The sequence below is a fragment of the Vicia villosa genome, unplaced genomic scaffold (assembly GCF_029867415.1).
Source record: "Vicia villosa cultivar HV-30 ecotype Madison, WI unplaced genomic scaffold, Vvil1.0 ctg.002409F_1_1, whole genome shotgun sequence".
Lineage (NCBI taxonomy): Eukaryota > Viridiplantae > Streptophyta > Magnoliopsida > Fabales > Fabaceae > Vicia > Vicia villosa.
The window spans coordinates 264,699-336,787 of NW_026705921.1; the positions used below are offsets into that span (position 1 = coordinate 264,699).

The 72,089-nt window shown below is 33.7% G+C and overlaps 2 protein-coding genes and 1 long non-coding RNA gene across 5 annotated transcripts; 2 read left to right on the forward strand and 1 right to left on the reverse strand.

The window, feature by feature from the left end:
• Positions 1–24,977: 24,977 nt before the first annotated feature.
• Positions 24,978–26,912, forward strand: LOC131638773 (uncharacterized). 2 transcript variants are annotated; one of them, XR_009294769.1, is made up of 4 exons: positions 24,978–25,322; positions 25,827–25,889; positions 25,973–26,027; positions 26,555–26,912. It is a non-coding gene; the product is annotated as an uncharacterized LOC131638773 (long non-coding RNA). The 2 variants fall into 2 exon arrangements; XR_009294770.1 differs by lacking the exon at positions 25,827–25,889.
• Positions 26,913–32,271: 5,359 nt separating this feature from the next.
• LOC131638778 (pheophytinase, chloroplastic-like) lies at positions 32,272–35,730 on the reverse strand. 2 transcript variants are annotated; one of them, XM_058909323.1, is made up of 6 exons: positions 35,568–35,730; positions 34,571–35,282; positions 33,345–33,571; positions 32,999–33,190; positions 32,756–32,912; positions 32,272–32,682 (listed from the first exon to the last, which is right to left on the reverse strand). In XM_058909323.1, the coding sequence occupies exons 2-6, from the start codon at positions 35,270–35,272 to the stop codon at positions 32,434–32,436; spliced, it is 1,527 nt and encodes a 508-aa protein (XP_058765306.1). In that variant the 5' UTR covers positions 35,273–35,282; positions 35,568–35,730; the 3' UTR covers positions 32,272–32,433. The 2 variants fall into 2 exon arrangements, with proteins under 2 accessions (XP_058765306.1, XP_058765305.1); XM_058909322.1 differs by having other exon boundaries at positions 34,571–35,289.
• Positions 35,731–49,836: 14,106 nt separating this feature from the next.
• On the forward strand, positions 49,837–52,818 carry LOC131638770 (basic leucine zipper 24-like). Its single transcript, XM_058909315.1, has 4 exons — positions 49,837–50,043; positions 51,118–51,294; positions 51,384–52,006; positions 52,163–52,818. Exon 3 carries the CDS (start codon positions 51,429–51,431, stop codon positions 52,002–52,004), a length of 576 nt encoding a protein of 191 aa, XP_058765298.1. The 5' UTR covers positions 49,837–50,043; positions 51,118–51,294; positions 51,384–51,428; the 3' UTR covers positions 52,005–52,006; positions 52,163–52,818.
• The last annotated feature ends 19,271 nt before the right edge of the window (positions 52,819–72,089 follow it).

Here is a 72,089-nt window from a genome sequence, read left to right on the forward strand (position 1 = left end):
TACACGAGAGATTGATCGTTAAAGGTAATATGTCATTGGAGACATCATAATTACATGACAAATTCATGAAATTATAGAGTTCAATCACTACTTGAGATTTAACTCTTTTGGAACGTGACTATTTTGAATTTTCATTCAAATTAAGGGAGGATCTCAATGGATGGCGGAGTGGCGTAGCTCAACTGACAATTGCTAGTTAGGTTAAGGGAATTGTTGGTCCCGGATTCAAATCCTGACAGCAGCATTTATTTTTAAACAAGTTGTTGATACTTATAAATCAACAACTTTTATAAGTAAAAAAAGGCAGGATCTCAACAAAATTTGGAATTTAGAGACATGGAATGTTAATTCCTCTCTTTCTGTGTTTGTTTATGTAGACGCCAAATTTTAGACTTGAAACTTTGAAAAATATACATGTTTAAGTGTGGTTGAGGATGCATGGTTTGCCTTTAAAGTATTGAGAAAAAATAATTTATTTGCAATTGCTTCTAGTATTGGCATCCTTTATCAATTTACAAGCTTCGAAGAAAAAGAACTTGGGTGAATTTTGCACGTGTGCAAATAGACCTTAATGTGTCTGATACTCCCCATGATCGTATTTTGGTAGAACGAGAGCGTTATGTGTTCTTTGTTGAATTGGAATATGAGAGTTTACCTCTTTAGATTTAATAGTGAATGACATAATGTGCAAATGCATTATGTGTTCTTTGTTGAATTGAAATTCATGCGTTAATAGTGAATGACATAACGAATGATGACTCTGTAGATTTAATAAGGAAAATAATAATACTCTTGAGAATGCAATAGAGAAGGATGACTTTGTTGTGGTCATTTAGGCATAGACTGAAGTTAATGCTAATGAGGAACAATTATCATAAAAAACTCTTTGAATGAAGAATAAATAGTAGTATATACTACTGATGATTTGAATGAGAATTTGATGATTGAAAGCTAGCTAATTATATAAGGGAGAAACATGGTCTTGTGGTTATCGAAAATAGTGGCAAGAATTTGGTGTGAGATCCTTGTGATGGTTTGCATTTGGAGAAGAATAATAACTTATGAGGGGGAGGGAGATAATCCTCCTGAGTCACATTAGGAAGAATTTAACTTAGTTAAGAAAAGAGGTACGGGGGAGGCATAAACTTACTTAGGTTAGAATGGAAATCATTACCCGAGCCATGTCGAGTAAACACAACACCACTCATTGGAAGCCATTTATTGGAATTCTATAAGAGTAGGAAACTTTGATACTAGGCTAACTATTAAAAATCTTTGTGATTAACAAAATTCTTGCTTGCTTTTGATTGTTGAACCAATGATTTTTTATACACACTAGTACTTAGACCCGTGCGAGGCACAAGTTAAATATTTTCTAAGTAAAAAAAAAATTAATAACTCTTATAATTTAAAATTTTTCTTTAAATTAATATTATTATTGTATAGATAAAATGTCATTGTTATTAATAGTATACATAAAAAAATTAATTTAACTAATTTTTTTTTGCAAATTATAAAACAATTTCGAAATTTCTTCTAAAATTTATTACTTCTAACATTCAGCATATTTTCAAATATTTGGTTATAAAATCATTTATAGGAAAATGTGAATAAAAATTATTGTTTTTAATTTTGTGTTATAAAAAATGAAAACGCGTCATTTGGCCAAAATTTATTTTCTATAGTTGATCAACATTATTAAAAATATTAATAATAATAATAATACTAAAAATATTAAATTGAAAAATAAAAATAAATATTGAAATTAATAATGAAATATTTAAATATCCAAATATAATTTTACGATGTCAATTCATTATTTAATTTAGAGTTCATTGTAGAATATATATATATATATATATATATATATATATATATATATATATATATATATATATATATATATATATATATATATATATATATATAATTGTGATGCAATTAAGACTATTTAAATCTCATAATTTTATATAAATTATTTTGAATTGGGAGAAAAAAACATATCCTTATAATTACCATATTTAAAATTGCAAATATTTTAAAACCGTTACATTTATTATTGGTTTATTTTATTTTAGAGTGAAGACCCATTTTGGTCCCTCACAAATATTACACGAGTCAAATTAGTCCTTCACAATAAAATTGACCCAATTTAATCGCTTATAAAATTTAACCGGATCATATAAGTCCTTCTGTTAATATTTTTTCAAACCAGTTTTTTCCTAGTTTTAAACCGTGACTGGATTGCCACGTTGGATTTTATTTTATTTTCATTTTTAAAATTTTTATTTTTAATTTCATTTTTAAACAATAGTCACTTTGTTTTATTTTCTAGTTGTAAATGATAGTCACTTTATTAACGATAGAAATTGATTTGTCTAGTGGTAAAGTGAAAATTATTTAACTTGAAGGGACTTGGATTTGAGACCTCATAGATAAAAATTGTTAATATTTGTAGAAATCATAAAAATTACTTATTTAAAAATTACTTTATAAGAAATAATTTTGGCTTTTTTGATATTATTCATTGATAACTGTTTAAAAATGAAATTAAATATAAAAATTAATTTAGTATTTAAAAAATATAAAAAATCCAACATGTCAGTCCAGTCACGGTTTAAAAGTATGAAAAGAACCGGTTTAGAAGTAGGAAAAAACCGATTTGAGAAAAATATTAGCATAAGGACTAATATGATCCGGTTAAATTTTATAAGGGATTAAGTTGGGTCAATTTTTTTGTAAGGGACTAATTTGACTCGTGTAATATTTGTGAGGGACCAAAATGGGTCTTCACTCTTTATTTTATTTTGACGTGAAAAAGATATTTATGTTCTATGAAATCAAATTTCAAACTTATGAATAAAGAAAAATTAAAATCAATAAATAAGTTTAAGTAACGTGCATCTTAAAAAAAACAAATTTAACATACTATTCGGCTTTATTCACGTATACTGCTTTTTTTATGCTTTAAGTTAGAAAAGAAATTAATAAATTAATTATTCCAATAAATAAGTGTAACGTATTAAATTCTAAATAGAAACTTTCTTTTAAATGTGAAGATACCAAACATAAATGTTCATAATTCTACTTAAATAAAAAAATTAAACAAACACCGATTTTTTTTAAATTTGAAACATATATAAATAGTTTCTCATAATATTATAATTTTACCATAATTTCAAAATTTAATATTAGTATTAGTATGAATAGAAGTATAAATATTAAATTATAAATTTAAATTAAAAATAACTAATTAAGATAAAAAATATTAATTCAACTATTTGATTATAATTTCCAAGCACTATAGAAAAACACATAATCATAAGCTGGCTGCATAGCAAAACATGAGGCAAAATGGTACCATATTAGTGTTAAAGGGAATTAAGGCAAAATGACACCATTGCTGGATAAAATTGTCCTCTACTGTTAAATGCATGATATGGAATACCTAAAGTTGCAATCAAACTAACACCAGCTAATGTCTTCAGCCTCATCACGTTCCTTTACAACAAAAACACAACAATGATTATATTTAATCAACTTTTGAAAACACTATTAATCAAAAATTAAAAAAATGTAATCAATACGTTCTACACATATATTCTTGGTAATGATGCTCCAAATCAAGAGTTAATCCAACACCAGCAGCTCTCATACTTCACTTGTATTCATTTAGACACCAACTTGACTATAGTCAATAAATCTTGATATCAGAGACATGTTCTAAAACCACAATCAATATTTTTTATGTCTATCCAACAACGTAGTAGTAGTTAACAATACAAAGTAATAGTGTTAATCGAGAAGAAAATATCAATTTGATCAAGAAAGAAAGAAAATATCAGTTTCATATTTGATTATGTCCTCAGCCATGATATGTTGATTAAGAAAGAAACCTACATGATAGGGAGGAGAATAATCAAGTCAATATTCAAGACAGGCAAATAAGGCGAAGACGAGACTCCCCAATACTCCCTTTAAGAACAACCAATTCAAGTCAATATAAGACTAAGATTAAAGATATAACATATCAATAAGGCAAAAAAATTTCACCTTATGGGCCAAATACCCTGACGAAAACTCCTCTCAGGACCCCAAAATTCATCACCATACACGACTTTCAGGGGAGATTTTAGAGTAGTCTTTTTAAATTCTACAAATTTCCTCAATTTCCTGCAAATCATAGTAGGGTTTTATCCAGTGGTTAAAAATAAATATCACAATAGGTTTTATCCTCTTGATAGAAATCAAAGAGCAACAAATTGAAAAACCTTGAAAACTAAAAGTTTAGAAACACCTGCAAATAAAATGGAGAAGAAAGAATCAGAAACGCATTGTAGAGAGAAAAAATGGAGAAGATTGTCTGCGGATCTTTTCCTGCTCGAAACAAAACATTACGGAAATACGGTGGCGGAACAGCCTTGGGTTTCAGATGGTTTCCAATTTCACCCTGCATCACCAATCGTAGTCGAAGGTTGTTATTGGCAGCGGCGAGGGTAGAAACTTATCCGATGAGAGTGTTTGGCAGTGATAAGAGTGAGATGAAAATAGAAGCTTGAAGGAAGGTGAAGAGCCAACGGTTGAAGAGGAAAACAAATTGAAAAACCTTGAAAACTAAAAGTTTAGAAACACGTGCAAATAAAATGGAGAAGAAAGAATCAGAAACGCATTGTAGAGAGAAAAAATGGAGAAGATTGTCTGCGGATCTTTTCCTGCTCGAAACAAAACATTACGGAAATACGGTGGCGGAACAGCCTTGGGTTTCAGATGGTTTCCAATTTCACCCTGCATCACCAATCGTAGTCGAAGGTTGTTATTGGCAGCGGCGAGGGTAGAAACTTATCCGATGAGAGTGTTTGGCAGTGATAAGAGTGAGATGAAAATAGAAGCTTGAAGGAAGGTGAAGAGCCAACGGTTGAAGAGGAAAACAAATAGTGTGTTATAAAGTGAGACTAAGAGAGAAACATGGTGTGTTTAAAAAAGACAGAATTTTGGTGGCTGGAGTGCATTGTGTGTTGTGATAATTAAATGCAAAACTTTGTAAATAGAATTTGTCTCTTGGTTTCTTCACGTATTACATGGAGAGAAGAAGTGAAGCGTTTGATTCAAAGAATGGAGGAGAAGATAAAGCAAACAGATTTAAGGAATTTTGTTCATTGAACCTTTTGAGTAAAGAGGTGGTGGGTAATTAAGCCCTATTAATAATAATAATAATAATAATAATAATAATAATAATAATAATAATATAATAATAATAATAATAATAATAATAATAATAATAATAATAATAATAATGATATTGATTTGAAACTGAATTGATTGAGCTTTCCATTTATATAATTTACATGGTATAAAAATTTAATAATAATAATATATAGATGTCTCCACTAACATAACGTTTATAAATAAAATATTATTAGAAGTAAATTTATATTGAAGCTTTATTATATCGCAATGATTTTGTAAAAAATACAATGTTCAATCATATTATTAGATGTAAATTATTTAACTACTTAATTTTAAGATAAACTAAAAATAAAATAATTTTAAAATATATTGAGTATCAACTTAAAATTTTTTTTATTAAAAAAACTAATTAAAAATGTAATAAATATAATAAAATAACTAAATAATCGAGATAAAAAAGGAATATATAATGACTCTTTAAAAGAAAGAAATAATGTGGTTGAGATAAAATAGGAAATACATGGCAACTAATTCGATTGCTCTTTCCAACAATTTTTTTTAATTAGATTTATGCTCTTTCCAATAAATGTTTTGAATCAGCTAGATTATGAATAATAAATAATAAAAAATAGTGATTAGAAATTAGTGAAATAATTAATCAAATAAGAATATAATAATTAAATTTAATTATAGTAAGATTACTATTAATAGCAAGTTTTTAAATGGTAAGACTTTTAAGAAGATGACACTTGGCAAACTTGCCAAAGAACTCATCTTGCTTTTTTATATTGTATGATTTTCCTTCTAAGTGTCTTAAACAAAACAGACTTAAAAGATTTGCATTACATTTTAGACAAAATCATGATTCAAACCTATGGGATTTTTGTGCAATGGATACAAATCCCTCTATCTTGAGTTTTTTTAACATGTAAAATTTTCTATATAAATGGATCAAACTAAATTCTTCATTGTAGTTGTATATGCAACTAACTGTCATGTGATTCAAAGACAGTTATGGAATGAACTTGCCAATCTTCAACAGGCTAATCCTGACCCTTGGTGCATGATAGAAGATTTTAATATAGTTATAGATTCCCATAAAAAAAATTAATAGATGCCCTCCAAACAAAACTTTCATTGATGAGTTTCTTAGTTTGACCTATCAAAATAAACTTATGCATCTTGACACTAACGGTAGATATTATACTTGGACCAATAGGGGAAAAGTGGTGTTTACTCTTCTATTAGACTTCACATAGCCATATGTAATAATAATTGGCTAGATAATTGGAACACGATAAATTTCTCCACTTTGATCAAGAATCACTTATACCATTACCATATTCTTCTCCGATGTGACAAAGATGGGTTTGATTTTGCCAGGCCATTCAAACTTTTTGAAGGTTTGGACTCTAGATGATAGTTGCAGATAACTAATTAGTTATAATTGGAATAATGGAGTGGTAGGTTTCCATATGCTTGTTTTATACGCTAAGATGAGATCTCTTAAACTTATTCTTAATAAATAGCACAAGGAGATAATTAACAATATTCATATTAAAGTCACTCAAGTTATTGGTGAAGCTAACATGATACAAGGTTCAATTCATGATGTGGGTTACAATGATGATTTTTATTGGAGAAAAAAATGCTCAACTTCTATTAGATAAGGCATTGCATATGCATGACCATTTTTGGAGGAACAAGGTTAAGAATCCATTACACTATATATATATATATATATATATATATATATGTGTGTGTGTGTGTGTGTGTGTGTGTGTGTGTGTGTGTGTGTGTGTGTGTGTGTGTGTGTGTGTGTGTGTGTGTGTGTGTGTGTGTGCGCCTTGATGATTTTGGAGGATGTTTTTTCAAAACTTGTTGGGATATAATGGGGACACATGTGATCAATTCATCGAAACAATTCTTTGAACAAGGTTGGGCCCTTCCTAATCTCAATTCAATCAATGTGCCTTTGATACCTAAACAACATGGAACAGATTCTACTGAGCTATATAGACCTCTTGCACTTAAAATTTTTCAATTCAAAATCATCTCTAAGATCACTTCACATAAGTTGGTCTTCATAGCTTTTAAAATTGTTTCAAAACACCAAACAGGCTTCATTAAGGGTGGACATATTTACGAGTGCATTATGATTACTTCATAAGGCATTAATTTTTTGGACAAGAAATCCTTCGGAGATAATTTGGCTTTGAAGATACACATCAAAAAAGCCTTTGATATTTTAGGTCAGAATTATGTTTTTAAAGTTCTTATTCAATTTGGCTTTGATCAAAAGTTTTATGGTTGGATTCTTACTATTCTCTACTCATTCAAATAGTCAATCATGATAAATGAAAAAGATTCAAGATTTTTTCTTGCGAGTGAGGAAAGGAGATATATGTCTCCCTTGCTTTTATGAATTGTTGAAGAGGCACTTAGTAGGCATTGTTTTACGATGATAGATACAGGTAAGCTGACCTTCATATTAGTTTGTAAGACAATCATTGTTAGCCACACTTTCTTTTTTGCAAATTACCTTATGATGTTCTGCAAATCTATCTCGAAAAATTCTCAAGTCATTAATCATTCTTAGCCACACTTTCTTTTATGCAGGAAAGCTTGCTAGAACCAATAACAGGTAATCTCTTTCTCATCCAGGATATATGCAAAGGTCCACTAGAACTATAGTAAGTAAATCCTTCCTTTTATACAAACTGCGGAAACTTGCTAGCACTATAGCAAGTGGACCATCTTTCACACGAAAAACTGTGAATCCTCGCTATGTAAGTCTCAGGCTTTAGTAGGACGTTCCTTCTTTCACATTCAAGTATAAGGTAAATTTAGGGGTCTTCCATTATTTAATTACTCTTCGATCCGAAAAGCGTGAGACATGCGTATTCTCACGCCATTCAATCCAAGGTAATTAAATAGGGGCAACTGTCATACCCCAAAATTTTCCCATCATATTTTAAAATATTTTGGCTTAAGCACTAAGGAATAAGCCTGACTATCTCTCTCCTAAGCAACAAGTCCACAATTAAGGTTTTTCTTCCCTCAAGGTCAAATCAGGTTCTGGCACCTCAAGTGGACTTCATGGTCTTTCATATGCCTCAAAGAATACTCATGCCAACTTTCCAGTTCTAATTCACAAGATTGCTCAATCAACAGCTCAAAAAGTCAACAGTCGACTAGTTTGACATGAAAGTCAACTATAGTCAAATTACAGTCAAAACTCCTGTTTTTTGGTCAACATCAACATTTTTGAAGTTACATTCATAATTTGATCAATAATTGATCATGATTCATCAAGGAAAGCTTCAAAATCAACAAAACCCAAAGTTTCTAAATTAAGGTTTTTGACCTAAAAGTCAACTGAACTTTAACCAGCCATAACTTTCACATGGAACATCATAAATTCCCCAACCAAAGCTCATTCTCAAGGAAATCCAATTATCTACAACTTTGATGTTGGATCCAAGATCCATAAATGCTTCAGCATAAGAGATATGAGCCAAAACATTACAGGTCTTTTTATATGTCAACGAAAAGCTGTTTTTTATCAGGAAGCATATCATCAAGATAAAATCCTCAAATACTAAAAAGGTTCCAAAGTGACTTATAAAATACATCTTGGTCTTCCCAAAAAGTATTAGTACATCTCCATACCATAAAAAATGAGAGAGATATGCTTGGTACAAGTTGGTCGATTTTCAAGAAGAGGGCAAGGCCCTAATTGACAAAATTCCAACCTTTGAACTAATGGGCCTATATTTATTTAATTAAACTTGTTTCCAACATGCCCAAAAGTCTCTAAAGCCCAATCTCAGGCCCTTGTTTTGTTTATTTTATTTATTTTGATTTTTAATTCATTTAAAATTCTATTTAAACTAAATAAATAATGGAAATAGTCAAAGATTTGATTGGGTTTATATTTCGAGCAAATTTTGCATGATATGCTCAGATCAAATCAAGTGGAATTCGTTGAAATTGGATTAGGAAAGATTGGTACAAGATTTATGCAAAAAATATAAAATTAGAAGGATATTCAATCAAGATTCAATCAATCTCCAATATCATGATTCAAAGAGATTTTATGCAAATTGGTTAACCTAATTCGTTCTACTATATATGCACAAGGATAACAATTGCACAAGGACAAAAAAAAGTTGGCAAGAGAACCCTATTCGACTTCAAAAAAAGCATGGTTCAAAGAGAGGTAGCATAAGGATTTGGAGAACAATTCAGGCCGTTCTAGAGACTCAAACAGCGTCCCAGGCCCTCTATGAAGCGAACCATATCATCACCATTGATCAACATGTTCAGAACCTCGGTTATAATAGTCACGGTTTGTTGAATTTTTTTGTGCATCGATTTCAATGATTCTTGCATAGTTAGTATAATTTGATTGCATATATGTGTTCATGATGGTGTTTCGAAGCTTTCTGCATAGTTTGATTGAAGTTTAAGTACAGGTACGAGATTCCACCATTGTTAGGGTTTCGAGTTTCAATTTGGGGATTCATAATTCCAGGAGAAATTGGATGATGTTGTTAGGTTCATCGTGGTCGGAGGAAGATTTGCAAATGAACCATGGCTTTATTGGAGATTTATCATGCGTATTTCATGGGTTTGAATCATTGCAGGTCTATTGCTACAAAACCAAATCGCTGCCATAACTCTGTATTCGCGAGGAAGAAGAAGAATCCTGGGCGCGAAGGGATTTTTACGTTTGAATTTCATTGATTCGTTTTCTCTTATAATGTATTGGTGGAATACCAATAATAAGTGACTAACGCAGTACGAATGGTCATAGGCGCATGCGGCCAAACAAAATGGGTTCGAACCCCTGGTTCCACATATCATTTTTATTACTCGTTTGTTTTCAGATCCAACGCAAGAGTCTATCACGCATGACCACGCTGCATCATCGTTCTCAGCCACACAATCTCTTCCTTTCCAGATCCAACACACCAGGAGTGAGGGAACATCACATGGACTATTAGCCTTGACACACTCAATCAAAACCCTAGTTTCTTCTACTTCTTTTATTTTTTTTTATTTAAATTGTTTCTTTTTTATATCCTTTTTTATTAAAACCCTAAAAACTTTTTTATAACATTTTTTATTTTAGATTAATAATATAATTTATTTTTAATTTAAGTTTTTTAGATTAATAATATAATTTAATTTAGCTAATTTAGGTTAAGGTTCAATTTATTAATTGTTTTGATCGAATTAATCGATTGCGATGATTAGTAACAAAATTAATATTTTTCATTATTAGGATAATTCAAGCACATATTTGTTAATTATGATGATCAAATCGATTGATCAACGCAATTGACAAAATTAAGGTGTTCAAATTCAATTTACAATTACCCTTAAACAATTCAAATAATCTAATCCAAAAAACAAATTAATTTGCTAACGGTTGTAATCGAATCAATTGATTATGATAATTAGTAATAAAATTGATACCTGTTATTTTGTTAATTATGTTGATTAAAGCTACTGATCAACGCGATTGACAATACTAAGGTTTAAAATAATAAACAGGGTTGTGTGCCACGTAATAATTCATTAACATTTCACAAACTACGAACTACGAAACTGCGATAATTGCATAACTGCGAACTGCAATTTAAAACACATTTCAACATACAAATTACAAAGGCGTACAACCTCTAAAAAACACAAACATAACCCGAACTACGTAGACTCTGATCCTCTATAAGGAGGTACGTATGCACTTGGTAACATGGCGAGTCCCCCTTCCCCAAAATTTCAATAGGTTTAAGGTTTGCCCTATTTAACTTTCTGTCACCTTTCTTTATTAGCCATAAACCATTACCTTAGACAAAACCTTAGGAAAGGGTTAAGGGTGCCTAACATCTTCCCTTGACCTGATTATAATAACTTGCTCAAATCTCTCAACTTCGTAGGGTTTCCTATTCATCCTGGCAGAATAGGTGGCGACTCTAAAAGTCTAAATTTTTAGAGCAGGTTGCTATAGACGATTGACTCCCACTTGATTGTGTGCATGATCTCTTTGTAGTCTGACTCCTCTGCGAAGCATCAGCATATTCCCACTGACTTGGATCAAGATACACATCACTTTCTTCACCTTTTCTACTCTTCTTAACTCCTCCCTTTGGCTTGTATTTCACCGGCGGTAGACACATTGAAGATGTGGATGGATAGGTAATATCACGAACTTTTTTCTTCAGCGCCCTTTGACCCACAATATCCATAATAATGAAGTGTCGCTTCAACTCTTCGCACTCCTCTTCTAAATTCCACTTGCCCTCGTCAGGACTCACCTCATATTTTGAAATTTTCAATTTTGTCCAAAACACATGAATAGATTCTAATGGTATATGCATGCCTACAATCTGGTAACCGGCGAACTAACACGCACACGGTAACCCATGTGTTATTCTAATGTAACAACCATACCTCTGCTTGCTCGCACCAACAAATTTGACTCTTTCTAGTTCCTTTCCAATGAGTTGAATACACTGTCTTGAAACAAAACTGTGCAATTTAGAATAGAATTGAGTGTTATATCGATACTCAATGTTGACGATACTTTTTTGAAACGAAAATCTTATGGAACCTAGCCGCAACTTCAGCATTATGTTCACATCCTCCCAGCTTGCACATGAATCACCACGACTTGTAGTCAGCATGTTCTTCAGTCTCTTTCTAGTTCCTTTCCAATGAGTTGAATACACTGTCTTGAAACAAAACTGTGCAATTTAGAATAGAATTGAGTGTTATATCGGTACTCAATGTTGACGATACTTTTTTGAAACGAAAATCTTATGGAACCTAGCCGCAACTTCAACATTATGTTCACAACCTCCCAGCTTGCACATAAATCACCATGACTTGTAGTCAGCATGTTCTTCAGTCTCCAATGTGCAGACTCCACCCTATAAATCATAGACACATTAAATAAATAACTCACATATAGAAAACATAAACATATTTTATTTTAGAAGAATGTACCTATTTTTTGTTGTGTTCCCTAAATGAGTGGCTCTGTTAGTTCATGCAACAACAAATCTTTTCTTACATGGTGTTAACCATGTTTCTTTCAAATACTTGACAAATGATGAAATATCACCACATACACTCTCGAAGTGGTTTAGATGTACATCAAATTTGTCTTCTGTATTTGAATACATCTTGTTCTTCCATTGATCCATGGCATGTTCTTGTCTTTCTGATTTCACATACTATTTACATTTCATGCTACGTTTTTTGAAATATGAAACGTACACAACAAATGAGACGCGTTTGGATACACAAAATCAACTACATTCATTAATGCAAGTTCCCGGTCCGTCACTAGGACATCTGGTAGCAACTTCTCAGAATAGAACAACTCCTTAAGCCTCTCTAGTGCCCATGTGAAGTTCTCCTCCCTTTCATGTTCCAAATATGCAAAAGCAATTGAAAACGTCAATTTTGTTGATGTAACACCAACAATCTCAAGCAGTTGTAGCCGGTACCCGCACGATTAAAAAACGCATTCAGCAACCAGATCACTCGACATATTTTTAAGATGGGAGACATTAAAATTAAAATTCTTACCTATTTGTCTTGTACGTGAAATCAAAAATCAACACCAGAAGAAACATATTCAACAGCTTGACAGAGTCAGGGTGTGCCCAGGAAATATCAGCCATAATATTTGAATTCTCCTTATTTCTATACCAACACAAGTATCACTCTTGGTGAATAAGGCTTAATAACATTTGCGTTTCTGTCAGTGCACCTCTCTTGCCCAGTCTGTATGTTACTCTAGCTCGGTATATTTGGGTAATACTCGTGAGATTTTCTGGGTCTTTGTCTTTCAAAGCAGACGCGATGTACCTTGGTGCCATATTGTACTTCGTCATGTCATTCACGAAGTTTCTTTCATCATCTTTTAGACTGCCCAAGATGTCATGACCTAACATATCCTTATCTAATATATGATTATGCATCCCACATTTAACCACCACCTTCCAACCAATACCACTCGGAATAGATCTCAGTCTAAATGGGCATCTAAGTCTCATAGTAGAATTGTCATCAGAAGGGGCCACAACTTCATTTTTCATTTTGTAATTTCCTCCTCTATCACAACCCATAATCAATTTATCCTTCCTCCCCTGTATTTCATTAGCAGATCGAAACGGATTGTAACGACAACAATACCATGATTTTTTCCAATAACACGTGCCCATTTTAGAACCTTATATCGTGATTTAAAAATCTGACATTTACAAAAACGTACTATTAGATAACCGCATCAATTTATAAAAACAAATTATATGAAGTAAAGTAAACATACCGTATCTGTCACGAAGTACTGCGTAAGATGACTGCACGGATCCGTAGAAGAAGCTGAAGCTGCCGGTTCAGGACCACAAAGATATAAAACTTCGTCTGTCATACCGGAAATTTTAAGTTAAATAAATTTCTGGTACACACCGAAAATTTGGAATTTCCAGTACTGGGTTTTCTACCGAAAATTTGAGAAATTTCTGGTATGGGGTAAGGAGTTTTGTAAATGTACCGGAATTTTTAAAATCTCCGGTAAATCTTACCGAAAACTTGAAATTTTTAGTAAATGATATCGAAAATTTGTTAAAATCAAATAATTTCCGGTATCGGACAAAAAAGGAGTAGAGATCCACTCCATTTCCTAAAAAGAAATGGAGGTCCATTACTATAGTTTTAGGTGCATAAAGTTAAATAAATAATAAATATATGTCACATATTTTAGAAATACGTGTAATAAATACGTAAAACTATAGTAATGGTGTAACATCCCGAAAATTATTATTTAATTAATTTAATTAAGTTTTAAATTAATTACGCGAAATTAGCATTTTATTGAAATTAATTGGAAATAATAAAATGTTAGTTGTTGGGCCATTGGTGGAGTTAGTAATGTGGGGGTGTTAATATGAAGGAACCCATTACTAAATTATGTTATGTTTTCATAAAATAAGAAAATAAGAAGAATTTGAAAAATAGAGGAGAAAAACCTAACATGGAGAGATGGAGAAGTCATGGACAAGAGCATTTTCGTATTCATGGTGCAGCCTTCACAAAATGGGTCATAACTCTCGGCTCGTAACTCCAAATCAGGTAATTCTCGAAGATTCGGATTCTACACGAAATTTCCTTCGATTTGATATATTAATTCGTGTCAGGGAGGTTCTCGATGAGGGATATAAGCGAGTTTGAAGATGAGAGATTCTTGCTGAATTTGAGGAAAAAGGGCTTACGGGTTTGATGAAGAAGAAGGGAAAAAGTCCAGATTCTTGGCTAAGGTAAGGGGGGACTCTTCCGGTTAATTTCTATTATGTGATTATGGGTAATGAGATGGATTAACGTATGATTCGATTCGATTTGGCATATTGGGATTTGATATTGTTAGGTATGTTATGAATTGGGATAATTGATGAATTTGTATAAATTGTTGGTTATTGATGTGTTGTTTTGATGTATAATGATGTGTGATGAGAAATTCGATGATTATATGCTTGTATGCGATGTATGGAATCGTTTTTGGGTGAAAAGGATGTGAAATCGCAGAGTCTGAATGTAGACCCGTAATTCTGCAAAATCGCCAGGTCGCGCCGCGAACCACTGGTTGCGCCGCGAACCGTTGGGCAGAAAACCAGGAAGTTGTGATACGCTCAGGTCGCGCCGCGTCCATGTGTTGGCGCCGCGAAGGCGTAAGTTTTCTCGTTTCGCGCCGCGAACCCGGTTGGCGCCGCGTGCTGTAGCGATAATTATTTTCTTTGAAAAATGTAAAAATGTGTAACTTTCAAACCGTAAGTCCGTTTTAGACGCCGTTTTGGACGTTGTTCCTTAAATTGAATGTTCTACCATATAAAATAAATATAACAACAATAACTTGATTTTCTTTTGAAAAGTATCGTTTTCTCCAAATGTGGTTTATCCTTGTTTTGTATGGTTGATGAGGTGCAATGGTTTGTTGTTTGCATAATTGAATAGGTGCAATGATGGGTGTTGTTATAATGTGATTGCTTCTGCTTGTTATGCAAAATGGATGTTGTTCATGGTAAATATGGTTATCATGTGTCTTGACGAATGATGATGTAAATGCTCTGTTGTTGTTGGGTTGATTTGTTGTACTTGGTACACGATTGTGAGGGGTGTTATTGTTGTTGCACTGTGTGGTGAATGTTTTATCTGTTATGATGTCGTGGTTGTAAATGGTAATTGATGTACATATATTGTTGATGTAAAATATGTATTTATTTATGGTTGAGAAATAGCATAACTGTGTGTGGCTATTGATTATCGTGGTAGTTGATGATTATGACATTGGTTGTTTAATGTTGATGGTGAGCATGTTATGGTTGATACATGCATTTCATAATCATGTTGTGGGCTGTATCCCTTATGGTGGTGGGACAGCGGTAGCTAATTCCCATTGTGTGGAATTGGTGAGAGAAGTAGCCGAATCTTTATGGTGGTGGATCGGTGAGATGGGTTATCCCATGTTTGGTACCACATGCATATAGTTGCATTTGCATTAGGTTGTTGTGTATAATTATAACATGAATGGAAGATTGTCCAATGTTATAATAATTGATGACGGTGTAATTGTTATGGTGTTGTCTTTTGGTAATGTATTCTTTTATTGTGTGAATTGATGAATAGTAGATGTGAATCTGAATATATGACAAATTGGGTGAATGATATAATATGATGTTTTGTTGCTTATGAATGCATAACATTGATTAATTGAGAATGAGACTCACCCTTACTTTGATGATTTCAGATTGGCGAGTAGCGGCTTTTGGCTCTGGTGAGGATAGCTCATAGGCCAGTTTGTTTAAGTATGGTGTCGGTGTCATGCTCTGATATTGTAACACTGGGGGAACGCTAGTTTAGAGTTGAGGATGATACTCTGTTTTGTTGTTATTGGAGTAATTTTGTGAGATATTGCATAGATGATGTTATGCTTATCTGTTGATTATTGTTCCGCTGTATAGAAACATGATTCTGTTAAATGGATGATTTTCCCCTAAGTGAAGCACGACAATTGATTTATGAAAATTTGTTATAATTGAATTGTGGCACCCTTGTTTTCATGTTTTACTCTGAATTGTTTTATTAATTTCCGCGGGGTTTAGAAGGGTGTTACAATAGTGGTATCAGAGCAGGTCGGTCCGTCCGGCCAATTGTTGAGTCAATTGAGTTGCACGATGGTTGAATACTGTCGGCGTTTTTATTCCTTGGTATGCGACATGTGAGTGAATCACTGTCGATACTTGGTTGTTTGTTGCAGGTGTGGGATTGAAACAAGTGGGGGAGAAGCTTCGCTCTCGGTTATGTTTCAGTTGAAGAAGATTGATTCAGTAGGCTGTTGTTGGCAACAGTGCGAGCGTTGTTGGAGTTTGTTGTTTCGCGAGTTGAAGGTGACTTAGAATTAAGACTTCACTGGGAATTGAGTTGGAACATCTTGAAGGAAGATGATTAGAGGTAATTGACATTCATTGTAAGAGAAGGGAAAATTGGAAAGTTGCAATGTGTCAGCTCTGCTGGTGTGCTGCGAAGTTGTCAGTTGAGTAGTCTTGCGTCTCGGAAGAGGTTCAGTTACGAGTTTGCAAGGAGGATTGTTGTCGTGATGTTGCAGGAAGCGGACTTCGGCGGAGGAATGTGTCGCTTAAGTTATAAGGATGTTTGGAAGTGAAGAGATATGATAAGGGGCTGTTTGGAATGTGATAGAGTTGAAGAGAATGAGTTTTGGAGAGAGATTTTCGTAAGCAAAACGCAGGAAAATTGCTGAATAGCTGCGGAACTTCGAAAATTCATAACTGGAGTTCTGGACATCCGATTTGAGTTCCGTTTGAAGCGTCGGAAAGCTAGCGAGATGAACTTTGTTATAAAAATGGTTGCAGCAGCTGTAACATAATTAATTGTGACAGGATGACGTTGGAAGGAGGCGAAGTTGCGGTTACTCTTGTTCTTATAACTAGACTTGTTTATTGGTACTGCACGGGATGTCAGTGTCAGTGTTGAATGGATCGAAGGAATAATTAGAAGGTTTGTTGAGGAGTAATTTTAAGAATTGAATTTACCAATTGAGGAGTTTTGGATATATCGTATAGAGTGTCGCTGCATGATGTCAGTGTTGCATTTTTCGGGCAACGATTGGAAAATTCATATCTTGAGTTCCGAGTGTCGGATTAACGTGCCGTTTGAACCTATGAAGAGGAGAGATTATGTTCTACATTATGGGAAAGTTATAAGTACAGTAGATTGATCCTATGAGGAGATATTCTGAAGACGGTTAAGGAAGCGTGAAACTTGTTGAATAAGAATGCCTACTACCGCGAATTGTTTGAACAGAAAATCGAGTGGAACATGTTGTTGATGAATAGGTTGATGAGATGTTCGGTAATAAAGATGGTTCGAGTGCCGATACATTTTAGTGAAGAGTGCATTAGTAGTAAAGATGGAATAAACTTTAGAACTCTTGGAGCCGTATTTGTGATGGCAGAGTAACGATAAGTATAACGGAGGAATTTTAGAGGATTTCTGACACCTATTGAATATGAGGAAGACTTTGTTGAGATGTCGAGTGGAATGATATTTGGGCACGAAAGATGTCATAGAATTTGGAGTAAAACCACACGTTATGAATGTTGTGCTATTGTGTTGCGTAAGAAGTCTTAAAATGTCAGTGCTAATGATGGATGAGTTGGATTTAATTGGACAATTTAGAGACTTGAGTTGGTATGTGAAGGCACTCCTAATAGTGTTAGGTTGAGTACGCTAAAAGATGATTAGTGGTATTCTTGACGAGATTAGAGAAGGTCAGAAAGCTGATGCTGAGTTGATCGACAGGTTGACTTTGAATTACCAAGGTAGAGGCGGTGGATTCAGAATCAACGAGAATAGTATAATGAGGTTGAGTGGTTGAATTTGTGTTCCTGATGTTTTGAGCTTCGGAAGAATATTCTAGAAGAAGGACACCGTATTGAATCATTGAATTATGACGATGTTAATGAGTTTGGGTGCAAACTCGGAAATGGACACTATTATGTAGTAACGACGGTTTATGCTTAAATATGATTTTTAACTATCTATTGACAAATTGAGGACTTGATCACCCTTAATCTCTTGTTGGTAGTAGACGGAAATCATATAAATGAGATGAACTTGTTTTGTTACCTTAATGGTATAAGATATGATGAATACTAAGCCGTGAAGAATAATCACTCGCTATGTGTGTGAAATTATGAAGAAGTGAATATGGAAGAGTGCATCATGATGGGCAAATGACTTAAAACGGGTAATCAGAGTCGCGCAGCGAAAGTGTGATGTGGAGTAGTGTTATGAGTACTACTCGCGGGAAGTAAGGAATCAATATGTCGGAAGCCTACATAGGGAATATGTATTGATTTATATGTTGGTTTTAGAATCCATTGGATGTAAGGATGTCGTGTCGAAGAATTATAACTCTTTTGAATAATTTTCGAGGTGATGAATATGTCATTACGGTTGTACGTAGTTAACGAGTATGTATTCGGCGAAATTAAAACGAAGGATTGATAATATATGATGCTGTAATAATTTTGTGTTGTTATTGAGGTGATATTGTGGATTCCAGATATAATGAGGAATTACACTCTATGAATGACGGAGTTGATTTGATTCTTAGTAGAGAGCGTGACTTAGTTGAGCTATTTTGTAAGCGATGGTATATTGAGGCTGATGAGTGTGTACTTGTTCTGACGGTTAGGATGTTTAAATAGAGGAAGTGAATCGGGAATTGGTTTTCGTTGGATGCGAGTAAGGATTGCTAAATGGTAGATTAGTACCACGAATGATGAAGAATGATTCTTGAAACGAATGAGTAAAGAGAGTCGGAATCGGGTAAAACTCAGAAATCTATTTGGTATAGGTGATTGTGATGAGTAGTCAGAGTAGTGCGGAAAAAGCGGAATGTAACGTGTTGGATAATTACTGGTGTGACTTAAGAGGAGTCAGATAATTGGAATTCAATGGTATAAGAATACGAGTATTGAGTTTCTTGAAGGAAGTGGTTGATGAAAAATGTAAGTATTACATTATCACTTAGATGGAAAAGTGTGTCTAAGGTTGGTATGTTTGGTAGATGGAATGCATTACTGCAGTGTTGATCAGTGTGATCATACTATGGATTGTGTAATTGTATTACTCAGTTGTTGAGTGTATTGTATAGGTTATGTCTCAATGTTCTATTGTAGTTAACCTTTTAGAGATATAATGAGTGGTACAACTTTTGGATAGTCAAATGCGACGTAAGAGCTGGGATTTGAATGTACGAAACATGGTTCCTGTTGGTTATGTTAATTGGGATTGACTGATGGTACTGTTAATTGGGAGCTGGAGAGTCAGGTGAAGTACTCTTATGCGAGCTGGTTACTTGAGGTATGTTTTCGAGGACGAAAACTCTTCTAGTGGGGGAGAGTTGTAACATCCCGAAAATTATTATTTAATTAATTTAATTAAGTTTTAAATTAATTACGCGAAATTAGCATTTTATTGAAATTAATTGGAAATAATAAAATGTTAGTTGTTGGGCCATTGGTGGAGTTAGTAATGTGGGGGTGTTAATATGAAGGAACCCATTACTAAATTATGTTATGTTTTCATAAAATAAGAAAATAAGAAGAATTTGAAAAATAGAGGAGAAAAACCTAACATGGAGAGATGGAGAAGTCATGGACAAGAGCATTTTCGTATTCATGGTGCAGCCTTCACAAAATGGGTCATAACTCTCGGCTCGTAACTCCAAATCAGGTAATTCTCGAAGATTCGGATTCTACACGAAATTTCCTTCGATTTGATATATTAATTCGTGTCAGGGAGGTTCTCGATGAGGGATATAAGCGAGTTTGAAGATGAGAGATTCTTGCTGAATTTGAGGAAAAAGGGCTTACGGGTTTGATGAAGAAGAAGGGAAAAAGTCCAGATTCTTGGCTAAGGTAAGGGGGGACTCTTCCGGTTAATTTCTATTATGTGATTATGGGTAATGAGATGGATTAACGTATGATTCGATTCGATTTGGCATATTGGGATTTGATATTGTTAGGTATGTTATGAATTGGGATAATTGATGAATTTGTATAAATTGTTGGTTATTGATGTGTTGTTTTGATGTATAATGATGTGTGATGAGAAATTCGATGATTATATGCTTGTATGCGATGTATGGAATCGTTTTTGGGTGAAAAGGATGTGAAATCGCAGAGTCTGAATGTAGACCCGTAATTCTGCAAAATCGCCAGGTCGCGCCGCGAACCACTGGTTGCGCCGCGAACCGTTGGGCAGAAAACCAGGAAGTTGTGATACGCTCAGGTCGCGCCGCGTCCATGTGTTGGCGCCGCGAAGGCGTAAGTTTTCTCGTTTCGCGCCGCGAACCCGGTTGGCGCCGCGTGCTGTAGCGATAATTATTTTCTTTGAAAAATGTAAAAATGTGTAACTTTCAAACCGTAAGTCCGTTTTAGACGCCGTTTTGGACGTTGTTCCTTAAATTGAATGTTCTACCATATAAAATAAATATAACAACAATAACTTGATTTTCTTTTGAAAAGTATCGTTTTCTCCAAATGTGGTTTATCCTTGTTTTGTATGGTTGATGAGGTGCAATGGTTTGTTGTTTGCATAATTGAATAGGTGCAATGATGGGTGTTGTTATAATGTGATTGCTTCTGCTTGTTATGCAAAATGGATGTTGTTCATGGTAAATATGGTTATCATGTGTCTTGACGAATGATGATGTAAATGCTCTGTTGTTGTTGGGTTGATTTGTTGTACTTGGTACACGATTGTGAGGGGTGTTATTGTTGTTGCACTGTGTGGTGAATGTTTTATCTGTTATGATGTCGTGGTTGTAAATGGTAATTGATGTACATATATTGTTGATGTAAAATATGTATTTATTTATGGTTGAGAAATAGCATAACTGTGTGTGGCTATTGATTATCGTGGTAGTTGATGATTATGACATTGGTTGTTTAATGTTGATGGTGAGCATGTTATGGTTGATACATGCATTTCATAATCATGTTGTGGGCTGTATCCCTTATGGTGGTGGGACAGCGGTAGCTAATTCCCATTGTGTGGAATTGGTGAGAGAAGTAGCCGAATCTTTATGGTGGTGGATCGGTGAGATGGGTTATCCCATGTTTGGTACCACATGCATATAGTTGCATTTGCATTAGGTTGTTGTGTATAATTATAACATGAATGGAAGATTGTCCAATGTTATAATAATTGATGACGGTGTAATTGTTATGGTGTTGTCTTTTGGTAATGTATTCTTTTATTGTGTGAATTGATGAATAGTAGATGTGAATCTGAATATATGACAAATTGGGTGAATGATATAATATGATGTTTTGTTGCTTATGAATGCATAACATTGATTAATTGAGAATGAGACTCACCCTTACTTTGATGATTTCAGATTGGCGAGTAGCGGCTTTTGGCTCTGGTGAGGATAGCTCATAGGCCAGTTTGTTTAAGTATGGTGTCGGTGTCATGCTCTGATATTGTAACACTGGGGGAACGCTAGTTTAGAGTTGAGGATGATACTCTGTTTTGTTGTTATTGGAGTAATTTTGTGAGATATTGCATAGATGATGTTATGCTTATCTGTTGATTATTGTTCCGCTGTATAGAAACATGATTCTGTTAAATGGATGATTTTCCCCTAAGTGAAGCACGACAATTGATTTATGAAAATTTGTTATAATTGAATTGTGGCACCCTTGTTTTCATGTTTTACTCTGAATTGTTTTATTAATTTCCGCGGGGTTTAGAAGGGTGTTACAAATGGACCCTCCATTTCTTTTTAGGAAATGGAGTGGATCTCTACTCACAAAAAAGGTACCAAAAATTTACTTTTTACCTGATTTTCTTCAACAGTAATTTTTTTTTAAAAAAAAATTGAGTTAATAATATCAGGGATATTTTGAGAATATCGCAAATTGAGGGTGGCTTGTATAATATGGAACTATTTTGGATAGAATTTGGATTTGAACGATGAAATAAGACTTTTGAAATTGAATGGTAAAATGAAATTGAAGGAGATTAAAAATAAATTGAGATTGAAATGATAAAATGAAGTTGGATGTTGAAAGGATATTGAATAAGAGTGAAATTTGATGAAGCTGAAACGAAGGTTTTGAATTAGAATGATAGTTTTGAAATAGAATGATAAAATGAGATAACAACATGTGATTGTAAATGAACAAAAACAAATTACCTTAAAATATAGAGTTTAAACTACATTCAAAATTCAAATTTGGACTTGAGTTTTTTTTAAAACTCTCAACGTAAAGATAAGTAAATGTGTGAAAGTGAAATTCAAGTTTCAAAAGAGCTATGTATTGCAAAGGGAAAAAAAAGTCTGAAACTAAGGTACTTGATCTACAAGAGGTCACCAACTTAGCACTGTCGCACGCTCGCTAAATGAAGAACAGAGTCGCCACTAACATATCTATCCTAAAAGGAAAGGAACGTCAGCAAACCTAAAACAAATAAGAACAAAATCTTACGACCAAAGATAGGGTACGGGAGTCGGTTACGCAAGGAGAAGGTGCTAGCACCCATGACGCCCATCGTACTTGATGGTATCCACCTATGTTTGTTGCTATCTAACGGGTGTGTACTATAAATCTAAAGCTTAATGCAAAGGTAGTGCATGCAAATGAAAGAAAATGAAATACGAGGGAAATAAGGAATATAAATAGTTGTGCTCGCTTAGGCCCCGCGACCTAATGCCTACGTATCCTTTTCAGGAATCAGAGCACTGTAGTTCGGCTCAAAAATTTTAGTTTGTTTTGTGTTTTTTAGTGGACGAAGTTACATTCACAATCTAGCATTAGGATAGCAGCTCGTTGAGTGGAGTCATATGCGTTATCTGTCTGCGATCGAAATGAAGCAACATGTCCGATTAATGGGAAAGAATGCCCTGAAGGCAAGAGAGAAGAGAGAAATTTGTCGAGCGTCTCAAGTAACTCCCTTAAACAAGTGAGATTTGATCTACTCTTGATGGTGTTTTTTAAGATTGGAAACTTTCGCTCAAGTGATCCCCTTAAACAAGAGGGACGAGAGTTTCTATTCCCTTTTTATTAGTCTGACCTTTATTAAGCATTTTTTTAAGATGTTTTCTTTGTATCTTTTAAGGGAAATTAAATCAAGTATTTGTTAGGTGTTTTAAAGTTGAAAAGAAAAAGAAATGGGAAACTAGCCTAATATGAATTAACTAGCCTAATATCAAAATGGGAATTCCTAGATTCTAATGTTATCATGGTTTCTACCTAAAGTTAGGATTAAAGGAGACATGAAAATAAAGTCACAATTAAAAACAAAAATGAAGAATGATGCAATGGTACAAAGTTACACACAAGCATGAAGTAACAAGTCAAAAATATAGTATCAAAATGAATTAAAAATACAACTATTTTTATTGATTTTTTATGAGAGAAATGAATTCTAAATCAAGTAAAAGACTAAAAACAAATAGCCTAAAACTAATATTTTTTATGGATATTTTTTCTATGTAAAAAATTATACTAAAAGTCTAAAAAATAAGGGAAAAATAGTCATTTTATTGCCTAAAAGAAAGTGGGAAAAATCTAAGTAAAAAGACCTAAAATTCTAGCAATTTTAAATAGAGTCAGGGGGTGTAAGCTGGAATTACTCTTGTATATAGAAATTAGGCGCAGGGCCCAGCCCAAAGGGAGTTTTTTGTTATGGAACATAGCCTGGCCAAAAATGGAAAATTATACCCCGTACCCCTACATTTATCCCAATACCCCTACAATTTTAAAAAAATCCCAATTTTGTCCTTATTAAATTTTTAACTTTTTTTTTATTTTTTTTTTCAATTTTACTGAACCGGATATCCCACGGGTGGGTGTTCCGGTTCCTTTTTTTTCAATTTTACTGAACCGGATATCCTAGAATTGGGTGTTCCGGTTCCTTTTTTTGGGGATCTTGTGAGGGTTGCCGCAACTGAAATCTACAATGCAATCCGTTTGTTCATCGCTGCATATGTTTGGATGACTGGGTTTGGAAACTTCTCATATTATTATGTTCGTAAAGATTTTAGCTTGGCTAGATTTGCTCAGGTATGCCTATTCTTAAAATTATATATTGTTTCTATTCACATTTGGTTTGTACTGACTGTGACATCTTCCTTCTTTTTCTGGTTGAACAGATGATGTGGAGGCTTAATTTCTTGGTATTGTTCTGCTGTGTTGTACTTAACAACAGTTACATGTTATACTACATCTGCCCCACTAACGGCCGCGTTAACCCTCACAAGATCCCAAAAAAAAGGAACCGGAACACCCAATTCTAGGATATCCGGTTCAGTAAAATTGAAAAAAAAGGAACCGGAACACCCACCCCTGGGATATCCGGTTCAGTAAAATTGAAAAAAAAAAAAAAAAGTTAAAAATTTAATAAGGACAAAATTGGGATTTTTTTAAAATTGTAGGGGTATTGGGATAAATGTAGGGGTACGGGGTATAATTTTCTAAACCAAAAATGTTATACAATGGGCCTAGAGGTGGATGCAGAATAGACACGGCCCAAGGTTATTATTTTTACAGCTTTCTTATGCCAAAAAGGATGAATGGGCCCGATAGGGGGTGTGAAATGTTCGGCCCAAGGTTTGTTTATGATTTATATTTGCTATTATTATTCACAATAATAATAAAATAAAACGAATAATTAAATGAAAAGAAAAAAAGAAAAAAGGAAAAAGAGAAGAGGGGAAAAATTCTAGGGTTCGCGCATTGTGACAAATCGATCTCTTCAGACTCTCTCCTTCGCCCCCTTCTCTTCTCACATACCATGGTGGCCGGAGAAATCAAGCCCGACGGCGCAACCATCGTGAGTCTGAATGGAAGTGAAGGGGAGTGAAGAATGGAGTGGAGATGGAAGAGATTGAGGAGTATGCGGTGGTGAAGAACTTCTGAGATGGGAGAATGAGAGTGAAGAGCTGAGAATCGAAGAATGGTGGAGAGTCAGAAGTGAAGAAGAAGAATCGAAGAATCTGACTGAGGATTATATAGAAGTTAAAGGTTAGTTCTTCTTCCCTCCCCCTTCTGTTAAATCTGTTAGAGGTTATGGTTTTCTGTTAGCAATTGGTTGGAATCAGTTACAAAGTTGGTTAGAAGTTAGGATTCTGTTATAGTTAGTTATGGAATTTGGTTCTCAATTCTGTTAGAATGAAGTTAGTTGTTATAACTGACTTTTTGGTGGCTGTTAGAAGGAAAAAGTTAGTTACAAAATGATAGGTTAGTTAGTTAGGGAGGTTAGAATTCTGTTGGAATTCTGTTTGAAAGTTGGTTATAAGGTTGGAATCTGAAAGTTAGTTACAAGGGTTTGTTAGGAGTGGTTAGAATCAGTTATGAGAAGTTAGGAATTGTTAGTATTGGTTTTGAAATGTACTCTGTTGGAGGGTTAATTGGGGTTTTAATGGTTAGTAGTTGCTCGACTGTTTTTTGTTTTTGTTTTATTGAATCTGCTGCAGGACTGGTTTTGTTGAATGTAAGTTTTGTGGTTTATTTTTAAATGTGGTGCAGGGACTGATTTATGTATTGGTGTAGGAGGTTTGAACTGTTAATGCAAAGCCTAACTAAGAAATGGTTTGAAATGTTCTGCTGTAGCTTGGATTTATGCAGGGTCAGTTTTGGATTGTTGATGTTGATTCTGTTTCTTTGAATTGCAGGGCTTGTACATGTTTTCTGTGGCAGGTTGGGTACAAGTTTGCTTGTGGTATCAAGGTAAAAATAAGGTAGAAAGTAATTGTAACTGTTAGGAGTTTTATGAGTGATGTAGGTAAGTTCGAAATTGTTTGTTTTTTTGAAACTGTATGTGCATGTTGCAGCAAGGAGCTTTTTGGTTTATGGATTGTTAGTGATTGAATCGATCTTGTTAGTGGCTTATTTTGGTGCACATGTGTGTATGTAGGAATTTTGAATGAGGTATGGCACTGTGTGAATTGTTGCTATAGATTATTTTGTGGTGGGACTGTTTGAAATGTTGAGAATGTATACTTTATGATTGAATTATGGTACAAGTTCTTGGCTGCAACTGTTTCTTATTGTGTACTTTGGAATGTGGTTTTTATGAATCTGTGATTGAATGTGGAATGTGGTTTTTATGAATCTGTGATTGAATGGTTAAAAGTTAAAACAATTTGTTGGTATTTTAGAATCAAAATGTTGCTTTGACAGTTGGGGATTAAGAGTTGGTTAGGAATCTGTTATTGCTTAAATGTGTGAACTGGGTTTTTTTGTGTATGCTGCAGGTTTGGAGTTAATGATATATGTGTTCGTATGGTATTGGAAGCGAAGAATACGTGTGGTACCTTGAAGATTAAAAATGCTTGAAGAGTTTGAAGAGATGGAAAGTAGTTGGTGAATGAAGATTAATGGAATTTGGCCTTTGTAGCATAAGTTTAAGTTTTTTTTCTTTGTAATGAAACTGTTGGATATTGTCCCTTAAATGTTAAGAATTTACTTGGTCTTTATATAAATAACTCTCCTTTTGTACAAAGGTCTTCTAATTTCGAATGAAGCTTATAATGTCCCCTTTCAATTATACTTGGTCTTTGTACCTTGAGCTTTGTAATGAGTACTCCTTGAAATTGTAGTAACATTTGAATTTCTTCTTTTCTTGCAAATGGTGATGAAATGATATAGCATTGATGTTTGATTTGAATTTGAATGATGCCTTTCTCTCCATGTGAATCTTGCCCTAGTAACTCAAATAATATCCACGAGATGAAAGTTCATGACAACTTAGCATGGTCTTTGTTCTAAAAGTCAAGCCTTTATGTTTCACTTGAGTTAAAGTCTTAGTCACTGGCTTCCCAACTTGCAAGCGGCCCAATATAAGCTCCAAATGAATGGATCCACATTTTCTTTTAATTAAAGCTTAAACAAGTAACTCGTATACTCAAGTAACCAGACGAACCAAACCTTGAATGGTGATGCCAGAAAAAAAATGAGATTTTAAGGTAATGAAATTTTTTTTTAAGAGATTGGACCAATCTTCTGTTTAAATATCAAGCATTCTTTTGAAGAGATACTAAGCTTGTGTCTAGACCTAAAAGAGACTTCAGTTTGTTCCATAACCCTTGATCCAATATTATGTGAATGCATGATGTTTTAATGACCTAATGAATGAGATTATGAGATGCGTAAGCCGATTAGAAGCAAAATTAAGTGGGTAAATTTTGGGGTGCAACAGGCACTTGTTCATAGGATGTCATCCTATATGTATTACATGTTGCTGTAAATATGACAATAGAAAATAGTCTAGAGGGGAAGGGGTGAATAGACTTTTAGGAACAAAATATTCGATTCTTTAAATAAGAAAATTGGAAGTTTTTCAGAGTTTGCACGCGGAAGTTTGTAGAGCAAAAATGTGAAATTATATTCAATTGACAATTATTAGATAGCAACCCACACCACTTTACAGATATCGTAATGATTAGATGAAGAAACACACCGTATGCAATTGAATTAAGGGTTAAATAAGTTTTTGGTCCCTATAAATATTGTAGTTTCATTTTTAGTCCCTCTTGGGTTTTGGCAACGGTTTTAGCTGGTTTTGGCAACAGTTTTTTTTTAAAAAAATCGTTGCCTAAAGGCAGGGAGGGACTAAAAATGAAAACTGCAATATTTATAGGAACCAAAAACTTATTTAACTCTTGAATTAATTGAATAAGTCACGAGAAGTGGTTATAGAATTTATCAATAAGTCGAATTCTAGAAACACGATATTACTCAGATTTTAATAACCACTAAAGCCCTTTCGTCCTCGTGTAAGTCTACGTGTATTTTTGAAAGTACCTGCCTAATTCCATTAGTTTGACAATTATTCAAAGAGTTTATACAATCACTTACCATAATAATAATGCTGAAGACAATAAAACTTCAATTATGGATCTTGATTTGTATATGGCCTACTGTCAAACCCTTTTGCGCAATCTTCACTCGATTAATGCTTCCAATATCATCAATTCTGCTCCAAGCCTTTGTGTGTGGCAATCAACCCATTGATCCTACCGATTCCTTGAGCGATGAATTGTCTGAAGATGTAAAAAGAACTCCGCCTTATCCATAATCTTCCACACATTTATTATTAAGGCTTTTCTAGAGAGAAGACCTTCTTCTTTTCACTGGAATTTGTCAGCAACAGTGACAACAACCCCAATCTTACGAGAACCTGAAAATATTTGAGCAAATCTCCAAAAACGGTCAGTTTTAAGACAACATCTCCTCCACTCAATTAACATCCACTCATAATTAAGATGCGAAGAAGAAATGAGGTTGAAGTTGAAAGACTTCTGATGCAAAATTTTCAAAAATGGTGGTTGATTTTCACATAAATTCACAAAACAAATATGAAAATCTTTCAAAATGATTAAGAATGTGGTCAGTTTTAAGAGAACATCTCCTCCACTCAATTAACATCCACTCATAATTAAGATGCGAAGAAGAAATGAGGTTGAAGTTGAAAGACTTCAGATGCAAAATTTTCAAAAAAGGTGGTTGATTTTCACATAAATTCACAAAACAAATATGAGAATCTTTCAGAATGTGTGTGTGTGTGTGTGTGTGTGTGTGTGTGTGTGTGTGTGTGTGTGTGTGTGTGTGTGTGTGTGTGTGTGTGTGTGTGTGTGTGTGTGTGTGTGTGTGTGTGTGTGTGTGTGTGTGTGTGTGTGTGTGTGTGTGTGTGTGTGTGTGTGTGTGTGTGTGTGTGTGTGTGTGTGTGTGTGTGTGTGTGTGTGTGTGTGTGTGTGTGTGTGTGTGTGTGTGTGTGTGTGTGTGTGTGTGTGTGTGTGTGTGTGTGTGTGTGTGTGTGTGTGTGTGTGTGTGTGTGTGTGTGTGTGTGTGTGTGTGTGTGTGTGTGTGTGTGTGTGTGTGTGTGTGTGTGTGTGTGTGTGTGTGTGTGTGTGTGTGTGTGTGTGTGTGTGTGTGTGTGTGTGTGTGTGTGTGTGTGTGTGTGTGTGTGTGTGTGTGTGTGTGTGTGTGTGTGTGTGTGTGTGTGTGTGTGTGTGTGTGTGTGTGTGTGTGTGTGTGTGTGTGTGTGTGTGTGTGTGTGTGTGTGTGTGTGTGTGTGTGTGTGTGTGTGTGTGTGTGTGTGTGTGTGTGTGTGTGTGTGTGTGTGTGTGTGTGTGTGTGTGTGTGTGTGTGTGTGTGTGTGTGTGTGTGTGTGTGTGTGTGTGTGTGTGTGTGTGTGTGTGTGTGTGTGTGTGTGTGTGTGTGTGTGTGTGTGTGTGTGTGTGTGTGTGTGTGTGTGTGTGTGTGTGTGTGTGTGTGTGTGTGTGTGTGTGTGTGTGTGTGTGTGTGTGTGTGTGTGTGTGTGTGTGTGTGTGTGTGTGTGTGTGTGTGTGTGTGTGTGTGTGTGTGTGTGTGTGTGTGTGTGTGTGTGTGTGTGTGTGTGTGTGTGTGTGTGTGTGTGTGTGTGTGTGTGTGTGTGTGTGTGTGCGCGCGCGTGTGCGCGCGCGCGTGCGTGTGCGCGCGCGCCTGCGTGCGCGTGTTGCGTGTGTGTGTTCATTATTTTTTACTCATTTGCAGTTGATTCGAATCAAGTGAAGTGTGTGTTTCGAATCATAGGTCCCGTGATTCAAATCATGTGCAATAATTGTTTCGAATCAATTACTCCAAGAACTTTTGAAAAACCAGAAAAGTTTCATGATTCAAATCATGTGCAAGGTATGATTCGAATCAATTGGTCCAGAAACTTTAGAAAAACCTGAAAATTTGAATGATTTGAATCATGTGTAAACTCTAATTCGAATCAAATGATTTTTGAAATCTTTTGGAAATCTCTGTTTGATTCGATTCGAATCAAATGTTGTGTAAAAATGATTGTTTCAAATCATTACATCAAATTACATGTTTTTCATGGTTTTAAATTTTTCCTTTCCACCTGATTAGAATTAAACACACAAGGCTTTTATTCCACAGACTCATATACTTGATTAATAACATTTTGAGCAAATTCGAACATAACCAACTGTTTATGCATGCGAAAAGATGTATGAATCATGTATGTACAATCTATGAAGGAGACTCAACAAAGGTAAAAAGACGAAAGCGATAGGACAAGCAACAAAATATAACCGTATTAAAATTTTTCCCTTGCATATGATAAGGATGTGCAACAACAAATGTCCATAGGAATATATAGGAATATGCAGTTACATTACAAACCCTTTTCACTTATTGAAACACCATGTTGACTTCTAATTGGCCCAAGGTCGACTTTCATTTGACCTTTTTTATTAAATGAAAGAATGATGAATGACAATGATAATGATAATGAATGAAGTGAATGAAACATGAAAAAGGATAGGGACAAAAATTGGGGTGTGATAGACGTCACTAACTGCATTAGTGGAAACAGCTGAATAGTGAAATAAAACACATCCGCCAATTGAATTAGGATTGAGGAAGTGGATAAAGTGTTTTTATGAGAATGTGAATGCTTGCTCGCACTCTTAGTCCACCCAAAGTGTGTCTCTTTCTTCAGTAACTAATAGAACGACAAAGCCTTCTGAGCCGACTTTGAAATGATCATGTTCAAGGCCGTCAACATTTCATTTAATTTCATTACCTCTTTCTCTGTTGTTGATGTTTCCATCTTGATAACCACTTCATACTTGTTTGAGTTCGTCTCTACACCCCCCTCTTTGTTAGATAAAAGCCTAGTAACTTTTGACTCTGATCCCAAAGGTACACTTTTTTAAGTTAGGCCTCATATTGTATTGCCAACTCTTCAAAATACGCTAGCGATGTGCTTGCCATGTAGTTCTTCTTCGCTGAATTTGACGATCATATCATCAATATAGATTTTTAATGTTTCACCTATTTCTTCCATGGACATCTTGTTCATCCTCCTCTGGTATGTTGGCTTTGTATTCTTTAAGTTAAAAGGCATCACGTTGTATTGATAACTAGCTTGCTAAGTCATGAAGGTTAAAGGGCATTACGTTGTATTGATAATTAACTTGCCAAGTCTTGAAGGATAAAAGGTATCACGTTGTATTGATAATTAGCTTCTTGCTAAGTCATGAAGGTTGTTTTCTATTTGTCCAACTCATACATGAGCATTTGGTGATAACTGTATTACGCATCCATGAACGGAAAAAATTTGTAGTAGACTAAATTGCATACGAGGACTTCTGTGTACCTTACTTCATAAACAAAGTTAGCATCAAGCCAGCCTTAGACCATCTACATGGTTGCTTCATCTTTTTTAAGGGATTGTCGCCTTCTTGTTTCTCAACTTGTGTCATCATTGTGAGGAAGCTCTTCGGTTAAGGTGGTCTCAAACCAGAAGAACCTAAATTGTCATTGCCATGCGATCCGATCTACTCAACGACAATGATAGGAGATGGTCTCGAACTGGAAGAATCTAAAGTATTTCAAGAAATAGGATCATAATTCATTTTCTTCGTTTTGGTGTATCTGCAACATCAATCATGACTTGGATCAGTCAAAATATTCTGTTTAAACAGCTGAGTTTAGGAGGGTTGCATAAAGCTTGTGACTAGTCTTTCTTTCTTTTTTTCCAAAATGACTAGAAGAGTCTTTGAGAATTTTTAAAACCATTAACATCTTCAGACTTGCATGCAAAGAAAGAATCTATGCTTCATTTCCCTTTGCATTTCCCATCTCTTTCAGGTTCTAAACAAACCCAAGAGTCTCAGGTTCTAAACAAACCTGAGAGTTTCAGGTTCTAAACAAACCCAAGAGTCCAAACTAGTTTTTTTTTGTGTGCTGGTAACCATAAAACTTCGCTGCAGTTAATATTTGATTATTTTTTCAACGAACTCTTTCTATTCATGGTTATAATACCTTCATTTTGAGTTTCGCCTTCATGTGACTATAACAGCTAACATCTCCTTTGTATAGTCTAATCTATCAGTTAAAAAATTCTTCTTTTTTTACCAAGACAGTAACAGAAGTTCACACCTCTAGTTCTTCCCTATCCTCCGTATCCGAGCAATAGAATGGAATCGGTGATTATTATTGGTTAAAATATGATTGATATATACATCATTGACTTCATATTCTAAAACAATTGTGTATGAATACTTCGATACAAACTACGACGAAAACAAGACAATACACAGTGATTTTATATTTGATGGTAGCAGAGTTCACCATGTCATTGAGATTCAGCTACCAACTTCCTGAACTTTGAGTAGTATTTGATGTAAGATCTTATCCTCTCCCAAAGTGAGATACTAGAAACAAAATACCTGACCTTTACTGATTTTTTGGAACCTTTTCTCGGAAATTCTAACTCCCTTTCAATAGTGTGATTCATAGTTTCTATGTCTTCAAGCAGAGGTAATGAGACAGAGCCCTCAGACTCTAGGTTTTTTATCCATCCGCGAAGTAAGAAATTTATGACCTGTAAACAAGTAAATGGTTCATGAGCTTTAGTTAAGTCGAATCAATTGAGCTAATAGTTAGGAATTACATACCTCAGGGACCTCATCGTGAGGGCAGTGACCTGCAGGGCTGATTTGATAATACGGAGCTTCAGGAACTTGCCTTTTAACCTGAAGTCCCCACAGCGGCGTCACCCATGGATCTTCTTTTCCGTACATGAGGCAAATTGGCACCTTGTTTTCTCGACATCTAAAACACAGACAACATGAAAACGCTTAACTTTTGTGTTCAAGCATATCTAATACTAATTAATTACGAGATATAGCTGTGTCTACCTGGATAATGTATCGCTGAAGGATAATTCTCCTTGAGGAGCAAACATAATTGAAGCAAACGATGCTGCAGCAGCCGGATGCCTAGTGGTTTCGATTATACGTGAAAAAACGTTATCCACGTTTATTGAATGATCTGCATAAACCTGATTAAGTACGTCCGCAATACTTTTCGGATCACTAATTTTCTCCCACCTAAAGGAAACAAATTAATCAGAATCAGTTAGTCCATTAAGCAGAGTAACATTCATAATATCATTCGGAGATGAACGAACGAATGAATACGTAGGTGACAAACCAAAAATTGAAAGCATGTCAGGATTAGAGATAGAAACGAAGGCGATCTTACAATAACTCGGTAAGTTTCTTGATATTTGAAGGTAGAGGGAACGTTCCAGCCCATGGAAATATTTTGGCAAGTCCGGGAGATTTTATTGGATTTGGCAGAAACCCCCAAAAAGGTGTTGCATTGAGCAATGTTACACCTTTCACTAAATGAGGATAGCATGCGGCAAAATATAAAGCAACGTATCCTCCAAGCGAGTTTCCTACAAGATAGACCGGTTCACCGATGACCTGTAACGAATCAATTTGTATAATGATATTAGGAACAAAAATAGAGATAAGAAACACCCTCAACAACTATTATTGCAGAAAAATTCTGTAATATTACAGATTCGATCAAACATTAGAAGTATAGGAAGCATTAAAATGCTAGTGATAGTAGAAAGCTTTATTGATGGTAGCTGTGAATGAGAGGAACTACATTAATAAAATAGTTGCCAAGAGTCCAATCATGAACTAAGTGAATTGAATTAAATTAACTTACCAATTTTTTCAACTACATGCCATCATGAATTTGGAAAAAACAGATAACAAGGTATAAATTTCTAATAACTATGGGCCTGTTTGGATAAACAGCTTATTTAAATAAGCACTTATGAATAAGCTTGCATAAGCTATTTTTATAACGAAAAATAAAATAAATTAAAATTGTCTTGATCAATGTTCTGTTATTTTCGTATGTTATATTGGAGAACTTATAAAAATAAACTCAAAAAAGTTTAAGAAAAATGTAATAAGTTGTTTTGAGAAGGACATATAGACTACTGTCACAAAACTTCTGCCAGTAGATAACCTCCAATAAGCCAATCCAAACAGGCCCTTAAGTGTTTGTCTCTACTGATTTATTTGAGCTTCTCTACTAACACGCATTTGTGAGACTGATTGGGAGAGTATATTGAAAGAGCTTTTGGCAAGTCCATAAGTTATTTTCAGCTTATTTTCATAAACTCACTAGGATAGCATATGAAAAAATGCTTATAACTTATATGAAAACAGTTTGACTTTATTTTATCTTTTATTATAGAAATAGCTTATATACATAAGCACTTATATGATAAGCTCACTTAATTAAGATATTAATCCAAATAGCACCTAAACCAATGAATAACATAACTTAGGAAATCGTTAGAAAAAGTTTAAAGCCGCATAGAAATAATCAAATTTTCCACAAACATTTTATAAATGAAATGGCTAAAAGTTTGGTGCTAACAAACAGTGTAACTCATTTACCTCTTCAATGAAGTACCGAACTTGATCTTGCCATAAATCAACCGAATACACAAGCTCAGTCGCCCAAGGTTCGGTTTCATCTCCAAAACCCCAAGAAGAAACATTTCCACTTGATGTAACCCCTCCTTCCCTAGACAAAGTAGGATCTTCAAAAGGCAAAGACATTCCCTGTCCTAGAAAATCCAACGCCCAAACTCGAAAATCACGGCCTAAATCCATCAACTGCTTCTCATAATGAAACGAACCAACACCAAAACCCGGCAAAAAAAGCACATTCGGAGAATCCACATTTTCACACCCAGCTTTCTCATAGTGTACATTCAACTTAGGTTTCCATCCCTTAAAACAACTACTTATTACCGCACCAGAATCCCCGTTTAACTCGTCAGGCAAACCAGGAATCAAAACCTTGGAAGGAGATTCATCTACCCCTACAATATCTCTTGCTTCTTCTTCATTAATCACATAATCACCATACCTTCCACTATTAACCTTGAATTTGAGTCTTTTGGAGCATTCAAAACCACTTTTTTGACCCTTTTCAGAAAATCTCACTGACCCAAATTTGAAAACATTATTGGTAAAACAAACTCCATGTTTTCTATTATAAGAAACCTTTGATTGAGATGATGAATTCACTGATTTTGTCTTTGTGTTCACAGCTTGATAACATGGTGCAGAACCATATGAAAGAGTTTCCATATTCTAGAATCTGTAATCTACAAAAAAACTATTCAGTACACTATAAATTCAACTTGATTTTCACAAAAACTTGAAAAAGAATAGTCAAAAAAACCAAAATTGAAGTCAAAATTGAATCTATGAAGCAGAAAACATAAGCAATTAATAAGAATTTAGAACAAATCAAATATAGGGTTTTCAATTTTCATACACAAATAAATGAAATTAGAAAGATTAGTTTTTTCAGGCTTTAATTAAACAAAACAAAGTAATAATTATTAAACATTAAACATGGACATGATTATGAGAACTTTACCTTAAATTTGATGAGAGAAGAAGTATGAGAATCTATGGATATACAAGATTGTTGTATATGTTAGTGTTTTTTATGTTAGGTTGTAGATTCACATAGGGATATAGTTTGGTTTGGACTTTAGAGTTTAGAGTTGCTTGGAAGATTCTACTTCCTCTATGAGCCATGAAAAAAGTCTAATATATTTGTATGGGTTTAATTTGTATGTATTATTACTTTATATTCTTTTTTGTGTGTAAAAGAGGGAAAATAAAATACAAATTATATAATGTAGTGATTATTAAGTATTAGTTTAAATAATTATTTTATTTTAATATAATAAATTTATAAAATTATTTTAAAAATAGTTTACACACAACTATAATTAAAATATAAAAATATTAATTTAAAACAAATCGTTCCTGAGTTAAATTAAGAATTTTTTTAATAGCTATTAACACTTAAGTAGAGTTAAAGACTTTGTGAAAGATTTATGATCGAAACCTTGGAATATCATGTTGGATTCTTGATACGTTGTTGCAAGTCTCTGATGCAACGGGGTACGGAAGTGGACTTGCAAAATTAACACTATAATACTCATGTCAGTAAACGAGTTTAAAAAGAGAGTAGAGGGAAGTATGAAAATTGTGTGTTTGTGTGTATCTTAGGTCTTATGCGCGTGGAAGTATTTATACCTCTGAATTGAGTAGTCATTGGGCTTTTGTGAGAGTTGAAGTGCATTTCCCCATATTAGATCTTTGACCGGCCAAATTTTTTTTCTCAAAGGCTTGTTGTGAAGTGTTGAATGGAAAATTTTCAAGAATCCATGTCACCCTTACAATATTAGATTGGTTGTGGGCGAGGATTGATATGTCCGACCGATGGCGAGTGGGAAACAGACGCATTAAATGTCTTTCTTATCACTAGAATGTTTCGCGTAAATTTTAAATATATGGTTCAGGGCTAGCTGGTTAGGGTGTGACGTTTCCCCATAAGGTGCTTAAGTGCACTTGAGTGTTGTGGCATTTTTGAGGTGTGATCTCACTGTTGATTTTTGTCTTCTCATTTCATTTCCATCAGGATTGGTGCCTGCTTAATTCATCCTAAATAGAAGCCACTTAAATTTTTGAATATACTTTGGTTCTCGTTACTTATTGAAGCATATTTGACTCTTTAGAAACCATCTTTTATTTTAGTAATCATTGATCACGGTGCCCCTCTCTCCAGTGGAGCATTGTGTCCTTTGAGTCTTCATTAATCCTTCGTTCTGCTCTACTTGCTCTCACCTTTTTTATCCACATTTCCTTCCAAGTACCATTTTCATCCTTTAATTCCTATTTAATAGTTTCTATTCTTTTATCTTTGCAATTATCCATGTGAATGATCAACCTACTAATTCGAGAAGTAGCTATGTCAATAATGATTTTTTTCATCTGAGGGAGTAGAAACCATAAATGACTCAAATACTACTTCTCGGGTGTTTATTCGCCCTGATTCGGGTTCAGTGATTATCTCTGATGACTCTAAGATTGATAGTGTTTCTAGTAAATTCATTTTTTGGGGAATATTTCTCTGACAATATTCAAGCAACAAATGGTTGGTGATGCCGAGATTAGGCATCAAACTTAATTACTTATATGTCGAGTGTGGTTGGTTCGCATTGCCCGCTGACCGGAGATCAGGAAGGTCTTTCATCACAGGAGTCGTTGATGGGAATCAATATCACTAAGTGCTCTGCGGATTGTTAAGCACTATATTTATTTTTTATAGTGAAGCCAAAGTTGAGAATGCTCTTATAGAAGTAGGTTCTCCCCATGACTAGGCGGTCATTCCGATTCTAATAAGAGGATCTATAGTCATTTTGATGGATGTTCCATCCCTTTTATAAGTGTGTGTTCACTCAACTAAATTTCTGAATGCCTTTTAATGAATTTAAAGTAGGAGTGCTTACACATTTGAAGGTTGTTCCCTCTCAACTGCACCCCCATGCCTGGGATTTTGTAAAGTTAATCCAATTTTTGTGCAAATAGTGATATTAGAAGACATCCTTAAACCTTTTCTTCCTTTTTTTAGCGTGTAGTGTACCTCTATGGATAAGTTTTGAAATCAGACTCTAATTTCTCTAAGGCAAGAGGTCAAACAGTTTATTGATTATTCCAAGAACTGGCTAGATTTCAAATATCATTTCTTCTTGGTGCACCCTCAAAACTCGGAGGCACGCCATGTATTCTCTAGGATCCTCGGGGATGGGTCTATGATGCCTAATTTCTCTCGAGTGGCAAAATCTAAAGTTGGCGACCGAATTCAAAAAAACTAGCCTTGGTCTCACTTCGACTAGGATCCCAAACCTACGCCATTTCTTGGATTCTATGGCCCTATAAGAGATATTAATGAAGGAAAAGTTGTTGGTTTTCTAGGAGAGTCTAGGCTATGAGGAAGGGACCAACCCCTCAGAGAGGCTCTTAATGCATAAGAAGTGGTTAATTAACACCCAAATTATAGTAGATGTTGTTGATACTAATAAGAGAGAACTCTTTGTTGAGGAGAGAAAATCGACATTGATTTGTATTTTCTTTTTGAATTATTTAATCAATTCATACTAACTGCAATGAAAAGCCTTTTTTATAAGTAGAAACTTATAGGTAACAATGCGACAACCTCTACTACTTTTACTACTCCTATGGAGGATCTGCAGAAGAATCTTATGGGTAACATTAGGGCAACTGCGAATAAACTTTTCACGTCTCTTTCTAGTCGGGGCCATACTTCTTATATTAGATCGGATAAAGGGTCATACGATCGGGCTTTTAATTCTCCTAACGATGCAAAAAGAGGTATGGATTTAGACGTTTCCCAAGGGGAAAGACCGGGTTAGAGGCTCAGGTTATCCCACCCTTCTAACACATGACCCGTTGCTCTTGACACTGAGATTTTGCATACTTTATTCAATTTTCCATATGTCCTTCAATCTCCTATACGCCAAACTATATAGGAGGCATGGGCTTGTATCCTTGAGTAGGGCCTTACTTTCCTCCAGAATCTTCATGTTGTTGAGAATATGAAATTGATTTCAGAGGCCGTCTTCCATATGTTCTACAACGCTTCTTTGATGAACATGGAGGCTACAGGTCGAGGGGATGTTCTTACTCCAGGTATTCCCACTAAGGAGAAAGATATATATGGAAGAGGAAGTATGGTGTATCCGTCTATGATCGATCTCAGCTCGAAGAGAAGTTATTTGGCCTTTAGAAAGAGATGGTTAGGCTCTCTGGCCTTTAGAAAAAGGTGGACACCCACTACTCACCCTCCACTCTAGCTGCTAGGGTGTCCTAGTTACGGGCATCTTTATAGGTCAAAGATAAGGATCTTAAGCAATTGAAGGCCTCTTTAGCGACCTTGACCTATCAAATGACTTTGAGTGAAGATGCCCTAAAAAAAGGAGAAGGACTCACATACCAAGGAGAGGAAGATTCATACTGAAAATTTGACGATGTTGCAGAACATAGTCAATGAATTTATTGATGAGGGTCTTAAGACCATCTCTGATGCATTTAAAGACGCAGTCGATCAGGTAAAGTTGTTGTGTCCAGGTACCTAGGTTCCTCAATCGTAGTTGAACCTAGAGAAAATGGTGTGGGATGAAGCCATTGTATGAGACAACGAATACCCCCAAATGAGGCCCTAATGTATAATATTTTTCTTTTTTCTGGTCTGATTACCTTTGTTGCTCCTTCATGATTTATAATGGTTTCTCCTTGATTTATTTTTTTAATTACTCGTTCGACCTCAGATTCAAATTTGTTTGGGTTTAATTTGCTCTTTGCTTCCTCCTTGTCGAGAGTAAGGATAGCTTGCTATATTTTAGTTCACAGTCCTACTTGTTGGAAACCAACATTATCTTTTAGCGTTTTGTCATTACATATCCAACTTGTTCGGAAATGGCTTAATTCTTACTTGTCTCGTTTATCAAGAGGTGGTGCAAGTCTTACTAATCTTGTTTATTGGAAACTAGCATAATTCTTCAGCGTCACTTGGGACCGTCCTCGACCAAGAGTTGGATCCCAATTCCTGTCCATATTTGAGCCTGGTTCGAGGTTGTTGTCCTGGGGCTCCACTGCCCATGCTCGTGAAGTGGCTAGTTTCTGGGGGGTGCACCAGCTACGACTTAATGCACTTTATTTTTTGACCCTCCTTTTAAAAGAAATGGGACAATTTCCACCATTTTGACAGAGATTTTAATGTTATTCATATTAGATTCAAAATTCGAATGTCTTTCCTAAAATACTTAGCCTAAATATTAGACAACTTCTCAGAAGTATAGCGATTAAACATACGCTCCTCGTTTTTCTATCTATTTGTTATGTGATTGACTTCGGTGAGTTTGTTCTCTCGTGCTGATGAGTGGTAAGACTGACATATGCCTGACAAATTTGACCTCTCATGTTAACCTGCACTATGTGTCAGTATTCTCGCATCCCCTGCCCTCTTGAGGCACGCCGACTATCGAGATTTCTATTGTTGCTGAAGTCATGATTTCGAAGACGTCGCATCAAGGATTTCATCGATCCTTTCATGATATTAAAGTCCTCGACTTCATTTCACACTCTGTTTAGGAAGATCAGAGGAAATTCAGGTGCAAAAACTTCTTCTTGTGCGGTGATCTCTTTTGACTTCATTGGTGATAGAAATTTGAACGGGCGTTTGGTTCTAAAGATACAAAGAGCTTTAAATAAAATTCGAGCTTTAAATAAAATTCATTCTCCGTTATCTTAGTGTTTCGTTACAGTGAATTGACTTTTGCATCAAACAAACTATAATCGTGAAAATTCATGAGAATTAATAGTCGATTCCCATAGACGACACCACTATACTTTTGATTAAATTTTAGTTTTTAAAAAAATTAACTTTTATATACTTTTGATTAAAATTTAGTTTTTAAAAAAATTAACTTTTATATTTTAGATAAATTCCAATTTTCAAAATTAAGTCATGTTTGGCTTCTAAACTAAGAAAACATCAATAAACTAGTTTTGTCATCATATTCATAACTATCATATTGCACCGTGAAAAAATTCCACGGAACCGAAGTCTCAACCTAACCAACCGCCACCGTCCACCAGCCTTCCAGACTTGCCATACATTTGTTTTGCTCTACAGTATACACGTGTCCAATATATTCGGTAACTACACCTGTTTTTCAAAATAGCATAAAAAGTTTGTGGTCCATTTTCAATCTACTTTGAAGCAAAACGTTGTAGAAAATTAAACTCAACATGTTCTCTGAATTGCCTAAATATTAACAGCAATATACATAATTTTTATACACCAATAAAATAATTGAGTTTTGGCTGTGTTTGAAAGGGTGGAAGAGAAAATTGAAGGGTGTGCAAGAAAACAAAGATGACTTGTCGTAAATAACTTGTCTTTAGGCTGCATGCATATATGGTGAGACACGTTGGTTATTTGTATCATTCTATTTTATTGAGGAGCTGCGTTCAGCTTCAAAACGACAAGACAACATGTGAAATGCACCAAATTTGTAGTCTTAACGGGTCCCATGGATCGACACAATGTGTACTGAATCAAGGATCTGCGGTGTTCCATGATGATACATAAAAAAGTCACACATTATTTGAGAAACAAGAATGATTTATATCTAAGTATCTTTTATATTTAACGTTTATATTGATTTCTCAACCAATCCCATACCCTTCTCACGCACCATCAAATTATTTTTTTTACTGTCGTACTTTCGTTGATGTATTTTTGAAAGCACTCATTTTTTTTTGTTAAAGATTGTTATGCATCTACGTAAGTCCTACGCATGTGCATCTACGAAAAGATTTTGGTGTTATATTTCGCGCCAGACCTTTCCTCTCGCTCATTCTTCACATTTTTTAAATAGGGGTTACTCCCTCTATTTATAGATTTAGGTTAACTTGCTCTCTAAGCCAATGCCCAAAGCTAATACCTATTTTGGAATTAAATCGAATCTAATCTATTTAGACCTAAATCAAATCTATCTCATTTAGATCTAAATCAAATCTGTGTGTAACAAATTTTTTCCACACTTCTGAATCAAATCAAATCTTTTTGACACAAGAAATTACAATTTAATTAACACGTATGACATATAAATAGAGGGTTACAAAAATGAAATATCCTATTTGTTATACTTACACTTGAATTTTGAAGCAAATATTCTTATGAAGGTGACTATTATTGGAGAAAAACTCACCTCATATTTTTGCTAGTCTTGGATGATGTGTGGGATACAAAATCTATTGATTGGATGTATTTGATTTGAATCAGTAAATGTGAATATTTGGACAATTACACATCACTTGAGGAATTGAAAATATTTTACAGCTATGATTTTGTGATATCATTTACCTTAAGCACTCTCCATGTCCTAAGAGTATGCTTATTAAGGATTGTGTAAATCTGAAATCATTATTAATTGCAGAAGATGAGTTGGAAAAGAGTCTCTCATTTCTTAGAAGCATCAAGATATGAGATTGTAACAACCTGGAGTCATGTTCCCAGGTAGATAGGTCACTTCAAATCTCCATTATATTGCTATGTAGAAGTGTGAGAAGCTTCATTCACTCCCAGAAGCAATGAACAGTCTAGATGGCCTTTCAAGTAATGGAAATTGATAATCTACCAAATCTTCAATCTTTTGTCATGGAAGAGTTTCCTGACAGTTTACAGAAACTGTCTGTTAGCTCTGTTGGTGGGATTATGTGGAATACTGAGCCAACTTGGGAACATCTCACTTATCTCCCGGAGTTGAGAATTAACGGCGGTGATATGGTGAACACGCTGATGGGGCCATTGCTACCTACATCGCTTGTGCATTTGTGGTCTTAATGATACAAGCATTGATGAGAAGTGGCTTCAACATCTCACTTCTCTCCAAAACCTTGAGATTATTAACACTCCCAAACTCAATTCATTACCAAAAAAAAGGATTTCCTTCTTCTCTCTTCTCTTTCGGTACTGAGTGTGGCTCGCTGACCATTACTGGAAGCAATTTTGCGGAAAGAGTGGCGTAAGATTACTCACATTCCCTCCATAATTAATTATTGATGACGAATTGATCAAAACGAGTCTTGTCCAGGTGAGTCTTTGAAATAATTATCTTTTTGTTTCTTTCATACTATTATGATGTTATCATCAATTATTGTGAATTTCAATGGCAACATAGAAACACAATATTATAGCACTAGCACTATATCATTCATTTTAATTATAGAATTGTATTTTTTGTCACCCCTGCTTCTTCTCAATCTTGTTTGTAAGAAGCCAAATTCATCTCAAAATTTGTCACCCTGTCTAGTAATTGTTTTGTCAATAACTACTGGCTTGATACTTTTCTCATTATTATTTCTTCTATATATAAAGATTACAAGGCTATATAGGTAATTACACTAAATAATTACATTTAATGAGAACAAACCCTAATTCTAGGAGCAAATTAATTCTTATTCACATGTTTTTCTGTTCAGGAACAAATGAAATGGACAAAACACCAGACTCCAAATATTTAGGTGCTCTTTTTGTCTACATGAATTCATATATTTATATATTTGAATGAGTTGGTTTAAATGCATTGACCGTATCAAACATTTTAATTAACATGGTTTAAATTCTTCCCTTTTCTATTAGTCTTCATGTATGCATTTCCACATTTTTGTGTTTATCCAGCTTATGTAAAGGTGTTATTTGAGATTGATAAGATTCTTTCTCGTACATGCTTTGAATCAGGTGGTAAGGAAAGTCTTGTTTTAATATACTATCATTTGACCAAAAGGTGTATCCAAACCAGTATTTTTTAGTTCTGCAATACAATTGTTATTAAAATGGGCTATAATACAACTATACCTTGTTACTTTCACATGAGTATAGTGGCTTGATAATTTGTTTTCCATGTAGTTCTGGAAATAGTTGTTGTTTTTTTTTTTTTTTTTAAATGCATCTTTCGTCTCTGTAAGTTTTTTTTGTTGGTATGAGTCCCTATATCTTACTTTTTGCTTTTTCCTGCGGATTTTGGTTTTAGGGACTAAAACAAACGCGAAAGTGAAATATAGAGACTCAGATACAGAAAAAAAACTTACAGGAACGAAAATCAAAAACTCGCTAACTTACAAGGACCAGAGGTGCATTTAAGCCTTTTTTTTAAAAAAATTCGATTCCATTTTTATTAGAAAAATTCTCGAGTATTTGCAAATGCAGAAAAAGCCCAATAAAAAAACACTATTGAATAAAAAAATAGCAGAATATTCTTTTTTAAAACTTTACCGAAAGAAATTCGAAAATTATACATGCCACCTCCTAAATTATACATGTCACGCTCCACTTTTTAATTCTATTTTTATTTCTGATGAGATACAAAAAAAATTTGGACGAAATTTCTGGTACACTCTACCAAATTTTCGGTAGTGTATTTGAAATTTTCAATATACCAGAAATTTCAAATTTCCAGGTACTACCGAAATTTTCATTATATATGAAATTTCCGGTATGTTCTAGTATTATGTTTTTTCAATGGTTGAGATTTTGCCTATACTTTTGAAGAGTCTTGATTGCACCGACACATATGTGTGGTCTAGAATGCATCACCATCTGTATAAATAAGGGTCTTCGGGTTATTGGATAACATATCTCAACAAAATGCCTCTTCCTTAGTATTTGATTAATGTAGCAGTGTATTTCAATGGATGCAACTCTACTGTTGAAACCAAGGTTCCAGATGGGCATGAATCCTTTGCCACCTTGAAAGAAATGTTGAATAATTTGATGTTTGATTTCAATAACAGAAGGGTGACAAAGATCGAGTTTTACGAGGACTGGATTGATACGAATGGAAGGGCGAAATACAACCTAATCGAGTTGAAGAATGATGAAGATGTGAAGGCCATGTTGAAATTATTTCACCATAGGATAACTAAAGGTCTGATCGAGTTGGACGCGCATATCCGAAGATCCCTGGACGACATAATGAAGTGTCTAAAACGTCCAGAGTCATCCGTTAGTGCCTAGGTTTTCATGTTTCGGAATACTGTTTATGTTTGTTGTTTGTCATCTGATGTTTGTTAACTATGTTTGTTATTGATGTTATTTTATTTTCTTTACCTAATCGAAACATGTACTAGCAAAAAAAAATGATGCAATAAAAAATATGTGTCCAAAATATATAAATAATACAACCATAAAAAATTAATCTACATAGGCCGTCCACGGGCAACATCGACGTTCCACCTCTTGGCACATGGGTCAGTAGTCGTAACACGCTGAATCTTCCGCTCACAGATGTGAGGGAAGTGCTCGTAGATCCAATATCGCATAAAAAAATCAAAAATAAATATACCCAAATAATTAAACATAAAACCATCTAATAAATTATAATATATTTGTAACAAGCTCAGGTAGTCAGCAAGTTGTCTCGTGTCAGGACGAGATGCAACATCAAGCGCCGTGTACAACATCGTCAATGCCGCCACTCCCTAAGCCCAACATAGGGTGTCAAAGGTGATAAATAGAGAAAGGTATCGAACATCTATACAAACTTTAGACTTGTCTGCAAAGAGAGTACATGCCACTAGATGTAACATATATGTCCTAGCGGAAGCCTGATACCTCTCTGTATCCACAAGCTCCTGATACGTAGTCCTCAACCAAGACAATCTAAGCTGAAAGCCCCGAGTCTCACCAAACTCACGTAGCACATCCACCTCATCAATCTCCAAAGCATCCATAACCATACGCACCGCCGTCGTCTGGTCCCTATAAACTGGTGTGAAAAACGTATCAACAATCGGAATGTTAAAGAGGGCATCTACATCATCTAAAGTCACCGTCATCTCCCCAAATGGAAGATGGAAGGATGATGTTTCCGGGTGCCACCTCTCAACAAAAGCTGATAACAAGGAGGCGTCCAACATCGTCAAGGAGCATCCAGTAAAGTCTATCAGATGGAAATCCTCAACTATCCTCCTCACTTGCTTAGGCATGCGACTCTCGGGGAAGTTCTTCAACTTCGACCCGTGAGAAGCGACCTTCAACACTGAATGCTCCTGTAACAAAATAATACATCTAAACATTTAAACAAGACCAATATTACAAATATCGGGTAATATTGGCAAATGATAATAGTACCGGACATTTGGAAATTTCTGGTAAAAAATATCGGAAATTTCACAAAAAATACAATAAATCTTACTTGTTTTTGTCAAATTCCGATAAGCCTTCTAAATTTTCGGTAACGTCAAAAAATTTGAAAAATCCAATTCTTCACGTAAATTTCTGAAAATGCGACAATAAATATTGGTTGGACAATTTAGTCTTTTCATAAATTTGGGGAGGTGGCATGTATAATTCTCAAGAAACTCAGTAGAATAAAATTTTGGTAAAAAAAAGTGCAGAACATATTTATGTCTCCTTATGAAAAAAAATAAAAAAACATTTTTAAGACAACAAAGAGAAATCTTTTGTATTGTTCAAAAGAAAAATTATTTGGAAGTTATCTTTATAAAAAAAAAATTGTTAAATTATCATATAAATAAATTTGTTGAAGGCTTATATTCACCAGTCCTAAAGATTAAAGGATTTAAGATTTAAGATGCTACTCTCAAAATTAAATTAGACAACCCCTCAATTTTTTAAATATAAAAATATCTTTTTTAAAAAAACAAAAATTTCAAAATCATGATGAACATTTTTGGTATAAATTTTTTTCTGATAGTTCATTTGAAATTTCTGGTATGTTACAATTTTTTTGGAAATTTTAAAATTTACTATTTTGTACCAAAATTTTATTTCATTTGAAATTTTTAGAATTTTTCAAAATAATTTGAACTATCGAAAATTTCAGAATTTTGGTAAGATTTATCGGAAATTTTGAGATTTCCGTGAAATTTCCGATATTCCACTAAAATTTTAAAATTTCCACTAAATTCTACCGGATCAAGGTGGACGTCTTCGGGCTCCACCACCTATGCCTTGGGATGATTAGATTTGAGGGGGGATTCATCACCGTAAAAGTGCGTTTAATAAGCCTCAAATATGATGTGTGCGTTTGGGCCATATCATAATCACATAATTGTGCTAAGTTTGTATTAGATGCATAATATGGCATGAGATGTGTTTGAAGCCGTGTCAGAATTACATAGAAACGTTAAGTATGTATCAGATACACATTCATGCAAACAGTGCGTATTAAGCCGTATCAAAATTACATAAATGCATTAAATTTGTATCAGATACACATAAGTGTGTTAAGTTTGTATCAAAAACGTATTCATGAACTTCATCTTTATTCTACTGTTACAGGCTTTCTACCCGAAAGAACGACAAAGAAACAGACGACAATATATATATATATATATATATATATATATATATATATATATATATATATATATACACACGTATATTTTTATGTTACTAATTAATAGACTTTTTTACAAATAAATAAATAACTACCAGGGTGGATAATGTCAAAATAAACTCTGACTTGATGCCTCTTTCATTTTTTCCCTCTATAAATAGTATAGTCTCAATAATTACAAATAATTACATAATTATCACTACTAACTACAAATATCTTAATTTGAATTATAATTATATACAATTAGTAATTTCTCAAGTTATACAAAATATAATAGGAAACTAATAATATCATATTTCCTTATTGACAAATAACCCTCAACGGTGATTTTGGTGAGGTCGGATGGAGTCTGGACCCTCGGTCGTTTTCCTTCTCCTCCCGGGGTTTGGGTTGATTGTATTTTGCTCTTCAAAGTGCTTCCTTTGAGTGGATGGCATCAGCGGTTCCTCGTCTTGCGTTTTTCTGCCGGTGAATTTTGGATGGTCCATTTCTCTGGCCTATGAAGAAGGAACGAAAGTTACCCTCTGTATAGTCGTTCCTTCAAAACAGATACTGCTGAGCTGCGGCCAAATGCTGATATCGACCGATCTTTTCACAACCGAGGTCTGGGATATCTTTCGGTGGGTATTCTCGGTGAACCCCTGCTTCGATATTCGGTTGGTGGAGGCCTTGGTGCATCAAGTGGAAGTACGGGTACCTATGAATTTTTGAGCTTTGATATTCGATATTCGTTTGGTATCCGCTTGGCATTAACTAATAACTTGTAGTATTCATGCGTTATTACCTACGAATTTGCGGTATCCTTCTAGAATCGCCCATCTCCTTATCCCGATAGTAGTGGGAAGTACGGGTACAACATGGTCGGACGATGGATTTCGAAACTTTGACCATACTTTCATCAGAATTATGTTCAAACCCCGACACAACCCTAGATCTGGATCTAGAATTCCCCCTTTTTCTACTTTGCGGAGCTTTCGAGGGAGAATGATGGTTAACTGAACTGACTGTCATGGATTTTTGTTTTCGCTTATCTCGATTCTGAGATCTAAGGGAGTAGTGGACTATGAGATCGAAAAATAAGCGTAGACTCGCAGAAGTCGTTGGAATCAGAAGTTTAACATGTCTTTGATTCAATAGTATAGGAAAATTACGACTTGGTAAATTGGAAAATGAATATGAAATCATAGAAATTGTAGGAATCGAAAGTCGATTCCCACAGAAACTTTCATTTATAGTCGGAAGCCGGGAATGGATAATCTTAATCCACGGAGGAATCAGAAATAATGAGATGATGGTTTTGGGCGGTGCCTCCAATACAGTGGCACGTGGTGGAATTGCATGGTTAACACTCCAACGCGCAAGTCAAATCAATACTTGAGATGTGTAAAGTGAAAACAAGATACACACACACACACACATATATTTTTATGTTAATAATGAATAGAATTTTATACAAATAAATAAATAACTGTCTGGGTGGATAACCCTCAACAGTGACCTTTGTGAGGTCAGATGGAATCCGGACCCTCGGTCATTTTCCTTTTTTCTCTCGGGGTTTCGGATTGATTGTTCTTTCTGTTTCAAAGTGTTTCCTTTGAGAGGATGACATCTGAGGTTCTTTGCCTTGCGTTCGTCTGCCCGTGAATGTTGGATGACCGACTTCTCCAAGCTCTGAAGAAGGAACGAAAGTTACCCCTCCTGTCTAGTCGTCCCTTCGAAATAGATACTGTTGAACGGCGGGCGGAAGTTGATATCAGACAGTCTTTTCGCAATCGGGGTCCAGGATTTCTTTCCCTGGGTATTCCCAATGAACTCCTGTTTCGCTATATAGTTGGTGGAAACTCTGGTGCATCAAGTGGAAATGCTATGGTATCCATAAGATGCCCCCGATATGTGATCAACGCTCGGCGTTAACTACGAACTCGTAGTAACCAGGCGTCATTAACTGCAAAATTGTGGTATCCTTATGGGATCAGCTGTGTCTTTATCTTGGCAACTGTGGGTAGTAAGAGTGCAACAAGGTCGGACGATGGATTACGAGACTACAATCCAACTTTCATAAAAATTGTATTTAGAATCCGACGCAACCCTAGGTATGGATATGGGATTCTCCCTTTTTCTACTCTGTGGAGCTTTTGAGGGAACCAGGGAAATTGACGATGAAGGATCGAGGTGGAATAGTGGTTAACCGAACCGACTCCCATTATTTTTTTCGTTTTCTCTTTTCTCCCTTAGGAGATATGAGGGAGTAGTGGACTATGACATCGAAAAGCAAGCCTAGATTCGCAGAAGCCGTTGGAATCAAAAGTTTAACACATCTTCGATTCGGTATTCTAGGAAAGTCTGGATTTTTGGTAAATTGAAAACTGGATATGAAATTGTGGAAATCAGAACACGATTCCCACAGATGACGCCATTATTTCTGTCGGGAGCCGAGAATGGATAATCAAAATCTACGAAGGAATAAGAAATGATGAGATGATGATAATGATCGTGGTGGTTTTGGATGGTGCCTCCAATTTATAGTGGTATGGGGTGTAACTGCATGATTAATCCAACGCGCAAGTAAGATCAAAATTTAAGATGGATAAAGTGAAATTGGAGATTGGAGGTTGTGTATGTTTTCATTGACTTTTTATATCCGGGTCGAATAAAGTGGACCTTGGTTGATTGGGTCTTTGGCCGATGCATAACAAAAACGCATTTAATATTTTTTTTATAAAAAATAACATATAAAATAAATAATTTTTTTCAAATAAATTATAATATAAACCAGAGCAACTAACTTTTTAAAAAAACAAATACAATGTCAACATATTGCAATCTTTAATCTAGAATAGTCCAATTTTTTTAGTTTTTCCCGTTTAGTTTTATCCTTATGTGTCTATTTTTAAAACAAATAACAAATAGAATGTCGACATATTGTGACTTTTTAACCTCTCCCCCACTCTCTCAATGAAACAAGTTGACATTTTGCACACTCATCACACAAAATCTAAACTCAAACACAAACCTTGAGTATTTTCTATTACCATGATGTTCTTATAATCTAACAATCTAGAAGCTACTTTATAAACCAGCATGATTCATGTTGTCACTAAAAGCCAGGTAAATTATTCAACTCTATAGTCTCTAATTTTTTATTACATATATGAATGTTTCTTTATAGACTCTTTCAAATGATTCTTGAAGAATTTTTCTTCTGGTATAATGCTATTATTATTATTATTCTCTTTTCTCTATCATGTTATTATTTTTTATTATAGATAAAGTATTTTCCTTTATGCTAAATTCTGTATTATCAAGATGAGAATCCAACTGGGTAGTTTTTAGTTTGGTCAATTAAGCTGGTTTGAGAATCACTTTTACCCCTTCAACATATAATTTCAATTTTTTATTTGATTTTTTTTATATATTAATTCTTGATCAGGACTACTCAAATGAAAGTTTTTTTTACTATTTTTGTTCTAAGTATATGCTTCTTGCATATATTCTATAACAAGTCATTGTTAGGGTTCTAATTAGGGTTTTAAATAAAGGTATATGACTGCTAATTAAGTCGCGATGTAATGCCGCATCAGTCGTATTTTATGTAGAACCAACACCTCTGAAAAAAGGTATATCCCTGTCAGTGTCGGTGTCCGAAACCAATACAATAGATATGATTATGTTTAATTTATTCGTTTTTTTCAAATTATTACCGACATCGATGTATCAGAGTCGGTGTCATATTTTTAGTGTCCGTGCTTCATAAGTCGTATTTGACCATGATTCTTTAAATATAAATCGCGACGAGGCTATAACGGTCACAGCGACCACTCTTTAAAACATGGTCATTAGGTCTGTTTGGCATAAAATCAAACAGAAGTAAAAGACAATGAACTAATCGATTTTTGTTAATACAGTTCGGCTAATGGTGCCTACCTCTGCGATAAAATAGGGTTATAGTGTTACAAGTCATATATATAATTCTACAGTTGAATTCACAAAGATACCTTGAACCATACTCAACAGTATGTTTGATTTTTTATTCGATTAGTCTTTGGTTTTGTCAATTAAGCTGGTTTGAGAATCGCTTTACCCTTCATTTCATCATCTAAATTGCAGTTTTTCAGTAATTTATTTATATATTCCTTGATCAGAACCACTCAAATGAATTTTTTTTGACTTTTTTTGTCCTAGGAATATGCTTCTTTGCATTTATTCTACAACAACTAATTGTAGCAGTCTTAAATAAAGGTCCGCGAATGTGATTGGAGCTGCAATGCGACCATAATTGAGTCTGCATCGGCCGAATTTCACTGCAATTCTCCGAATATCAAAAATTTATATACAGACGCAACCGCTAATTAAAACCAGGTCATTACATCTGTTTGGCATGTAATCTGATAAAAATATTTGATTTGTTATTTGTTTCGCCTTTCTAAAATTTTCGATGGATTTTGCAGATATGTTCTTCTGTTGAAAGTTTGAAGCTAAGATTCATTCAAGCTATGAAAGAAAATATGGATGATGGAAATTCCGAGGTTTCTGATAAACTTTCAGATAATAATCTATTTTCAACTCCCGAATCTATGAAAACAGATACTGAATTACCTAAGGGCACTACCAAAACATGCACTCACACTCACACTTGTAATCCACCTGGTTTCGATTTTGACGATTCTATTCATACGCACACGTGTTTTCACACGCACACTCATGTTTTTGCTTCCGAAGACGACACGAATTCGAGACCAAAAAGGACTTCTTGTAATAGAGACGCTGTTAAGAAGTATAGGGAGAAGAAGAAGGCGCAGACGGCTTATTTGGAGGAAGAAGTTAAGAAGTTGAAACTTATTAATCAACAACTTATGAGGAGATTACAAGGGCAGGCGGTACTTGAAGCGGAATTGTTAAGGTTGAGGAACACTTTGGTTCAACTTAAGGGAAAAGTTGACTGTGAATTAGGTTCTTTCCCTTTTCAAAAGAAGTGTTTCTCTTCTAGTGTTTATAAAGGAGATGCTAATTTGGTTTCGGCTTCTCAGGGAGTTGATCTTGAGTTATGTAGCAACGATACTTCTGATTGAAGGTGTGTTTGATGTTCGATATATGCTACATATGTTTACATTCAATTATTCTACTGTCTAAAAATATTATCGGCGTGTAAGTGATTTGTCTGTATCTGTGTCAATGTTTCATGGATGTTCGGTGTTTATAAAACTTGTCATTTTCCATCCACTTGCAGGATGGTCGTCGTCATCTAAGGTTAACACGTGTGCATGTGCAAACGACATGACTAGTACTGAAGAAAAGACTATGGACGCGTCGGATAATTTCATGTCATCTGCATATCAAATTGGATAACTATACACATATATATCTTTTGTGAGTTTTTGATCGGTTGTTATATATCTGTATCGTTGGCCCTTTGAATTGAAAGTGTGTCTAGTATTCGACTCATGTCATATCTATACCGACATGTTTTTCATTACTTGGTGATTATACTTTGAATTGAAAGTGTGTCTAGTATTCGACTCATGTCATATCTATACCGACATGTTTTTCATTACTTGGTGATTATATATCAGTGTCGTGTCAGGTGTCTGTGTGCCACTTGTGACACTGTTGTAGAGGTAATATAAGATACATATAATTACTTTCACTGTAAAAAACATGTTAGATAACTCATACATAACCTTACGTAATGAAGTTTGATTTCTACTATAATGTATAGAGTATGTATACAAAGGATGAGTTTTTTTTTTTTGTTTATGAAATTTGTACAGTATACTAGAATGTAAGAAGTGTTTTGCTTTTAGCTGAATGAACAAAGTTCCTTGTATGCTAAGTGTGTCCTAGTGAAGTCCATGTTGTATTGCACACATGTTTCTTATCATATCATTTATCTGATTCTGCATTCATTTTATATTTCACTTTTATTTTGTTTTTATATAATTGAGATGTCGTGGACTCGTACTTACAATTTAATAATATCTTTAAATTGCTATCAAGTGAGTTGAGTGTAAGATATGATGAGACTTTTAAATATTTGAGCATTCACCTCTAAGTTCAACATGACATTCTCCCTATTTTAATAATTCTCAAACTTCTCAGGGACAAATTTGAGTTAAAAAATCTGAACGAAATTTGCGATAATTCATTCAAAATTTTCAACAACAAAATTTTCGGTAGTTCATTCTTAGTTTTCGGAAACATACACTTCAAAATTTTTGATAAAAACGCATTTCGAAATTGCTGAAAAAAAATTTCATGATTTTTATTAGAAATTCCGAAATTATTTCCGGTAAAAACGAATAAATTGCTGGTGAAAATTTCATTAGTTTTTACTGAAAATTTTTAGTATTTTTCAAAAATTTTGATATAGTTTTGAAATTTTTGAAAAAACTCGTGAAAATTATGATTTTTTATCGGAAATATTGAAATTTTTTCAAAATTTCCGATATAGTTTTAAAGTTTTCAATAAAAACTTATATTTTTTAAATTCGATAACTTTAAACAAATATATAATGATAAAAACATGTAATATGGAATGGGAAAACTTAATTCTTCTAAATATTGATATAATTTTATTTTTTATTAAGAGTATGTCTTCTTATCATTAATAGGCTCAGCCTAACAATCTAGGGCCTAAAGCTGAGGCCTTGATTTCTCCATTATAAATTCCACCATTTTGCTATTTTCACCCTCTCAACTTCAAATATCTCACATGCTTTAAAAAAAATCCCCCTTGGATTGGTGCAAGTAATAAAACCTATGCTCATGTTTGAATATTTCTCATGATGATGAATGATTGATCCTACACAAAAGAACTACCTTTTCTCTACCATTTGTCACTATCATTATTGCCTTTGCTCTAGCTATTTGAGTTGCACTTTTCATTAAAATGTCAATAGAAAAAAGAAATGAAATATTTTGTATAGACAAAAACTACTTTACCTTTGCCACTTTTCAAACTTCAAATAATCAGTTTTGTCACTTTGTCTTTTTTTAGATGGTGGCTCTTTTGTTCTTAATTGCATCCTATATGATCATGACTCATCTATTTTTCTTAATGGTCTCTTTATGTTAATGTTATTCTCAACTTGAATGTAGTATTATTACTTGTGGTTTCAGTTCAATTGCTATATTGATAATGAATTGTTATTCATCTATGAAGTTCAATTAGGTACTCACACGATTATAGAACAATAATACTATATGGCTTAGGGAAAATTATAAAAGCTCAAAGATATGATCATTTTAGACAATAACATACATATACAAACAAATGAAAATTTTAGAATTTTCTTAATATTTGATGTCTTAGTTGTAAATATGCAATTCTTGTAAATTTTCTTTTTGTCTCTTTTGAAAAGATCACAGTATTAATATATATATTTTTTATCAATATATAGAAAAATATGTCACATTTTTTTATTATTTGTAACAAACATTATATACAATTTTTTTTAAGACATTCTTAATAATTAAACACAACTTAAATAAGACATTCTTTATGAGACGGACGAAATACTATTTATTCTTTTCATTCTCATAAATAAATTATTGTCACTTTATAAGCCAATATATTTAATATTCTCAAAAAATAAATTTTATTTCTAATATTATTATTGGGTTCTATTTAATAATTTTTATAACTTATTTAGCACTTTTGTTCTAAATTAAGTTGTTTTAAAAAAATATCTTAAATTATAAATAATTTTATAATCTCAATAAAATTCGAATATCATTAATGAAAAATAATTTTATTAATCATTTGATATTTTATCTTAGTCATACAAAATTAATTGCATTATTTAATTTTTATGAATTTATCAAAATTTCATATAACTTATTAGGACGAATAGAGTATTTTTTTTTTACACTAAAACAATCTTGATCTCGACGAGTAGAACAGGTGGCCAGCAACGGTCAGACTTGAACTTCAGGACGGTTGAGAGAAAAAAAAAAGGTTGTACCTGCAAGGCACTCCGATGCCAAAGTAAGTGTCTGAACAATGAGGTACAACAGAAAAGTAAGAGACTTTGGGTACAGTTGTGATTACCTTGCCCTGTAGGATTAGAGAGCTATTTATAGGACAGCTCTATGTGAATGGACTCCATCTTTTGAGGGGCCACGCGTGGTTTACGACTAGGAAACACAGATAACTAGCCGTTGCCGAGCACGAGGCTTCAGCGTGCTCGGTTATGTCTTGCGTTTGCCTAGAGCAGACCGGGGAAGGCTGTCGCGCATTTGGGCCAGGAAGCATTGGGCCAAAGAGTGGATTTGGCCAATTGGGATAATTGGGCCACTCCAGAACAGGAGCCCCCCAAGTCGTTGCTTCCGGTCGCGGAAGTGACGACTTAAGGAAGTCGGGCAGAGGAGCTCTGCCGGAGAGAAAGGGCCTGGTGTCTAGTTTATTCACTCTGAAGAATTTAAGCGCCGAGGCAAATGATGTATTTTTGTTTGGTTTGTTCGGATTTTGTACTCTATTCAATAAATGAATGAAGTATTTTTATCGTAGTCTCGTCAAATTATCTGTTTGTAAGAGATTTGCTCGGTTTCAATGTGTGGTCGCCAAGTTGTGGAACTCTGGTCGATAGTCGGGGATACGTTTCTGGCAGAGATGAGTCTCGGGCCTCATTGTGTTGGGTCCGAATCTCATGGCGTGAATGGACTCTTTGCGAGCAGGGCGTTCTACCGACGTGGTACCACTACGACGGGGTGCTCGGCATACGTGCCCCCCGAAGGATAAGGCGTCCGCTCGATTACGGGAGCGAGCTTCTGTCGTTTTATTTCATCATGAGGTACTAGGCGTGTACCCAAGTTGCACCTGTGTTTCGAGCGCTTCTGGCTCCTAGCTATATTACTGCTTGAGTTTTTCAGCGTTTCAAGGTCGAGCAAGTTCTTCTCCTTGTAGATTTTCTAAGTTGTACGCTTCATTTCCGGTCTTTGTCCGGACGCGATAGGGGCCTTCCCGGTTCAACACAACCTCCTGTCTAGAGCTGCGGGCTGCGCGGGCGGCTTCCTTTTCTTCATTCTATATATATGCCTAGGCTTTAAGGAAAAACTCGTCCAAGGTGGGCGGCGTTTCGATTCCTACGGCTTTGGCTAAGTCAGAACGAGGTCGGAGGCCCTGTTCGAGAAGAAACCTCTTCATGTGGGCTGTTGTAGACACTTGTACGGCCTCTTTGTTGAACCTTTCTATGTAGGTCCAGAGTGATTCATCTTTCCCTTGGATGATGGCCTATAGGGAGGCTTCTGGCTTCGGGTGCCTGCGGGAAATCGTGAAATGTCGTGAGAAAAGCTTTCCGAGCCCTTTTCTTGATGTGATTGACTCGTCGGGAAGACTTTTGTACCATGTCATCGCACCTTTGCGCAGTGTGGTCGGGAACAACCGACATTTGATCGCGCCGGAAACTCCTTTGTAATCTAGGAAGGCATCGATGTTCTCGATGTGCTCGCCAGGGTCGGTCGTTCTCTCATATGTGCCCAAAAGAGGGGGCTTATCTAGGCCGACCGGTAGGATTGCTTCTAAAATGGCATGGGACAAGGGTCCCCAGCGCTCGTCTTCATCGTCACTAAGGACCGGGGTGAAGGACCGACTACGACTTCGTCTGTGATGCCTGTGATCGTCAACGTGCCTTGGAGGAGGTGACTTAAACCTTCTTTTTGGCCAGGGAGACGATGAACGTTGTCGGGAGCGATGGTCGTTATGTCCTTTCTTGGAAGTGGAAGAGGGGCGCTCTCTCTAGGAGGGAGATCGAGGGCGCTTCTTGGTGGCTACGGCCTCGTGCTGGGAGCGAGGGTGACGCCTGAGAGGAGTCTTAGAACGTCGATTTTGTTCCAGCGCTCCAATCCGATTATTCTATTGTTGGATTAGAGTACTGGTCTGCGCAAGGGCGACCAAGATGGCAGCCATGGTCTGGTCCAGGGGGTTTGGACCCTTGACCAAGAAAGGGTTCTCTAGAATCTTCTCTTGATGGTCTTACCGCTGGTCTCTCCGTGGTGGTGCGGAGTGTTGTTACGGGCATCTTCCAAGGAGGGAGCCACCGTGAGACCGTCACAAGGATGAGGAGCAGTGTTGCTGGGGGAGGGACGATGAGAGTGATGTCGTTTTTGTTGGTCCTTGTTGCGTCCAAAGAAGGGAAGTCTTCGTTATTGCTGGTCATGAATGATTGTTGGATGAGAGCTTTCGTTTCCGAGTTCTTGCAGATGCAGGAAAGGATCAAAAAGTGCAAGAAAAAGAATTGGGGAAGCAAATCTTTCCCACAGAAGGCGCCACTGATCTCGACGAGCAGAACACGTGGCCAACAACGGCCAGGCTTGAACTTCGAGACGGTTGAGAGAAAAAAGGGGTTGTACCTGCAAGGCACTCCGATGCCAAAGTAAGTGTCTAAACAACGAGGTACAACAAAAAAGTAAGTGATTTTGGATAGAGTTGTGATTACCTTGCCCTCTAAGATTATAGGGCTATTTATAGGGCAGCTCTATGCGAATGGACTCCATCTTTTAAGGGCCCACACGTGGTTTACAGCCAGAAAACGCGGATAACTAGTCGTTGCCGAGCACGAGACTTCAGCGTGTTCAGTTATGTCTTGCGTTTTCCCGGAGCAGGCAGAGGAAGACTGTCGCGCGTTTGGGCCAGGATGCATTGGGCCAAAGAGTGGATTGGGCCAATTGGGATAATTGAGCCAGTCCGGAACAAATCTCATCTATTAGATGAAAAAAAGAGAGTATAAACATAGTAAAAGATATTATATTATGGTATGTCTCATCCACAATTTAACAACAACATTAATAATTGAGCCAAACAAACTAAGACATAAAAAAGTTTTGAGAAATTTAAAATCAATATAGAGTTATCAAACGAATTTCTTAATCAAAGCAATAAAGTATAATCTTTCCGCAAGAGACATGTGAGTTTTTGAACCACAGTCTTTAAATCTATCCAGTTACGAATCATTTCTTTAGCTTTGTGACATCCAAGTTCTCAAGAATGATTAAATCCATAATTTATGGAGGAAACATTTGTTGACTAGAAAGAGGATTTTGATTTGCACCAACCCTAGTTAGATTCTCCAGTATAATCACATCTACTTCATCCAAACTTCTTTAAGGCATTTCATCAAACACCCTGAACACAAACTGACAACAACCTAAACCTAAAAACAACACACAACAGCCTCTACTTATATTACACATTTCTCTACCATTTATAATAAAAACTCTTATACACAAATTAATTTATTTTCTTCTAAAAATAATTTATAAAATAATTTATAAAATTACATATTATTATGAACATTATTTAATATCATAATAAACAATTTTAACTCCCCTAATTTATTCAATACACCTTTATATTTAAAGACATGTGTAATATTAAATACGACAGGTTAAAAAATATAAATATTATTAATTTTTTTTATCTAACCACAATTACGTAGAAAAATCAGCTTCTGAGAAGAAAAATAAAACTCAAAAAAATAAAATTTAAGAAACAAAAAGTTACAAGAAATCAAAGCTTTATTATTGTTAAATTTTAAAAAACAACTAAAAATTCTTTTTAAATCATTTTGAAATGAATGATGTGGACACATGAGTTTTTATAGTGCTCTTTATAAAAAAGAAAAAAGTTACAATAATCAAGATGAAGAGAGGAATTCTTTAGGGGTGCTCAAAACCAAACCAACCCAATAGAAAACCGCAAATCAAACCAAACCAAACCGAAACCGCAAAAAACCGTATTTAGTTCGGATTAGTTTGGGTCATCTTTTAATAAAACCGCACGGTTCGGTTTGGTTTGCGGTTTGTATTTTGTAAACCGAACCAAACCGAATCAAACCGCATTATGTTACAACCTAACTTTTACTTAACTCACATCCAACCCAAACTTAAATGTATTATACCTTAGCCTTATGATTAAGAACAATTTTCTCGTCCTTACACATATGATTTTAGTCCCGATCTTTTCAAATCTCTAATAGTATTATCGCGCCTTCTTTGCCAGATACATCTTCCCTCTTTTTCTATAATCTCTACTCTCTTATATTCTTTCTTTTTTACCTTCTTATTTTTATGCAAATGTTCCCTATTTCAGTTTCATTTTTATCGCACATCTTCTTCTCTAATCTCTCAACTCTTTTGTTTTTTCTTTTTCACCTTCACTAATCTCTCCTCTCTTCTATTTTTTTGTTTCATTTCTAATAATTTTTATATTGTTTTATACTATTATTTTATGTTTATTATTTAACTTTTGTCTAATTTAATTTTTACATATTAAATAGAAAGTTGTTGTCAAAACATGACGAGTTTTGTTGTTATTTGATAGTGTATGAATGTCTAAATACAAAGTTACGTTGTCACCTATATGTATGTATTGTTCAATAAAATATTTGTAAAAAACCGAACCAAACCGAACCAAACTGCATTAGTTTGGTTTGGTTTGGTTCGAATTTTTTTTAAAAGCCAACCGAACCAAACCAAACCGCACGATTTTTTCTCTTGCGGTTCGGATGATTTTTTTCGTCAAAACCGCCCAAACCGCACCGCGATCACCCCTAGAATTCTTTAACCGAAAAATTGGTTTAAAATCCACAACTAACAAGAAGGTAAGCAAAGACATTAACTATCTCCACATAGATTATCATGCATTAACATTTCCCAATCAGTCAAACAAAGTAAAGATAGGATCTTCATTTATTGAATAGAATTAAATGTTGTTTGTATAGGTAGAAATAAATTTAAACATTTGAGTCTTTTGCAAGTCATTAATGACATTTAATTACAACATTTTCCCACATTCATTAATTAGCTCAGAAAACAAAACAAGAGATGACAAAGGACAGATTTTTAGGGACCATTTACATTTGTGTGGTCCAATATGAATTTATAAGAGCCTTAGAGAGTGTGGTAAGGACACAAAAATGACTTGTCTCTATTAAACATTGGGAGGACAAGAGGAACAGTTTTTAGTTAGGGACTATGCTTAGGACATTGTTTGGAATGGGTCACGTGCAAGTAACTTGAATGGTACTTCAAGTTTTTAGGACAAAGACTATTTGGTTTGTGTGTTTAGGGATTTAATAAGGCCTAAAATCTTGTACCCCATGCATGAAACAAACATAAACCACCTAAGAGCTTGTGGTGTTAAGATGTTATATGACTCAAAGAGATACAAATGTTGTCTTTGACCAACAAAATTGGGTAAAGTGTTGGGTCGAATTCTATTTAAAAAGTGGATTAGTTAGGGTCTAATGAATTAAGATTTTAAATAATTTTAAATAATCTTTTTTATAAAATTTTTAGTGTGTGCTTGTCTTAAGGTTAGATGGAATAGACTTTCATTATCAAATTTTTAATATTGTACTATTTATTAACTCTCATATTAAAATTGCTTGTCGGTCATGTGGTAATTTTATCTCAAAATTTCAAAATATCGTTTGCAAGACTTTTAAAAAACGAAATTGAGAAAAGAGATTGAGAAACATATATTGAGAGGAGAAGAGATTGAGAAACACCTGAATAGAAAATATGTGATTTTGTTATAAATTTTAAGGAATATTTCAAAATTTTAACTAGCTCAAAATATCATTTTCAACTCTTTTTTTATGTGAGATTCATATATTGAGAGGCGAAGAGATTGAGAAACACCTGGATAGAAAATATGTGATTTTATTATGAACTTTAAGGAATATTTTATAGTAACTCATCATGTTATCTCTTATAACAACTCTTGAAGTATAGCTATAATAGATCGGTTTGATAGAATTAGATAAGCAATTGTTTGTGTACTCATTACTTTATTTTCTTCTTATTCTTGTGATATATTTACATTGTTTAGAAAATTGATTAATTTTTCTTGAGGCCATTTAAATTAATTGTTGATGTTATTTATCTTACACATTAAGGTTCTTTAAGTATTTGAAACTTTGAATTTTACAACAAGTGGTGTCCATCATAGGAAAAAAATATTAAAGTTTAAAAATGAGTACCATGAGTTGTAAATGAGGCATCGATAAGTTTTTTCGAGACATCGATTTTGGATTGTGAAAAGTGAATATCCATCAATCTTAGTCCAACTAAAGTGTGTATACGTATTAAAAAGTGAGACATTAATTCTTGCAAGTCTAACACAAGTAGATAAGACTAATATGGTGGATAAGGCAAAAAGTATCACTAGCTTGTGCCTCAGTGATAAAGTCCTAAGGGAGGTCACCTAGAAATAGACTGAGATAAAGATGTAGGTCTAAATTAAATCATTATATATGACTAAGTCTTTGCCTCAAAAGTTGTGTCTGAAACAATAACTCTATCCATTTTAGATGGTGGCGAACAAACCTATTGCGGAAAAATTGATAGAATTTTACAAGATCTTTGATGAATTCCAAACTATTAAGGATAAGTTTGATGATGAGGACATGATTTATACACTTTTTGATCTCATTATCCAGAAATTTTAAATATTTCAAGGATGTCTTTCTTTAGGGTAAATAAGACAATATCACCTTAGAGGAAATTCAATTGACTATAAAACCCAATGAGCTAACAAGGATAAAATAGTTTAATATTGATGATAGTGGTGAATACTTGAGTATTTAAATAGTAATGAGAGAGTAAAGGAATATCTAAGTTCTAGGGTTTTAATTAGTTAGAGGTAAAAAAAAGGATTCACTTATCACAAAATCTCTTACTTCAAGAAGGATTGTCCCGACAGAGAGATAATGATGATTCTATTCATATTGTGATTGTCTCATATAATGATGGTAATGAAAGTGCTAATGTGTTGGTGCTAATACGTTTGGATATAGAGCATGGCCGGTCCTTTGAATTCGGGTGCCTTGGGCGAGCCAAAAGAGTGGTGCCCCTATAATTTTTTTTAACAATATATACATTAGGATAAAAGAAATAATTAGATAAAAAATACATTTTCATTTGACATTATGCAAAAAGAATACAATTATGGATCTTTAAATTAATGTTTATACTATATCAAAACATAAACCACTATAAAGAGACTTCTTCTTCTTCTTCTTCGTCTTCTTCTTCATCTTCTTCTTCTTTCTTCTTCTTATTTAAATATCATCCTCTTACCATTTTTTGTTGCAAAATCATTAATAATTTGTTCATAATCAAGATTCTTCAAAATATTATTTTCAAATGAAATCAACACAAGACTATTTAATCTATCTTGTGACATAGTAGATCTTAAATAAGATTTTAATAATTTTAATTTAGAAAAACTTCTCTCAGTAAATGCCACACTGATAGGAATAGTCAGTATTATTCTATAAGTTATTCAAGCATTAGGAAAACAATTAAAAGTCTTTAAAGAACTTAATATCATATAGCTTGATTTTGATTCAACTGTTAAAACTTCTCTAATAACTTTCAATTCTTCAAACAAAATTTCACCATCAAGATCTAAAGAATCGTCGTGTTTAAACAAGTTTCAAGATGTTTACAACATGCTTTCAAGTCCCTATCAGATAATGATCTAAGCCTTTCAATACTAAACAAGAATCCAAATATATTTTCATGTGTGCTATACTGCTCAAATCATCTATCAAGTGAGCCAATTGTTTGAAATATATAAGAAATAGTAAATTCGAAAAGACTCTTCAGCAGACTCAAATTCAGTGGTGTGCGTTGAGATAAATTTTCATCATAGTGTTGTTTTCTACGAATTTATTTTGAATAAACACACATCCAATCTCTATTTCATTCGCAATCTTTTCATCACTAGTCTTAGCATTTACAAATCCAGATTCTCTACATTCTTTTATTAATTTTGACTTTGTAGTGTCCCTAATATTTTTCAAAAAAATATTTTTTAGCAAATATTTTTTAATAAAAAATTATCTTTTAATATATATAGGTATAAAAAAATATGGTGCCCCTAAAATTATGGAGTCTTGGGCTCCCGCCCTACGAGCCCGTGCTCAGGGCCACCCTTGATATAGAGAAGGGTTAGGACATAGAATTGAGACTCTCTTATCACATTTGTCCAAGGAAATAATATTTTGAGACTTTGAAGCTAAAAGAAAATGGATCTGTTTGACTCGGTAATAATAAGACTGACAAAGTTCATGACATCGTTACGGTTATACTTAAAATATTTAATGGTTGACAGTTAAGTGAAATTTTTAATCTAGGCTATTACATTAAATTTGAACATGAGTTAAAAATTTTGCATGGTGTATTGATTATTCTTAAAGGGTTTAAAATGAGTCGTTGTGCATTTTAGATGGTTCCATTTTTATTGGCCATGCATCGGTTTATAGGCAATACTTTCATGACATAACAAATTATGGCATTTGGTCGACAAATATCCATACATAGGAATATCAATATGCTTCAAGATATCTATGGAGGTTTAGAGTAGGAAATCAGTAGGCTACTCTAACTTGAAGGTATTCAGAGCTTTGGCATTTTCACATATCAAGCAAGACAAACTTGAAGTTAAAATTGTGAAGTGTGTATTTATGGGTTATCCCGGAGGTGTTAAGGGTTACAAGATGTGAAATGTGGAATATTGAGGATTAAATATCATCATAAGAAGGGATGTTATTTTCAATGAGAGTCATATGGAGATGAAGTACAAAGACCTATAGGTGAAAGAATAAAAAACAATGGTGAAAAAGACTTCTTTTGAGCTAGAGGTTTCTAGTACGGGGACTAGAGACGAGGGGAAAGTTAAAGTTTGTGTGAATGTAATTCATTTATTGAAAACATGGTGTGTTCTTGCTTTTTTTTCTTTCAATATGTGGCGTATTTTAGGTAAATGGGGCACGTTCAAACTTTTTCGGTACTAAAGACACATGAGAGATATTGTGATGAAATTCTGGCGAAAGAAACTTAGAGAGGAAGTATATTAGATTCTTATGATTTATTGTTCTAAAAATTAAAAGACCTTTGAAAGTATCTAAGAGAATTTAGAAACATTTTTAAACACATTGAATTTGTGTGATTCTCATGACTAAAATACTCTTAAAGCATATATGGAGCTAAAAATGACAAGTAAATTTGTTAAGGAAACGTTAACAAGTGTCACAGGGTCACTCATTACGGCTTTAAAATAGCAATTTTTTTTTGAAAATATATGTATTTATTGTCTCAGAAATTGAAATTATTAATTTTTCTATATAATATTTTCTTTATTTAAAATGTTTAATGAGTACCCTTGAGGCACTCGTTAGCAAGGTCTATTAGTTAAATGCATTTGAACTTTTTAAATTATGGGAACCAAATGGATGTCTTTTGACAAAACTTCATAGGCCTAAAAAAACTCAAAATAAAATATGTAGAAATACAAATGCTCATATTGTAATAAATATGGACACCTTGAATCCATTAGTTTAAAAAAAAAACAAACATTTACAGCTTAATCATAATGTTTTCAACTTATAAAAGCTATGAAACATCTCTAATTTTGAAGTTATCAATTATGTGACATTGATTTTGAAGTTATCTTTAAACCTAAGACATATGAGGTAAATGAAATATATTTTATGAAATATATCACCAAAAAAAAGGTTATATATTATATACTTAGATGAATTAGTAGCTCAATTTATAAAAAAAAGACTTCTTCGTGTAAGTATAAATAGTTTAATACAATTTTAAGACTATACAAATTTATTTAATTAGATGATTTCCTAAAATTATTTTTTAAAAGTGATAGTCTTGTGTCCAAAAGATATAGTTTTTTAATATTAACGATTACTCAAGGTTCACTTAAGTTTTGTTTAAATAAAAAAATTGGATTTTTAATTATGGATGATCACTCACTTTTCTCTTATGTTTTATATACTACAAAAAGAATGTTAAAAAAAAAAAGCACTAATATTATTTTTATAAATGATAATGGAGAAGAATCTGAAAACTCTTTCTTCAAATCATTCCTCAAATAAAATGGTATTTATTTAATTTCTTTTTTTAAGAACTCGTGAGAAAAATAGAGTTGCAAGAAAAAAATAGAAACTTACCAGAAATGACAGCTATTTAAAATGAATCAAATGTTGTAAAGTATTTTTTGGCCAAAATCATCAACTCTTCTTGCTATATTTTAAATGAGAAAACATATTAAATGAAAATGAATAAGTTATACGAAAATGTGAAAATTTAATGATAATCACTGAATTTATATTTAATGATGGAGATTAAAAGATATTTTTAAAATTAGATTAATGATTGAGGATTTCAAGCATGTTGTCAGAGCAAATGAGAATGATGTTAGTACTCATGGAGCTATTTGCTTATAATTTGTTCTTCTCAGGCTTTTAGCCCTCTCTTCAATAAAAAAAATAGATTAATAATTTATCTTTTCTCTTAATGACACATGATTTAGTGAAAACAACAATTTAATTTGAAATTTTCTTTTTAAATCCAATGAATTTTAATCATTCTCACATTCTAATATAATTTAAACTTTCTCACTAGAAATGTTTTATATATATATATATATATATATATATATATATATATATATATATATATATATATATATGAGGGTTATATTTACTCCAAGAGTAAGTTACTATAACTTACTCCACATCTTGACCATTAATTATTTTCAATGTAATGGTTAAAAATAATAAGTAATTAAATGTGGAGAGAGAAAACTATTCCTTATTATTTTTAACCATTAGATTGAAAATAATTAATGGATAAGATGCGGAGTAAGTTATAATGACTTACTCTTGGAGTAAATATAACTCTCCTCTATATATATATATATATATATATATATATATATATATATATATATATATATATATATATATATATATATATATATATATATATATATATATATATATATATATATATATATATATATATATATATATATATATATATATATATATATATATATATATATATATATATATAAAGTAGGAGTATTTAGGAGATAGGAGGATTAAATTCTAACCATTGAACTGAATATTTGATCTTGATGAACATTTATTGTCTATGTTTGAACATGATTTCATCAAGACCAAATATTCAATCCAATGACTAGAATTCAATACTCTTATCTTTTATTTAAAAAATGCTCATACTTGATACATTCCATATATATATATATATATATATATATATATATATATATATATATATATATATATATATATATAAAATTTAAGAAGACATTTTGATATTAAATGATGATTAAACAATGACATGTACAATTTAAGGAAGTATTTAAACATGATATCATCACTACAAGAAAAAACTTGATTAGTTAACCAAGCATTTGGGCTCCAGTGGTAAAGGAGCTCCTGTTAAGGACGTAATACGGGGAATACCGAATCTGATTCTTAGGTGAGAACAATGCTTGGCCAGTGCCCATACCTCAGCATAAGCTCTGGATTACTAGGGTCCCTTTACCCTATGAACCAGAGTGTGAAAGCCAAAAAAAACTTGATTAGTTAGGAAATTTTGTTAGGTGATTAACTCCTCACTATATTTTGTCATTGCTTAGGGATTACCCCATCGCAAAGCACAAATCAAAAAAATAAAATTTAAAAAACAACGTGTGAGGGAATACACTTTGCAAAATATCAGGTGTGCATTCTACAAGGGGATACACGTCACTAAAAGAGACTGTTGAAATGGTGAGGGGATACCCCTCCCAAACTACCAGCCCTTGTTAGTTGTGTCAGGCCCATGTCCCATCGCGTGTGTAGACGTGCAAGAAAAGCTGCTTTGAAAAAGTGATATTCTATTTTGCAAGGGGATGCCCCAAGCAAAATGGTGAGGGGAACCTCCTCGCAAATTGTTCTACTAATATACAACGCACAGATTTTTTTCTCCAGTTTATTTTATCTTTTTGTTTTGTTTCTTCTTCTCTTTTGCTCTCATTTCTTTTTCTTTCCTTCTCTCATGTAAGTATTTTTTATTTTTTTGTCTATTTTATTGATTTTAGTTTATATAAAGTATTTATTAATAGCTTTTATTTTTGGTTTTTGATTTTAGGAATCAATATCATCTATAACAATCCAGGAGTTCAAATCTTGTGTTCATCCAAGATAGTTTTTTTCCCTTTTTTAATGAAAATTTATACTCATATTTGTTGAATTGTGGGTGTTGTATAATATTAAATTTATATTTATATTTGTATATTTTTTTTGTTTTAAATTTTTACTAATATTGTTTTTGTATAATATATTGTGTTTGTATTTTAGTGTTTTTGGGTGTTGCATAATATATTTAAGATTTTATTAGTATTACAAATATAGAAAACAATTGTTTTTAAATAATAAAAATTATTATTCAAAACAGTATTATTTTTCAAAAAAATAATATTATAAAGTGTTAAGTATGTTTTTGGTCCCTATAAATATTTAAAATTTCATTTTTAGTCCCTATTAAAAAAATGACATATTTTAGTCCCTATAAAAAATTTATGCATATAGTTTTAGTTCCAGCTATTTTTCAAAATTTTGAAAAATCGTTAATTATTCTTAAACTTTTAAATTTTTTAATAAATATTTTTTATACGTGTTTAGAATACTATAAATTATTTTTTTTTATCAAATTATAGAATTTTTTTAAAATGAGAAGAATTGTAAATGAATTTTTTTAATTTCAAAAGATAATGATAAAATTAATGCAAATCTCGATTTAGAAATCAAATTTTGAGTTCATTTTTTTTCAAGGAACTTTTTATAACGTTCTAAATATGTCTGTAAAATAATCATTCAAAAATACACATCGGTTTAACAGTAAGGACTAAAATTACGTGCATAATAATTTTGTAGGGACCAAAACATGTCATTTTTTTAATAGGGACCAAATCATATTTAACCCTATTATAAAACGGTATAAAAATAGTAGTATATATATATATATCAGTTAGAAACAGTTTAAATATATTTTATAATTTTTTAAAACGAATTTTTCTATATTATAATATATATTTATATAATTAGAATTAGAATTATAATTTTTTTTAATATGACAATCTGCAATTTATGATGCCCTTCTTAGTTAGAAGTGATGTCCCCTCGCTAATTTATGTTCCAGAATAGCTAGAAACTCATCTGAAAATTTGCACCGCGCTCTCAACCTCTATTGTATAGTTACCATCTGTATGTGTCTCTCCACGAAAAAATCACACTAAAGTGTTTGAATGTGACTAACATTTGCTTGTTCTATTTGGGGCGTGGCTAACTGTTTACACAATGTCTCCATTTGAGCTAATAGTGCTGCGTGAGAATCCACTGCATGAATACCTTTTGGTCTCACCGATCGTTCACTCAAGTGATACTCATTCTAACATATATTTTCGATTAACGTTTTCAACTCTTCATTTGTTTTTGCCCTTAAGGTACCTCCAATTGAGGCGTCAAGAAGAATTCTTGTTTTAACCTTTAGTCCACTAGTAAAGAGTGTCATTGCTCCATTGGACTCATATTATGATTTGGGTACTTGCAGAGTAACAACTTGAATCTTTCCTATGTATCAGAGAACGACTATGCATTTTCCTGCTCAAAATATGTAATTTCGACTTTTCTTTCTACGAACTGGGCATTTGAGTAATACCGCTCTAGAAAATTGTCCTCTAATTCTTTCCAAGCCTGAACAGTGCCATTTGGAATGCATTACAACCAATCCTTCATATGACATGTCAAAGAAAAATCAAGAAAATATAATTGTATCTAATTGTCATTGATGTCACCAAACTGCTTGCACATCGAGCGTGTCTCGTAGAATTTTGCGAGATGCTCCCAATGATCAATGATTGTTTATCTGTCGAATATGTTATCCTTAAATCTTGAAAGTACATAATTTTTAATATCAAGTATTAGCGGATAAGCCAATTGAAATCCTAAAGATATACACCCTGCATCGATCCTCTTGCAATAGTCCCCTAATGTTTGTCGTTATGGAACAATCATATCTACTTTTTCTTCTTTTAATTTCTTTTACCATGCAGTGTTTCTCGCATTACTCTACGAATTGCACACGTTGTTCTTTCGATTTCAAGGTCAATTGATATCAGCGTCTAATTAGTATCTCGCATAAACAAGCAAGAAATGCCATAGTAGCACCGCACCAAATAGAATAAAATAAAAATAGAAATAAAATTAAACTAAAATTAAATTGAAAATTAAAAATAAAATAAAATGCAAAAATTAAAAACTATAAGCATCACATTAAATTTCTTTGTTGAAATCAACAATCTCCGGCAACGACGCCAAAAACTTTATAACCTTTCGGAAAGTGTACTGGTAGTGTCGAAGTAATAACCTTTCGTGTGAGAATTCCAGAGCTAGAGCTTTGTTTTCTTCACTTTTTCTTCAATATTTTCACCAAGTCTTTATCTCTTCCTTGTGATAGATATTTGCTCAATTCTTCACACTTTGGAATGACTTTTGTACGTTATTATTTTGATTTCATCCAAATTTTCTCATAAAAATACGTAATAACGTCTGTAATAAAAAACCAAAGATCTAAACTAGATGAAAGAGTTGAAAGTTGATGGTAATGGTGAATACTTAAGTGTTTCAAGAGGAATAAGTGTGATTAGAGGAAAATCTAAGTTTAAGAGTTTAATAAGTCGGTAGTAAAATGTTTTACTTGTCAAAAAAATCAGTCACGTCAAGAAGGATTATCCCTAGAAGGGGGCAATTTACTATAACAAATAACGCTTTTTATGACGAAGCTTTCACCACTATAATAAAAAACCACCGGTACATATGACCAGAGCGTCTTGTTTTATTTAAAAAAAGTTAGTAATAAATCTGTTACCTCGGATTTAAATAAAACCAACATAAATATATGCTCAGAATTTGAGGTTCGATTCCCAGATTCTGTTAGTTAATGTTTTTTCTGGAAACAAAAAGGCACCTTTATTTTTTTATAGATTTTATGACGGATATGTTACCTTGTTTTTCTGTAAAACCAAGATAAAAACTCCCTAATGTTTTATTCTTTTTGCAACCAAAAAGACGCCTTTATTTTTTTTAGATTTTACGTCGGCTATGTTACCTCGGTGTTTAAGATTAACCGAGATAAATACTATTTATATATTTCATTCCCTTAGTGTCTAACTAATTCCATTTTCGAGCCCTAACGAAAGAACACTACTTCTCCAGCCAACAAAAGAACACTTTCTCTCGGAGGATTCATAGAGAACGTATAAACTCTCTCACTATTAATCTAAAAAATCTTCTCCACGACATGTTATTATTGTTTTTTTGTTCTTGTTCTTGTTGTTGTTTTCCATTACTGTTGTTCTTGTTATTCTCCACTACTGGTGTTCTTATTGTTATTGTTCTCCATTACTGTTGTTCTTATTGTTCTTGTTGTTGTTATTGTTCTCCATTACTGTTGTACTTGTTATTCGTGTTATTCTTAATTACTGTTGTTCTTATTGTTGTTCTTTTCCATTATTGTTGTTCTTGTTGTAGTTGTTGTGCTCCATTACTATTGTTCTTGTTGTTTTTGTTGTTCTTGTTATTGTTGAGAAGCTTTATTTTATGGATCGTAGTTGGGCCTCTCCGCTATGTTCATTTCTTATTCAAATTTTATGATAATAACTTTGGGTTGTTTTAGGTTTTGGTTTTGGTGTTTTGGATGGTTATGAAAACACTTGTTTTTATAAGAAGAGATCTTAGTTAACATACAAATGGCCTTGAAGACTATGCATCTGATAGACAACAAAAAGGATTATGGGAAAGACAACAAGATACTTTACTGTAAGTTATAATTTCTAAGTTTTAAATTTTGTGTATGAAGCATTAGTGTGTCATTCACATTTCCTTTATTTTTGTTTTTTTGCAACTGTGTTTTGGTTTTATTTAGATTTAGTAGCATATAACCATAGGATGAAAACTGATAGATTAGCGTGCATGATAAAATAGTTCTTGAATTCCTTGAAACCGTAGAATGAAAGCCCTAAATTAGTTGTAACCTTAAGCAGAGAGATAAGAAACCATAGAATAAAATTTTCATTAAATAAATGTACAAAAAGGTCATTTTATATTAATCATATCTAAATCCTCTGGCTGAGAGAAAGTTTGACCAAGTATAATGTGTTTCATCATCATCATCAGAATCGATGATGACTGGCCTTTCACCATTCTTCTTCTTGATCCACTCTTCCTGGGAGCTCTCCTGGGTTTCAAAGGTTCGGTAGCAGGGTGTCTTTCAATAACATAGACCTCTACATCCATAACATATCTTGTTCTCTCAGCATTGGATGAAGTACTCATTTTGTATTTTGGTTCTTCCTCTTCTCTAATTTCTCTAGATGAAGTTTCAGCAGAAGTACTCATTTTGATTCTTCCTCTTCTCTGAATTCTTTGGATGAAGTTCTTTTTGTGTTTTGGTTCAAAGAGTTAGAGCTTTTATATTGATTCTTCTAATTCTTCCTCTTCTTTGATATTTGAAAGTCTAAAAGCCAAAATATTTGACGCATGTCAAGTTTCCTTCTAATTATTACTTTGTTAATTCTCCACGTTTTCTTTTCTTGGAAGTTTAAAAGATCTTCTAGTTGACTAACTACCTCGATCTGTTGAATGATTACATCTCTTTGTCTTTTCAAATTTCTTTTACACTTCTTTGATAATCCTGTAACTCCTTCTTACGTATAATTTGTTGTAATAATGTGTATATTGTAGTTTGTTTGGTTCCTAATGGAATTGTGTTATTAATGTTATTATTGTTGTTGTTGTTGTTGTTATGCATTACTGTTGTTCTTGTGGTTGTTATTATCCATTACTGTTGTTCTTGTTCTTGTTGTTCTCCATTATTGTTGTTCTTGTTACCTCGGTTCTTTAAAACATCGAGTGTTAATATTAGGTGCACCGTCTAGTTCTGAGAATCAAACCCACGTGCAGTTAAATTTATCCCTTGGCATTTTAATATCTGAGGTGTTAAGGGGTAGCTTTTCATGACGCTCTTCGTTACCTCATTTTCGTAGTTGAGGTCAAACGAATTTCGCGTTCGACGTTAGATGAGTTTTTTGTATTAGTGATTATGATTATGTTTAGATTGTGATGCCTCAAATGAGGATGATTATGATAGTGACAATGTGCTACTACTCACGAGTTTGGTTGCCAAAGAGTTTTTGGAGTGAAGTTATTGTGATAACAACTTACCTGGTCAATAGATGTCCATCCATAGGAATAGACATCATACACCTAAGGAAGTTTGGA

Coding starts and splice junctions, on each gene's coding strand:
- LOC131638778 (XM_058909323.1), bottom strand. CDS start 35,272: ATGGAAACTCTTTCATATGGTTCTGCACCATGTTATCAAGCTGTGAAC. Junction 33,191..33,344: donor AAGAAACTTACCGAGTTATT/GTAAGATCGCCT, acceptor TGTTTCCTTTAG/GTGGGAGAAAATTAGTGATC. Junction 32,913..32,998: donor TTCAGCGATACATTATCCAG/GTAGACACAGCT, acceptor TCTGTGTTTTAG/ATGTCGAGAAAACAAGGTGC.
- LOC131638770 (XM_058909315.1), top strand. CDS start 51,429: ATGAAAGAAAATATGGATGATGGAAATTCCGAGGTTTCTGATAAACTT.